The sequence below is a fragment of the Chenopodium quinoa genome, unplaced genomic scaffold, assembly GCF_001683475.1.
Source record: "Chenopodium quinoa cultivar QQ74 unplaced genomic scaffold, ASM168347v1, whole genome shotgun sequence".
Classification (NCBI taxonomy): Eukaryota; Viridiplantae; Streptophyta; class Magnoliopsida; order Caryophyllales; family Amaranthaceae; genus Chenopodium; species Chenopodium quinoa.
Genome location: NW_018742651.1, coordinates 1,130,594 through 1,202,519, shown reverse-complemented (window position 1 = coordinate 1,202,519; position 71,926 = coordinate 1,130,594). Strand labels below are relative to the sequence as shown.

General features: G+C 36.6%; 4 protein-coding genes across 6 annotated transcripts; 2 read left to right on the top strand and 2 right to left on the bottom strand.

Moving 5' to 3' along the window:
• The first annotated feature begins 15,343 nt into the window (after positions 1-15,343).
• LOC110722070 lies at positions 15,344-20,084 on the top strand. 2 transcript variants are annotated; one of them, XM_021901306.1, is made up of 8 exons: positions 15,344-15,538; positions 16,208-16,270; positions 16,361-16,508; positions 16,590-16,663; positions 16,750-17,235; positions 17,643-18,182; positions 18,306-18,518; positions 18,916-20,084. In XM_021901306.1, exons 1-8 carry the CDS (start codon positions 15,500-15,502, stop codon positions 19,561-19,563), a joined length of 2,211 nt encoding a protein of 736 aa, XP_021756998.1. In that variant the 5' UTR covers positions 15,344-15,499; the 3' UTR covers positions 19,564-20,084. The 2 variants fall into 2 exon arrangements, with proteins under 2 accessions (XP_021756998.1, XP_021756999.1); XM_021901307.1 differs by having other exon boundaries at positions 15,344-15,595.
• An 18,495-nt stretch (positions 20,085-38,579) lies between these two features.
• LOC110722069 (probable inactive DNA (cytosine-5)-methyltransferase DRM3) lies at positions 38,580-54,202 on the top strand. Of its 2 annotated transcripts, XM_021901304.1 has the most exons (12): positions 38,580-39,056; positions 40,133-40,221; positions 40,329-40,457; positions 41,292-41,388; positions 41,560-41,606; positions 43,997-44,107; positions 45,151-45,258; positions 47,371-47,470; positions 48,188-48,297; positions 49,312-49,414; positions 49,746-49,825; positions 52,472-54,202. In XM_021901304.1, exons 2-12 carry the CDS (start codon positions 40,216-40,218, stop codon positions 53,867-53,869), a joined length of 2,289 nt encoding a protein of 762 aa, XP_021756996.1. In that variant the 5' UTR covers positions 38,580-39,056; positions 40,133-40,215; the 3' UTR covers positions 53,870-54,202. The 2 variants fall into 2 exon arrangements, with proteins under 2 accessions (XP_021756996.1, XP_021756997.1); XM_021901305.1 differs by lacking the exons at positions 38,580-39,056; positions 40,133-40,221; positions 40,329-40,457; positions 41,292-41,388 and having other exon boundaries at positions 41,560-41,610.
• A 457-nt stretch (positions 54,203-54,659) lies between these two features.
• On the bottom strand, positions 54,660-59,193 carry LOC110722068 (polygalacturonase At1g48100-like). The gene is made up of 6 exons (XM_021901303.1): positions 58,647-59,193; positions 57,659-57,826; positions 57,512-57,556; positions 56,787-56,994; positions 56,110-56,191; positions 54,660-55,432 (listed from the first exon to the last, which is right to left on the bottom strand). The coding sequence occupies exons 1-6, from the start codon at positions 59,073-59,075 to the stop codon at positions 54,931-54,933; spliced, it is 1,434 nt and encodes a 477-aa protein (XP_021756995.1). The 5' UTR covers positions 59,076-59,193; the 3' UTR covers positions 54,660-54,930.
• A 7,748-nt stretch (positions 59,194-66,941) lies between these two features.
• On the bottom strand, positions 66,942-71,394 carry LOC110722067 (solute carrier family 25 member 44-like). The gene is made up of 6 exons (XM_021901302.1): positions 71,092-71,394; positions 69,641-70,022; positions 69,182-69,378; positions 68,922-69,063; positions 68,647-68,806; positions 66,942-67,346 (listed from the first exon to the last, which is right to left on the bottom strand). Exons 1-6 carry the CDS (start codon positions 71,172-71,174, stop codon positions 67,324-67,326), a joined length of 987 nt encoding a protein of 328 aa, XP_021756994.1. The 5' UTR covers positions 71,175-71,394; the 3' UTR covers positions 66,942-67,323.
• Between the last annotated feature and the right edge of the window lie 532 nt (positions 71,395-71,926).

Below are 71,926 nucleotides of genomic sequence, written 5' to 3'. Positions count from 1 at the left end.
AGCCGAGTACGTTGACCCAGGAGTTTGGGGCTAACTGCCATAACCCCAACTCATACCCATCCAAAATCCGCTGAACAGCCGGATGTAATGGGAAGCGAAGCCCTGCCTTGATGGCCGCCTCGTAGCATCCAAAGCAGGCGCTTTCATAACTGGAACCAGCCGGCCAGACGACTGTGTCTTCTGGATCCGGCACAAACACTAGAAAGTCGGGGCCGATGGTGTGGTTTGCAATAAAGCTCTCCACTTTCTCTTGCATGGCTGTGATTCGACCCCGAGGTACCGTGCAGTAGTAGGGGGTATTTAGCTCTCGGTAAAAGGCGGATGGTTCCGCCCAATTGTCCCCCTTCTCAACTGCGTGAGAAAGTCTCGCCTCTTGCAGGCGGCTGTTTTTCTCTTCTGTACCCAAAGAAGCATGGCCAGAAGATCTTGACTCGGAATCGTCCTCCGACGAGTCTGAAGAAGACGACTCCTCCCCTCTCCCGGAGGGGCCCGCCTCCTCTCTTTGAAAAGGAGCAGATTTGTTAACTGTTAAATGGGAAGGGGTCACTATGACTCCCCCCACAGAATTGCCGGCATCCAGGCCGCCTTGTTTCACTTCCACATCTGGCGCCTGGTCAGATGTTTCACTAAGCGGCACCCTGTGGGAGGAGCCGTCTGAATTTGAGATCCTAGCTGTCTTTTTCGTTCTGGCCATCCTGCTCTGCATAGACACAGATACAGTCGGACTTTGTATAAAGGGCAAAGATGGGTCCGGAAAAGGGCAGGCGGCACTCCTAGTCCTAGATTCAGCCGTCCCCGGTGACCGGCTGATCACTAACCTAGGTCGTGTCGTGTGCTTCCGTGGTGCCATTTCAGAAAATAAAAAGAAAATTAAGAGTAAGAGAACTGAGTTACCTGAACGAGTGACGGTTGATGAAGTTCTGGAAATTTGTGCAGTCGGCTTGTCAGAACAGGCGGTAGGCAGAAAAGGTCCAAAATGTCAGAGCAAGTTCAGGGGTCCGAATGTTCTCAAAGAGTTCTCAAAGTGTGAAAATGACTCAAGACAACTCTCCCTTATATAGGCGAAGTGAGAAGGCGAAGGGTCACTTTCAGAATTCAAAATTTGGGCGGGAAAATCTCTCGTCCTTTCGCCGACTGACACCTGTAGCAGGCCGTCGCCTGTTACAGTGCGACACCTGTCACAGGTAACACGTGACCAATCACGTGCCACCTGTGAGGGGCAAATGATTAAGGGATTTTTCTCCCACCAATCGGAATGCGCCACGTGGACCAATCAGGTCCTGCCAAGTGTCCCCCAGTTGGAACAGTCAGGGCTTCTCACGTGGCACGCGCTTATTCGTCCACCTTGGACCTGTTATGTCAAGACATGTGGCATACTCCATGCCTAATGGAGAAACCGGCCACCCAGGCCCAACTTCCGAGGGAAGCCCAATCGGCCCTAGGTTTACCTAAACCTAGGATGGGCACGTTTCCCAAGGTTATAAATACCTCCCTTAATCCTCATTAAGGGGAATTACGAAAAAGAGAACAGAAACATTACGGAAAAAACACATTAATTACACACAGTAATAATCGGCTGATCTCGCTAACAAAGCAGATTACCTACATTAAACACTCTCACCTAGAGAGGCCGAATCACTTTAATTTCCGCATTAATTACTCCTTAATCAGGTACTAACTTGACCATTGGAGGCGGAGCTCACAGGAGTCTCCGTTATTTTGCAGGTACAGGCGTCCGGTTCCAGTCTCGGAATTGTAACTCTCCCGCAGGACATCAGAAAACCCCGAAACAATTCCCATTTTCGCCCGTCTCACAAACTTGACATGCTACTAAATATGGAATGAGACCACTAATAAAATAATATTTTTTTTTTCACATTTTATCTCTCTTCACTACCCCCACCCCACCCCCCACTTGTTTTCTTGCAATATAAAAATACAAAAGAGAAAATTTTGTATGATAAAAAAGTAATGTTCTAAATATTATAGGACGAAGAGAGTATATATTGGCCTAACTTCTAGAAGCAACGAGGGTTCAAGTATCGAGGAGGGGGAGTGAGGTTCTTGTAAAATATTTTACTACCACTGATATTGCTGGTGTGGATTTTGTAGGTTCTAATGATGAAGACCCCATCACTAGTAGAAAAATGGTAATTGGCACCGAGTTTTGGGCACTAGTTCTTAAGAACCGGTGGGAAAAAAAGGGGGAAAATGGGCGGGTTTTTAAAGTATTGCCACCGGTTCAAACCGAACCGATGGGAAAAATGTTAATCCCGCCAGTTTTGAACCGGTAGCAAAAGTTTTTTTTTAAAAAAAAAAATCGGTTCATCTATCTCTCAGCTTTATAGCCCTAAATCCCTAATAACTTGCTTCTCTCTCCGCGTCCTTCATTCCCTATTTCCTCTGATCTCCCTATCTCTCCTCTCCCTTCGATCTCCTCTCTCTCTCTTCGTTCTTCTTTCATCTCCCTTCGATCTCCTCTCTCTCTCTCTCTTCGTTCTTCTTTCATCTCCCCTTAGATCTTCCTTTCATCTCCGCAACAACAGCCGCCACCACCACCACATCATCACCACCACAAAGTTCGACCACCGCCGCAAAGCCCACCGACATCAACATCAACAACAATTTCTGGGTATAATTATTCGAGGTTAGGGTTTAATTTATGGGTTTAATTCGATTTTAATCGATTTTGTTGGATTTAATTTTGGGTTTAAGTAATCGATTTTGGATTTTAATAGAAATTTCTGGGTTATTTAATCGATTTTTGTGGGTATAATTATCTGAATTTTATGGATTTTGTATTTTAATTCGATTTTTCTCCTTTTTTTTGGTTTAATTTTGGGTTGATTAATCAATTTTAATGGGTACATGCATGTGTTTTTTGGGTTTTTTTATTTTGAGTTTTCTGGGTTATTTGTTTTTATTTTTTTCGGGGATTTTGTGTTTTTTTTTCAAATTTTTTATAATTTTGTATTTTCTGGGTATAATTATCCGAATTTAATCGGTTTTGGTTTTTTTTTCAATTTTCAGTTCGTGAGTCATATTCGTCGAATTCGGGGTCGGAGGAGAAAATTGATGGCCGATACTGCTTTCGCAATTCAGCTACTGAGCTCATGTGGTTCTGCTTCTCGTCGAATCCATTTGTTTTGGTTTTTTTTTTTGCAAGTGTAAAATTACTGATTATGAATTTCAATTATATTATGTATATATATAACATTTTGGTGATTATAAATTTCAATTATATTTGGTGTAGCATTTGGTGTGTAATTACTGATTATGAATTTCTATTATATTTGGTGTTGTATGAGTTTTCTGCTAATTTTTAAGTGAAAAAAGACAAAATAAATAAATAATGGACATTTTTGGTACCGGTTAACCGATGCCAAAAGGAGGGGTTATATTTTTTTGGGGTATTTTTGGCACCGGTTGATTTTAAGTTTTCCCATCGGTTCAAACCGGTGGCTTTTAATGCGATTATTGGCACCCCCCAAATTGGCACCGGTTCAAAACCGGTGGCATTGAGGGGTTTTGAACCGGTGCCAATTTTGTTTTTTCTACTAGTGCATGATTTTTGTATTTGAACAGGTACATTCATTACCACCACACTCTACCTTCATGTTCTCTGCCACATCGAAGAAGCATGAAAGGCCAATTAGGACAAGGGAGAAGAACAAGAAAGGTAAAATGTATTCTAGGTTTTTTTTTTTAATTTTATGCATGATCAAGAAACGCAAGGGAACAAGTTTAGAACACCCTATGACTAGTACCGACGATAGATCCCCCCAGTCCCCTTATTTGCATTGTCAACACAGCTCACAACGTTTGTACCCCCAATCCCTACTTTAGTTCTTGTATTAGTTTGGCAAAGAGAGTTAAATTTTCGTATTGTAGTCTTAATTAAGTATACAAGTCTACATCTAAACTTAAATAACAAATCTATAATAATTTTACGATATAGGGTCATTGTTGTCTATTATATTTACATCTGCTATTTATATTAATCTAACGGAAATTTCACCAAATGCCCCTAAGTAATTTTTTTATTCACCAAATACCCATCAAAACTTTCAAATTCACCATATACCCTTCAATTAAACAAAAATGACACCATATGCCCAAATTACTAACGGACGTTAACTCCGTTAGTCAATGAAGGTTAAAATCTGCCATGTGGCAGCTTCTTATAGGTTATTTTTAAAATTATTTTAATTTTAAAAAAAATTATCAAAAAATAAAAATTAAAATAAATAAAAACCCCACCCACCACAACCCAACCCCAACCACCACCCAACCCCAACCACCACCCGACCCTATCCCCGCCACCCTGAACAGTTGCATCGGCGCATGGAATTCGTCGATGACCCCCGCCCTTCAACGCGCCGGTGTCCGCACCTTTTCCCCCATTCGCCGGCATCCTTGTCCTTACCCTAAACCACCATATCACGTCCTTAAAAGAATTGTTTTTTTGCGGAAAAACCCTCCCCTTGCTCCCCCATCGCCGGCGTCCTAATCGCCTTCCCCGTGCCACATTTCCCCTTGAAACCCCTTCGCCGGCGGCAGCCCAACCCTTTCCCCCACGCTGCTACCCCACTAAGTCGAAAACCACCACCTCGAAACATTAAAACCCCAAAATCGAAACCTAGGTTTTAGTTTTTGGGGTTTTTGATTTTGGGATTCGACGTGGTGGTTCATCGGTTGGAGATGGTAGGGGGAGAGGCATTTGGGTTTGGCGGCACGAAGAAGGGGCGATATCGCTGACGCGAGGAGGGGATTTGGATGTCGACGGTGGTCAAGGAAAAGGAGGGATTTCCGAGGGAGATTTGCAAATCGGGGGAAGGGTGGTTGGGCAGCGTCGCCGACGCGAGGTGGCAGGGTAGAGTTGCCGGCACTAGATGGCTGGGCAAAGTCGCCGGCGCGAGGTAGCTAGGCTGAGTTGCAGGCTTGGTGGTTCAAGGCAGGCTGGTGGTGGCGGTAACGTGCTGGTGGTTTGGGTGGGGTTGGGGTTGGTTTTTTTTTTATATAAAAAAATTAAATTCTTAAGTTGTTTTAAATTTAATTTAATTAATTGAAAAGACAGCCAATAAGATACTGCCACGTGGCGTACTTAACCCTAATGACAAACGGAGCTGACATCCGTTAGTAATTTGGGCATATGGTGACATTTTTGTTTAATTGAAGGGTATATGGTGAATTTGAAAGTTTTGATGGGTATTTGGTGAATAAAAAAATTACTCAGGGGCATTTCATGAAATTTCCGTTAATCTAATCACATTTAATAACAATTATCCAGATGATATTCAAGAACCGAAAGGAAAACTCTAACCAACTAAGCTCCTTTTAGCATGTGTAACAAGTTCTTTGAACATTAAACTTTCCTTATGGCTCGTATAATGAATGGGTTGATTATAGAAAATTGCATTAAGAGATTAGTAAGGATGTACCGATAAATCATTATAGGTGTATTGTGTGATTGAAATCATGATTACATAAATTAAAAATTTGGGACTTTAATTCAAAATGAGGATTTATAAAATTGTGGATGAACTAAAATTAAAAAGAGAGAGAGAGAAAAAAAAGGTTGAATTGAAGAGATAAGATGAAGATGAAGTGTGCGTGGAAGATGAAATAAAAGTTTAATGAATGAGTTAGGAAAAATAGTGTAATAAAAAAAATTTAAAATGTAAGAAGACGTGTGACATATTGGGTTAGAAAAGAAGATAGGGAAGGGTAATAAGATGATGACATGTGTCTTTCCTGAATTGAATTTTAAAATACCAAGTATAAACCAGGCATAGATGTAAGTCTAGTAGTGTAAAACTTTTAATAATGTAAAGAGCAAGATTATCCCTAGGTATTAAGACTATACATGACATCAGCAAATCACTTTTAAATTGTCTTAAGATAAGACTTCACAAAAAAAATTCATCTATGAAGCAAAGTCTTAACAAAGTCTTGAATGGAGTCTTGAAAATTCAAGACCCAACTTAAGACTCATTTAATACTTTATACTGTATTTTATTCTATATACGTACATTAAAGCACAAATTTTTTTTTTGAAAAATATTATTGTTAACAATAATTTAGTTTAATTTTATTGGAAAAAAAGGTAAAGTGTAAATTTAATTGCAATTGACTGTTGTATTTATTTTTTTTATAAAATTGTTTTTTGTATTTTAATATAAAGTATTCCATTATTTGCTATTTTTTGTTGTATTTATATTAATCTAAAGTATTCTATTATTTGCTATTATTTTCATCAACAAATTTAAATTATAAGAAAATGTAAATTTTACGGCTATGGTATTATGTATATATAATTCATGTAATTTCATTATTATTTATACTGTTGTATCTAGTGGTTTGATATTATTTTTCAGCTATGTAAGTTATGTAACTTACTACACCATTGCAAATTATACTTTTAAAATATCATACATAAAAAAGAGAAATAACAATAATACGTATTTAAGAAATCTTAAATGAATCTGAGGAATGAAGATCTAAATTTAGTTGAATCTTAAGGAGTCTTAACATAATTATAAAATAATAAAAATCATTAAAATATGATGTGGCATGAGAAAAAAAAAATCATAAAAATTATTTTAAAAAATTGTTAAGACTTAGGATGACATCATCATTTTTTGATTTTGTGATCTTAAGACAAGACTTTGTTTTTTAATGCATTTAAGAAGCTAAATCTTAACAAAATCTGAAGTGGGGTCTTGAAAACTCAAGACTCGACTTAAGACTCAACTCTATATACTATACACAGTGTTTTCCCTATATATACATCAAAAGACATTGTTTTGATAATAAAAAAAAACCTTTTTTTTATTTCTTAAATACATTAAAATCTATGTACACTTCTTAAAAAAACATAAAATATATGTACGCTGTTTAAAAAAAATGTATGTACGTTGTTTCAAATTTTTTTATAGATATACATTGTTTTTATTTTTTTATATACAAAGATCATATTGTTGTTTTATTTTATCTTAATTATGTACTTATCTTATTGCAAAAAAAAAAAAATACCAATCATGATTCAACAACAATTATAAATTTAAATTATCTTGTATTTTAATTATCCTATTTTTTGTTATTGTTTGTTGGTTTTTAATATTTATCATGTATGTACCTAGTCATTATAAAACTACACTATATATCATATAACAAATATATAAATCTAAACTTTTAGCCAGGTCACGAGGCATCGACACTTGGCGTTTCAACTTTTCGTCAAGTGTCGCGCCACGTTGGATAGATTTAAATAGACGATTAAAAAGTTAATTTGAAATTCTATTTGGATATAATTTTAGGATAAAATTGTTAGTTTAGAGTTCTATTTTCAATAAATACCAATATTTCAAAGGTACAAATTGAATTATAATTTTGTCAAAAATTTTCGCTTAAATATAGCAAATCGTCATAAAAGCACATCAATTCCTAACTAATTTTGTATCAATGATATTGTAAACACAAATTTTAAATCTGGAAAATATAGATTCAAAACGAATGCAACAAAGAATTAATTTTATTAATTTGATAATTTAGGGTACAATCTCTAATTTGTCCTCAGATTCGATCTCCACTTTGACTTTGACGTAATTCACAAATTGACTTGATTCTTGAACGAGGGTCGTCGAGGCTTGATCTCGATCAAAGATTTGATGCAGAACTTTGACTTATGTTGATGTAGACCTTTGACTTGTATTCTTGATTGAGGGCCGACGAGGCTTGATCTCAATCAATGACTTTTTGATGTAGAGGCTGAACCGGTGATGTTCTTGATGATTTGAGGTTCTTCTTTCCTTCGTGTTGAGGGCCGTTGAGGCTTGATCTCTTCCACGGGTGATCTTCTAGAATAGAACGGCACGTCGAATGCTTGTTGTTCTTCTTCTAGGCTTTGAGATGTTTTCTCTAAAATGGTTTAGATAAGGGGTTTTCTCTGGAGAGATTCAGAGTATTTGATGACAGATTTTCTTTAGAGAGGTTTAGAGTATTTGAGAGGCTTTTTTTTTTTTATTTGATTCTCCTTGTTTTCTCTAGGTTTCTCTCTAAGTTTTCTCTCTAAGTTTCTCTCTAGGTTTTTCTTTCTGTTTCCGTTTCCCTCCCTTCAAATGAATCAAAGAGTCTCTATTTATAGAGTGAGACACACTAGGGTTAGGGTTTAATGTACAATGGAGGTGGGCCTGCTTGGCTATTATAACCTATTTTTTATGGGTTTAAACTATTAAATAAACAATTTAATTAAAATAACTAAAATGGACCAACTTAATTTATTCACCCAATTTAATTAATTTTAATTAATATTTAAATTAGCATCAAGTCAATAAATTGACTTTTGACCCATATAATATCCAATGTGGCACTTATATAAATTTTTCGTGCCTACAAATTGCCCCCTTCGAGAATGGTCACGAACACGATTTTAAAATGTTTGATCGTGACTGGTCTCGAACCTTGCACTGCTTCACCCTTTTTTGACTTTTACTCTATAAAAAACAAGATCATCGTCTAACCATTTGGCTTATGAAGCAAATTAAAAGCAAGTACTTATTGCTTTTCCTTATTTGTTTGACCTTTGGTATCAAAATATCATGACTAAATACACATGTGATTGAGCAACTCACGTCCAACAGCAAGACCTTGGATTTTCCTTTTTTTTTTTTTGAATGAAAGATATTCTTGGCAGATAAACTTTGAAGTTCTACCTATGCCCACGAAATGTTTAACTTCATAATGTTTATCCTTTTTTTTTAAGATAAACTTGAAAGCTCAACTATTTGATCAAAGGCACGGAATGCTCAACCAATTTCAAAGATAAGTATTTATCAATACTAATCTTGTTGAGGTATTTTGTTGGAGATAAATATGATCAAGTCCTTGCTTATCTTCTTAGCCCTTCTCTTATATATCCATTCCCCTTCACGGCTATAAATACCAACCAAGATGATAAGAACATTCATCCCATATACTGATATACCTCACTAACTCACATATCCAACATGGAGCAGAAGCACATACAAAGCCGTCCACCCTTTAAAACAAGTTGTCATTCCATACCATGAAGGAGGCACAACCTACACGTCATCGAAGGGACATCTTGATGCCGCGAAGGGAGCTGCTACTCGAAGGTCTTGAACCAACACCATGAAGCCACGAATGAGGAGTGCCACGAAGGAGGAGTGCCACCCAACCATCAATAGCACGGAGAAGCCATCTTTCCTAGCATCACCGAGCCGCAAACGCCGTAGTGTCCTCTAGCAACACACCACAAAGAGTCCAACAATGGAGCAACCAAGCCAAGCCACGCCACACCATCTACTTTGATGCCATGGAGGAGCCGATAGAGCCACGCCACATAAATCGCTGTCTTCGTTGATGCCTTGGCGATGACCTTCTTTTTTTTTTATGCAGGTTTGTGATCTTGGAGAACCATGATCCTTAGAGTTACATGTTGAGCGTCACAACGAACGTTGACATCCCAGAGTCATGTAATTCGAGCCTCAACACTTTGAAATTGGCACCGCATCATGATCTTTGACAATGGAGTGTTATATGCTCGGGCCTTGCATCCTAAACCTCGACAGATTAGAGCTACATATGGAGCCTCAAAGCTGAAACCTCACTTCCCAAGCTTCGCACCGATGAGTATTCTTGCTAGTTGCTACTTCGGAGTGACGTACAGCCTCGCTACGAATCTTGGAGTTAGATACTCGAGCATCGCAACCAAACTAGACATATTAGAGTTGCGTACCACGTACTCGGAGCCTCACAACTTGACCTTGACGTATTAGAGCCGCGCTCGGGCCTCGCACAGTCATCAATGTATGCGCTCCCAACTCAAATATATAAGCTTCCGTCAAGCCTTCATTCGTGGAGAACCAGAAGACATTTACACTATCACACCATCCATCTTGCATCTCTATGTTTTGTTAACCATGTGATCAATTTTCAGCCAAATCGGACCACGTTTGCCCATCCGATCGAGAGGTTGATGAAGGCTGCACCAACAAGCTCGTGGCTGCAATGCCTTCTGCCATTTCTTATTTCTTTCTTTTTTTTTTTTAATTTTATTTTTATATTGAAAATGATGATTATGATCATGATCATTCATAATGACCACGTGACTTTCCTTTTCTTTCTTTCTTTTTTTTTTAATATTTTTTATTGGTTTTTTTTTGTTGTTTTTTTTAATATTTTTTTTTTGTATGAAATGAAATAATCTATACTAGGTGCAACAATTATACTCTTGAACAACTTGATCGACTTTCAACTCAGAGGGAACCATGGTCAACTAGGTGCAACAATTATACTCTTGAACAACTTGATCGACTTTCAACTCAGAGGGAACCATGGTCAACTAGGTGCAACAATTATACTCTTGAACAACTTGATCGACTTTCAACTCGGAAGGAACCATGGTCAACTATAATACGACAATTGAACGCCACTATAGCCTTTGATGATTTGCTTAATAGACATTGTCTTCTTGATTCTGACCAAGAAGTACTGATTTAACCACATGAAGCAATAGTGTAGGAGACAATATCGTCGAGAAGCAGAGCTGACAATTAGAACCTCTTGTGGTCCACGGGTGCCCCTTTCGACAACAATGACTTGGTGCTTGAAGCTTTCTCCAAATCGATCTCAAATCGATAAGCTTGCTGAAGTCTTTTTCATGATCCATGTCCAATTGAGTTTGTTTATTCAACTCGGTGGTGGAGTGCTTTCTCCGAATCACAAGAATGTGGACCTTTGCCCCCCCCCCCCCGCCCTTTTTTTTTTTGCTTTTTGCTCCTTTGGCAGTCTTCTCATGATCTTCAAAATTTGTCGATGAAGTATTGGTACTTGGCATCTTTCTCCAATCTTCACGTTCAACACTTTGAGTTGATGATCTCTAGTGCTTAAAGCTTTCTCCAGATCTCAAAATTTTGGTGGACCGTTGGTGCTTGGAAGCTTTCTCCAAACGTCCATGTTCGATTAATTTACGAATCTCCGGTGCTTGTAGCTTTCTCCAGATCTTCAAGTAAATTTGGTGAAGTATTGGTGTTGATCTCCGGTGCTTGAAAGCTTTCTCCGGATCTCAAGAACTTTGATGGATCGGTGCTTCGTAGCTTTCTCCGATGTCCATGTTCAACTTGATTTGTGAATCTCCGGTGCTTGCTGCTTTCTCCGGATTTTCAAGTAAATTTGGCGAAGTATTGGTGCTTGAAAACTTTCTCCAATCTTCAAATGACATCATTCAAATTTCGGGGAACAAATTGATATCTGCCCCTAATCTTGTAGTTTATCATTTTTTTTAATGGCTGCCCTTGAATAAATTTTATATATCCAAGATACCTACGTACCAATAAGTAATTGAAATTTACTTTTTGGATCAAGCCGGACGTAGTTCAATTTGTGTGATTTTTTTTGTTTGTTTTGCAGTTTAGGCTCTTGCTTAGGATCTTTTAGGACACTTTTTCATCTTTGCCCCCTTTAGATGTTGATGATCGTCTAATCAGATCTATCTTCACGATTAGCTATCGTAAACTCCATCTCATGAGCTCGAGTCGCCAAGTATTGGAATGTTTTGGGCTTGACTCCCTGCAAGATGTAAGCAAGATCCCAATTCATGCCTTGGATGCACATCTCGACTGCCGAAGTTTCGAACAAATGATCTTTGCATTGAAGGCTTAGTTCTCGCCATCGATTTGATGTAGTCCACGACTGGTTCATCTTCCAACTGGTTGATTTGTGTCAACTCAATCATGCTGACAACGCGCCGAGTGTTGAAGAAGCGGTCGAGGAACATTTCTTCTATTTGCTCCCAACTATCGATGGATTTTCGAGGTATATCTGTGTACCAATCGAAAGCAACAGTCTTAAGAGAGCGAACAAACTGCTTGACCAGCAAATCTCCCGAGGTCCCAGCATTATTGAAAGTCTCTATAAAGTGTGCAATATGTTGCTTGGGGTTGCCCATCCCATCAAATTGCTGGAATTTTGGAGGTTGATAACCGCTTGGCATTCTCATTTTGTCAATCCTCTTAGTGTAAGGTTTGCTGTAGCGACCATCTTTGTCGACGTCTCTACCAAGCTGTTGCTTGATAGCATTGGTTATCATCTCTTGGATTGCTTGGAAGTTGAACGGATCAACATGGGGCTTTTCACCTTTTGAACTAAGCTTTGTCTTAGTGCTAAGTTCTGACTCGCTTCTATCATCTTCACTTTCTTCAATTGGGCTCTTTTCGAGTCTTCTTTCGAGTGCAGCAATTTGTTCACTTTGGAGTTTGATTTGTGCTCCCTTTTCTTCGTTTTCCTTGACGAGTTTCTCAAGAAGTAGCTTCATATTATCTAACTCTTCCTTGATGGTGTTTGCCTCGATTGCCATGACAGTGACGTCGTCGTCATGTGAATCGTCTTTTGTCATCATTTCTTCTACGTGCTTCATCATTTCAATTCGTGGAGAAAGAGATGAGAGGTAGAAATCGTCCCACCGAGTGTGCCAAATTTGTAAACACAAATTTTAAATCTGGAAAATATAGATTCAAAACGAATGCAACAAAGAATTAATTTTATTAATTTGATAATTTAGGGTACAATCTCTAATTTGTCCTCTGATTCGATCTCCACTTTGAATTTGACGTAATTCACAAATTGACTTGATTCTTGAACGAGGGCCGTCGAGGCTTGATCTTGATCAAATATTTATGTTGATGTAGACCTTTGACTTGTATTCTTGATTGAGGGTCGACGAGGCTTGATCTCAATCAATGATTTTTTGATGTAGAGGCTGAACCGGTGATGTTCTTGATGATTTGAGGTTCTTCTTTCCTTCGTGTTGAGGGCCGTTGAGGCTTGATCTCTTCCACGGGTGATCTTCTAGAATAGAACGACACGTCGAATGCTTGTTGTTCTTCTTCTAGGCTTTGAGATGTTTTCTCTAAAATGGTTTAGATGAGGGGTTTTCTCTGGAGAGATTTACAGTATTTGATGACAGATTTTCTTTAGAGAGGTTTAGAGTATTTGAGAGGCTTTTTTTTTTGTATTTGATTCTCCTTGTTTTCTCTAGGTTTCTCTCTAAGTTTCTCTCTAGGTTTTTCTTTCTGTTTCCGTTTCCCTCCCTTCAAATGAATCAAAGAGTCTCTATTTATAGAGTGAGACACACTAGGGTTAGGGTTTAATGTACAATGGAGGTGGGCCTGCTTGGTTATTATAACCTATTTTTTATGGGTTTAAACTATTAAATAAACAATTTAATTAAAATAACTAAAATGGACCAACTTAATTTATTCACCCAATTTAATTAATTTTAATTAATATTTAAATTAGCATCAAGTCAATAAATTGACTTTTGACCCATATAATATCCAATGTGGCACTTATATAAATTTTTCGTGCCTACAGATATGTTTAAAAATTTGACATATAGATTAAAATTTTATCTTCAATAAACAACCCAGGCATCGCACGGGGCACAAAACTAGTGTATTATTAAAGCTAAATATCCTATTGATTTTATTATCATTTATTTGTCTTCTTTAAAATCCTACTAAAAATATAAAGAACATACAATATTATAGCTTTTTTCTGAACATGATTTGGTTGGACATTTGTGGAGTCGTTTTGGGGGAAGTGATATTTGAATTCATATCAATTTTACATTAGTCATTTTTATTTTACATTTACAACTATTTGATGCAATATGTGTATAGTAATTATAAAATTTCAGCATTTTTAAATCAATTAAATTCATGTAGTTCCATTATAATTGATTTTTTTTTTTATCTATTTTGCTATTATTTTTCAACTATGACATACATCTAAATTGGGTTAGAAATTGTTATCCCATTGTTTATTTATATCATATTAAAATTATATATGTATTTCAAAAAAAATATATTGAAATATATATGTTAAAAGACAAAAAAAAAAGTAATAAATAATTTTAATAAATCTAAAATAAGTCTTAGGATTGAAGAGATAAATCTTATTGAGTCTTAAGGAGTCTCAACATAATTAAAATTTTAAAAAAAATTATATTTAATATAAAATCTGATGTGCCAATTAATTAAAATCTTAAGACCAGACATCGCTAATTTTGCTCTAACGGGGTTAGAGGTGATTAATTATGGATTGGCTCAATTAAGTCTGAAAATAGGTCGGATTAAAAATACATTTTTAGTTAAAAATCTAAATTCGGTCTGGAAATAGTCTGAAAAGCTGACTTTGGCCCGACAAGCTCGCTATTTTTATGGAGTTGGACACAAAATACGGTGTTAAGGTAAGTTTCGAATTTTTAATCACCTAAAAAAGATTTAAACTTAAGGGCTTGTTTGGTTCACCTTATTTTTGCTTGTCTAAACTTATTTGATCAAGTCTGGTCTGGTCTGATTGTCTAATTTGACCAAACTTTGTATGATAATCTATAAGGAAAAAATGTATCAAGTGGGGTCTTGTTAGATTCATAATAATGTGCATTTTATAAATACTTCCTTTGTTTTTATACTTGCAACACACCCTTTATCACACTTTTCGAGGAGGTGATTAAACTAGGTAAATGAATGAATTAAGGGTTCGTTTGGCATTTCTGTTTTTTGGTTTTTTGTTGTATAAAAGTATATGATACAAGTCACATAATGAATCAAAAATTATTTAAACTTATTAAAATCATAATAATTTTGAAAACTAACAACAAAAAAGTGGAAACACTTTTTTCTTGTTTTCGGGTTTTTAATTTAAAAAAAAGAGGAAACTGAAAACCAAAAATGATGTCAAACAAGTCCTAAGCTATGAAATTTAAATCGTACCAACTTATCCCTTTCTTCTTATAGGTGGTAAAATTTCGTAAATTAATTTATCCGTTTACCTAGTCTAACATCTTCCTTAAAATGCATGCCGGAGGGGTGTGTTGCAACTGAATAAAAACGAAGGAAGTATGTAATTTTCTTAATTTTTAATCACAGAATTAAAGATAGTTAGCGATAAAAGCACATAATACGATGATTTGATATGAAATTATTTTTTCTAATCTAATTTGGTGTGAACTTATTGATCTGATCTGAACTTATTTAAGATGAAGTAAATAAGGATTAACAAAGAATATGAACAGACACAAAAGACGTTTAAGACCAAAATTAACTAAAGATATTTAAATGCTTTAAAAGAAAAAAACCTAAAGATATTTAATACAAAAAGAGCTCCAAAATTCTAGAAACATCTAAATTGTTAAACCCAAAAAAAAAGGAGGGATTAGAGAAATTTCGAAAGTTTTGAGTTTTGTGGTTGAGAGGGGGGTTTCGTTGAAACGGCGCGTAGCATCCATCTTATATCCCCAAAACGCTATTTTTCCTTTTTATTAGCGGAAATCCTATTTACATTTCTCTCATCTCTCTCTACATTTTTCCCAGCTTATTCTCTCCTCATTTTCCCCCCTTTCCCTTTCTCTCTCCTCTTTCTAGGGTTAGGGTTTACTTCTTACGCTTGGCGATTCAATTTCAAAGCTCCTACTATGGCGATTGAGACTCCTTTGTCTCCCTATCATTGCTCGGTATCTTCTCTTTCAACTTTTTAGATCAAGTTATGACTTGATTCAGTGCTTTTTCTGGTAATTTCTCACTGCTTTTTATGAAAAACTACCTTTTTTTTTTGGTGATTTTTTTACATGGTAAAATTCTTTTTTTTTGGTTCAATTTCGGAATTTTTCGCTGTAGTTGTTATTGAATTTTTAGGGTTTTGAATTGTTTGATTGTTTTATGGAGAATTGTTTTTGAATTTGGGTTTAATTTGTAAAATTGTTGTTTTCTGGATCTGCCAGTGTTTACAGGTAAAATTACTGTAAAATGGGGGTCCAATTGCTAGATTAAAAGTTTAATTTTGGTGTTTTCTGTAAGATTTTTTTAATTTCGCATTGCTGTTTTGTTCTTTTCGTGTTTCTCGGACTCATTTTTTATTCCTTTATTTTGGGATTTTTGTTATGTGTTGTTTAAGCTCAATAAACGAAGTTCTCCTTTTTGTTGTAATTGAAGTTAAATTTAGTGAATAAAGTATGCTCTCTTTTCATGTTTTGAAGTATGCTATGCAGATGATTCTCTGTTATTATGTGTTGTTATGTGTGCAATTCTGGTATTCACTTGCAATTTTGACTTCTGAATGAATGCTATTTTATAGGCTTAAGATGTGGTTGATATGTGCTGATTTGGTATCTGTTCGTTTGCAGGGTGGCAGTCTTGGATTTGAGATGTATACTGTTTCTGATAATGGAAGTACTGAGACTTACATGGTATGATGTTTGCGGATTACTCGTGATGTAATGGTTTTTGAACTGTCCTGTGTATGTATTTGTAACCATTTTTGTGTATTCCTTTATCAGATGCCAGGTACTGAGTTGAACCCACGCTTACCCAGCCCAGTTATCGAAAACTTTCAAATGATGGCTAGTGATGGATCTGCTGCCGACTTTGTTGTCGATCCGAGTTTATACTATTCTGCTGCCCCCACCTATGGCTATTATTGTACAGGTGTTGCATTTTCTACTTTATGTTGTTTTAAATAGTAGCTGAAATTATATAAGGGTCTTACCAGCCTAATTAAATGTGCAGGATTTGAATCACCTGGCGAATGGGATGACCACCATTCAGTTTTTGGTGTAGATGGTGCAGATATGCAATATCCGGTGAGATTAGATTTTATGCTGAGCTTTATATTACTTTCTTTACTTTCGTGCTCTTCTAAATTCAAATGTTTTTCTTTTCCATTCAGGGTGCACAAAGTGAAAATATGCCTTATGTGTATTATACTCCTAGTTATGGAATGGGAGACACTCCATTTAACCCGTACAATCCTTATATACCTGGTGCTATGGTAGGTGTTGATGGGCAATTGTTGGGGACACAACCTTACTATGCTGTGTCACCATATCCCAATTCTGCCTCGTCTTCTGGATACTTCCCTCTTCTTGTCCAATATGGTCATGATGCTGCAAGCAGTGCTACAGACACCATGTCAAATGTTGCTCCATCTACCATGAATCGAACAAATGGTTCTACTGGAAAGGGGCGCACTCATTCCTCTTCCCCTGCTGCATTCTCCATGAATTCTTCTAAAGCTCCTTCCACCCAGACGCATGCACTCACAGGAGCATCACAAGGTTCTAAAATTAGCACTGGAACGAGCAAGAGGCCTATGAGTAGTAGAAGTGGTGGTTCTATTGGGTCAGTCCATGGAGCTTCGTCACATGTACCTCAGGTATGCTGTTAATGATGGGGCATTGTCCCTGTGAATAATAAATTGCTTATGTTTTCTAATAGAATTGGTAAAGGAGATCCATATTTCATGACTTGAGAATGACTATTGTCTGATGAGAATTTTCAGGACTTGAAAATCATAATTTTTTTTTTTGTTTATGTTTATGTACATTGACAGATGCTAATATCTCACGTATTTCTGTGCTAGGATGTGTTACCTTAGATTTTATCCTTGTTTTCTAGTTTGGTCAAATATAACTATGCCTTTTGGCATTGTTTTACTTGTTTAGCCTTTTTTGTCCTCATCATTCTTATTTTGATATTTTTGGTTGAGGTTTTGTTATCTGTGTTCATCTCCTTTCTCCTTTTTAATTATTCTGAAACTGTTGTCAATTCATATCTTTACAGGGTGGAAATGTTCCAGAGTCGTTGCAATCTGCTAGGAACATTTCATATGGGAAGCTTTTATCTCAAGCTAATCAAGTCAAATATTCGTATCCTATGGGTGGTGGTTTGTCAGACTATGGAGCAAGTACTAATGGTCAAGCTGTTTTGAATGACTGGTCTAAATTTTATTACAGAAGACCTAACGATAGTAATGGTAATCTTGATCAGTTGGGCGAGCAGAACCGAGGGCCTAGAACCAACAAATCAAAAAATCAACTTATTGTAAAAGCGTACACAACACGGGCTGGGGACCGCAATGCTGAAGGAAATATTGTAATATCTGCTGATCAGTACAACAAAGATGACTTTACCGTGGATTATACCAATGCAAAGTTTTTTGTCATAAAATCTTACAGCGAGGACGATGTGCATAAGAGCATCAAGTATAATGTATGGTCATCCACACCCAATGGGAACAAGAAGCTAAGTAGTGCTTATGAAGATGCTCTAAAGATAGCTGATGGAAAACCAAGAGGCTGCCCAGTCTTCCTCTTCTTTTCTGTAAGTGTTTTTGCTAGTAGGTTGAAGCTTTGTAGGAGTATAATATACTAATATTAAAGACTTTAAATTTATCTATTGTCAATTTTAATGTTTTTTTAATTATCTGAGTTGTCTTATATGCAGGTTAATGCAAGTGGGCAGTTCTGTGGTGTTGCGGAGATGATAGGCCCTGTTGATTTTGATAAGGATATGGACTTTTGGCAGCAAGATAAGTGGAGTGGCAGCTTCCCTGTTAAATGGCATATAATTAAAGATGTGCCAAACCCCACTTTTCGTCACATAATACTGGAGAACAATGAGCACAAGCCAGTGACTAACAGCAGGGATACTCAAGAGGTATATCATGTTTACTCTCTATATATGTCATTGAACCTTTTGTGACTTAAGGACTAGATTAGCTAGCCATGTCCGTAGTACTTTTTTGAGTCTGACCTTATGTCACAAATTTATTTATTACAACATTAATGAGGGAAATTTTTATTCATAAATATTTATAGGAATATAAATGTCGGAACACTATTCTTTAGAGTTAATAAAAAGAGGCAATTAACATTAATGATGGCAAAAAGTAAATAAACATTTCAGAGGGTAGAATTGTGCAATCAATTCGTACGAGTATTTCAAATTATTTTTGAAGGTAGGGATACTTGATTCTTTAAAGGTTTGGGTATGTGTTAAGTTGATTATGTTATTCTTTGCATGAGCTTAAGATTTTGAATATTGTTTTGTGCAGATAATGCATAGGCAAGGTGGGGAGATGCTTAAGCTATTTAAGAACTACACATCTAAAACATCTTTACTGGATGACTTTATGTACTATGAGAACCGACAGAAGATTATGCATGAAGAGAGAACTCGTCTATTTCGCAGGGCTAATGGACATGTTCATCCAATTGAGACTCCTCTCAAGCATAATTCTGCTATGGATCATTCCCAGAAAGTAGATGAGGTTGGTACCTGGGTTGAGAAAGGTGTACAGCCTAGTAATTCAAGTGGTTTGAAGACACCGACCAAGTCTTCAGAGGTATCACCTGGTGATCCTGTTCATGTGCCTGTTGCAAGCACAGTGCAGGATCCCTCAGAGTTGCAGACGGGCAATGTTTCTACCTTGAAGATTGGTTCGTTATGTATCCATCCTAAGCCAAGTGAACGGCAGTTGACAGCACCTGCTACTTCATCTGCTGCTGCTGCTGCTGCTGCTCCTGCTGTTTCTAAAAACTCTAATGCCGCGTCAAATGTCGTAACAGTAGGTTCTATGCCGATCAAAGTTCATGGAGCCAATGTATCGACAGAAACACTTACTATTGGGACTATTGCACTTGATCCAAAAGCGTTGCAGCATGGAAAGGTTGGTTCTGTTAAAGGGGGTGTACGAAAGTAAATATGGCATGGGAGTATTGTGGAGTGTGGGTCTGTGGGTGTCTATAATGTGGTTGATGTTTTGGAGTTGCTGAGGGTTTAGTTTTTGTTTTCGACAAAAGAGTGTACCATATCCATGTCTTGTGGCAATATTGCGGTAGTTCTAGGAGTTTTACTTTATTTTCTCTATGCATTTTTTTGGGGAGGTGGGGGGAGTGGGAGGGGTTTGGCCGGGCTGTATTGAGGGAGTGGTGGTAAGGCGGATTGATGTTGATTTGGACTTTGAAGGGTTTAGGATTTGTTCATGGAAGCAGTTCTTTTGGGTTCACCTTTTGGCCATTTAAGTTCTTATACTTGATGTAACAGTTGAAAAGTCCTGATTTTTGTTGGCAAAAAATATTGCTGATGGTTCCTGTTAATTTGGATTCTCTAATGTCATCAAAATTCCAATACATTGTACCTGGAAAAGATCTCCAGTTGCTAATTTCAAAAAAAAAAAAAAAAGAGAAACTTTTATGTGAATCATGTTTCCTTATAATACTACATTACTGCGTATAAGTACTTTGTAGTTTTGTGCTATGAAGATTACATAATGTCCTCTTTTTCTCGTTTGAAAAATGGTGATGTTATTGGGCCAATTGACCAAATTGGTAAATAAAAAAGATCCCTAGCGACAATTTGGTAAAAAAATTTGATCTGACGACAATTTGGTAAAAAAACCTAACCATATGCGACAATTTGGTAAAAACAATAAACTCCGACGACATTTAGACCAAAAAATCTATTTTTTCCGACAAACTCTTTAAAAATCATAATTTAATTTATTTTTGTGATTTTAAATTTAGTTTTCCTTTTATAAATTTTGAATTTTCCTTTTTATTTTGCCAAATCTTGATACCAAATTTATTTCCTACCCCTTTTTAAAAACATTTTGTTAATAGTAGGTATGAAACTTAAGTGAAAATTGATACTAAACATGTAATTTCTTGAAATTGTTATTTCTATAAAAAAAAAAGGATTGATAAATAACCACGAAAAACGAACTAAATTAGGTATTCACGAGTAATTTGTTGGAAATTTTTGTATTTTTTGGGTAAAATGTCGCCTGAGATAATTTTATTTACCACATTGTCGCTTAGGGTTAATTTTTTAACCAAATTGTCGCCGGAATTATTTTTTTTACCAAATTGTCGCTAAGGGTCTTTTTTATTTACCAATTTGGTCAATTGGCCGATGTTATTGTTATGTACAAAATGATCTAGCTAGTTCTCTCTTCATCCCTTATTGATAGTCACTTATGAGCAATTTTCACGGGAATTAATAAACATAAGTAATACTCCTTTCGTTTTTAAATACTTGTTTCATTTCTCTATGCGCGGAGTTTTAGGGAAAAATTGAAGAAAGTAATAAAATATGGAGGAACTGGGGTTGGTGGAAGAATAAAAAATTGTAAAAAGCAAAAGTAGTGGAGAAATTGGAGGTGAGAAAATATGAAATTAATAAAATGTGATATTTGTTGGGTCCACTAGGTGGTAGAAATGAATTAAATATTGGAAAAACTTTCCAAATAAGGAAATGGAGCAAGTATTTAAAAACGGTCGGAAAAAAAAAGTGGAGCAAGTATTTAAAAACGGAGGGAGTAGTAAAAGTATATTGAAACATAAATTTACATTGGGTATGCAAAAAAGTAGAGAGAGAAAATAATAAAAGTATATGAAAAAGCAAAATTTACATTGAAAAGTAAAATTTGTTGGAGAGAATATTGATAAAAATTTGATATTAATTGTACTTGATAAATACGAATGAGACAATCAACTTGGGACTAAAAATAAGCCATAAGTAATTATCAATAAAGGATGGAGGGAGTAATTGTTTATTTGCTCCACTTTTATTAAAGAGCTCTCACCAAAAGTAGTCAAATTGGCTTAAATAAGTTAGAGTTTTTTTTTTTTTTTTTCATACTCGCTATTTCTTATTATTTCAAATTGGCTTAAATTATATATTATGTCTCATTAATAATTCCTAGAAAAGGAGAGAATATTTTATTTTGAAATCCGCATTATTGCATGAGTATACTGAAGGAATTGTGTCTTCGATAAGGAGGGATACCCAGTTAATTCCCCAAATAAACAAATTTTGTTTATCTGGTGGTATAATTGTCTTTTTAAGTACCAGTGGAGGGGTACATGCGTCTTTTCATATACTAGTTGAGATGTACATGTGTAATTTCTTCACCAAACAGTAAAAGCAAAAGGCAAACAGTAATTGAACAGCTCACCAAAAGTACTGAATAAATGACCTTGTTTTTTCAATATATTTACAAAATTGTCATCAAATTAACAAAAATTCGTTTATCTGGCAGATTAACTTGTATTTTCCCTTCGAAAAGTTCGTTCTTTCGGGTCGTCATCATCTATTGCTAGACTATGAGCGATGATCTTTGAACTAGTCAAATGGTCCAAAGCCCGCTAGAATGGATCCTATGAGGTCACACACAAGGGTATTGTGTTAAACATGGTCTTGGCTGCACTCTAGTGCAGCCAAGATAGCTACAACAAGTGAAGCCCAAAACGCGCGGCCCGAATAAAAAATGAACATTTAGTTAAAAAATATGAACACAAAAAAAATGAACATTTAATAACAAAAAATGAACACGTTAAAAAAATGAACATTTAATACTAAAAAGTGAACATGTTATAAGGAAATGAGCATTTATTAAAAATGAACATTTAGTTAGAAAAATGAACATCAATTTGGTCGTGGTCGTGGTCGTGGTCTAGCCCTAATAATCATAAATTTAAATTTGGTCTAGCTCTAATAATCATAAATTTAAATTTGGTCTAGCTCTAATAATCCTTTATTTAAATTTGGGCGTGGTCTAGCCCTAATAATAATAAATTTGCAAGACCAGGACCTTAAAAATGAACATTTAGTTAGAAAAATGAACACATAAAAAAAAAAGAATATTCAGTAATAAAAATGGACACGTAAAAAAATGAACATTCAGTAATAAAAAGTGAACATGTCAAAAAAAAAAAAAAAGAAATGAACATTTAGTATAGGAAAATTGTAAACTAATAATCCCACCTTTAGTCGGTCTTCCAGAAACAATCCTACCTGTTGAAATTCCAGAAACAATCCCACCTTTAACATGGATCTTCCATTAACAATCCCTGACCGGTTGGATAGCTTTGGTAACCGGTTTTCTTAGGTTATAAGACACGTGTCGAATTTTAATAGGTTTATTCAAATTTTTAATAATAATATATATAAAAAAAAAACCATCTCCAACCCCAACACAACCCCGCCACTAGCCCCACCTCGCCACTGCTTTCCCCTCCCCATTGCCGCCCTTGCTTTCCCCGGCAACCCAACCTAGCCCTCAACTCACCATCGCCGCCACCAATATCAATGAAAACCTTCCAAATCTACCGCTAGAACCCCGACTCCTTCGAAACCCGAGCTCAAAAACTATGAGATCAACCTCAAGGAGTATGGTCTCATGGTTCTCGACGCTCTCATCAACATCAAGAACAAAATCGATCCTTCTCTCTCACCTAGTCACCTTCTGCCGAACTTGCCGCGAAGAAATTTGTGGTTTATGTGCTATGAACAGCGATGGTCGTAATGTCCTCGCTGGTCTTACGAATTGAAGATCGATTCATCGGCTTCGATGACTACGTCGTTGCTGCATATGTTTGTGATTAAAGATGGTGGTTGCGGATATGAGAAATTTCTATAATCAGTATAAGAGTATTGAGCCTTGGTTAAAGAGGAGCTTCTGGGTTTAATTTCAAGCTAAAAATTGAATTTAGAGGTAATTGGGGCTGCCGGGGTTTACTTTTTAGGGCTGAGGGTTGAGTTTTCAGGCTGGGTGGAGGTTTTTCGGGGCTGTGGGTCAAGTTTTTGGGGGCGGAGGTTGAGTTTTAGGGGTGGTTACAGCATGGTTGGAATAATCTGTGGTGGCCTTGTGGGTGGCAGTGGCGGTTAGGGGTTAGGGTGACCATGGTGGTGGACTGGTGGCCCCAAAAGAGATTTAGGTTAAAAAAAAAAGAAAAAATAATTAACCTGTTTAACAGGTTGTAGGTCAAAGGGATCGTTAGTGGAAGATACATATTAAAGGTGGGATTATTTCTGTAATTTCAAAAAGTGGGATTGTTTTTGGAAGACCGACTAAAGGTGGGATTATTAGTTTACAATTTTCCTTTAGTATATTAGAAATGAACCTTTATCATACCACCATAAAATTGGGATCATATACATCGGAAATTCTCCAACTTAAAGGCAAATTCATTGTACATATCATATACTTCTTCATCACTTCTTACTTGTTTCTTCACTAATTCAGAGTCTTTGTCTTCTACAAATACAATTAATCTGTACTCACTAAAATCTACCAAATAATCAGAATTTTCATAATCATCACAACATATGTTCATAATAATTCATATGCTTCTTCATCACTTCTTACTTGTTTCTTCACTAATTCAGATTCTTTGCCTTTCACGAATACAATTGATCTGTACTCACTAAAATATAACAAATAACAACAAATAATCAGAATTTCCAATCATAATCATCACAACATATGTTCATAATCATCACATTATATGTTCAAAATGATTATTTAGAATGTTCATAATGTATAATCATTAATATAATAGTTAAAAATATAAATTATCACTCTATATGTCATTTGCGTTCATAATCAATAACAAATATGTTCGTAATAAAAAATAACGAAACATATATGTTCATAATAAATATGGAAATTGTTCATAGTTTCAACACTAAATGTTCAAATAATTCAACTTTCAACCTAATGAAATGAACATTTCATAAAAATATATACACTTTAAAAAATTAACAATTAGTATTAAAAAATAAAAATGTACAAAAATGAACATGTAAAAATAAGTTATGAACATTTAGGATATTAAAAATGAACATGATTTTCAAATAGGTTCAAATTCTTTTTTTTTTGACAAACACATAGGTTCAAATTCATTGTATATAATTGATTAGGGGATTTTGCTCCCACCAATCGGAATGCGCCACGTGGGCCAATCAGGTCCTGCCAAGTGTCCCCCAGTTGGAACTATCAGGGCTTGCCACGTGGCACGCGCTTATTCGTCCACCTTGGACCTACTATGTCATGACACGTGGCATACTCCATGCCTAATGGAGAAACCGGCCACCCAGGCCCAACTTCCGAGGGAAGCCCAATCAGCCCTAGGTTAACCTAAACCTAGGATTGACACGTTTCCCAAGGTTATAAATACCTCCCCTAATCTTCATTAAGGGGGGATTACACGTATATCACAGAGATAACAGGCTGATCACGCTAACAAAGCAGATTACCTACATTAAACACTCTCACCTAGAGAGACCCAATCACTTTAATTTCCGCATTAATTACACCTTAATCAAGTACTAACTTGACCGTTGGAGGCGGAGCTCCCACCACCAGGAGTCTCCGTTGTTTTGCAGGTACAGGCGTCCGGTTCCAGTCTCGGAATTGTAACTCTCCCGCAGGACATCAGAAAACCCGAAACATTTGGCGCCGTCTATGGGGAGAGTACTTCTGAGATGGCATCCAAGTCTGTACCGACTCCTGAAGAGAGGCGTCCCCTAGACGACCCTCAAGTTCAGTCGGACCACAATACTGAGAGTGAATTTGAAGTTGAAGCTCACACAGCTTCAGACGGGACCCTAAGGGCCCGACGTACCCGTCATACCGAAAGGAGGGAACGGGAACATCTTCAAACTGGAAGCGAGCCAGCAGGCGCACCGCTTGTTCGGCAGCAGTCGATTGATGGATCTTCTCCCATCACAAGAAACGAACTCATGACCTTCATGAGGGACTTCAAGGGCGAAATTCAAGAGTTGATCAACAAGAAGCCGCCTGCTCTGGACAAGGAGCAGTCGGCTAAGAAACCTTCCACTTCACTGAAGAGGAAGCCAGTTCAAGGGCGAGAGGCGACTCCTCATCCTAAATCTAGGAAGCGGGAGCCGACTGCCCTTGATTTCACAAAATACCGTTTTCCTACTCCAGGAAATAGGAAACCTGTTCGTCATATTCAGGCGGACGGGTCGAAGAAATCATACACAGACGCTCGGCTACTGCTAGAGCAGAAGAAGAGTGTCCGATTGTCAGAGTCGGCCTCTACTTCAAATTTCCAAGACATTCTGCGAAATATCTCAATGAGGCATACGCAGTCGTATCATGAGAGTCAGTCAGGCGGCACCTCCCGTCAGTCCGGCTTTCATAGCGACCAGGCGGTACCAAACTTATCGTTTGTGCCGCAACAACAATATTTTTTACAGCCACCTCCGTTTGGTGGACATGCAGCAAAATACGTCCAACCTATGGACTGGCAGCTACGGTTGCTTAGACTTGGTGAACAGCCGTCGGCCTTCTCCAAGGAAATTACTGAAGCCGCTCAGCCGGCCAAAGTGAAAAATGTACTAGTAGGCGCCTATGACGGCACTACTAACCCAGAAGACCATCTTATGGCCTTCACCAACCTAATGTACCTTCAAGGGTTGGATGATCCCACTTGGTGCAAGTGTTTCCCAGCGACTCTCAAAGGAATCGCACAACAATGGTTCGGCAACCTGCCGACTGGTTGTGTAAATAGCTTCAGGACGCTTGCTTACTTATTCACCTCCAACTTTGCCATGAACATCCCTGCGAAGAAGACGACCCTTGATTTAGGAACAATTCCGCAGGGCGAGAAGGAGGGGCTTCGTTCTTACATCAGGCGTTTTAACCTGATGAGAATACAAATTCAAGGGTTATCAGATGAGGTAGCCTATACTGACTTTTTCAGAGGTCTCAAAGACGGGTCGACCTTCAAATTTGATTTGGTCCGAAAGAGGGTGGCGACTCTTCAAGAGGCCTTGATTGAAGCGGAAGCCTATATACAGGCGACTGATCTTTGTACGGTAAAACAGTCGGACGGGAGAAGGTCCGACAAAAGAGAAGGACGACAGAAACAGTCGTCAAACAAAGATGAGAAGAGAAAAGAGGTCTGGGCGGCTGATTCCTCTAAACAGCCGGCCCAGAAAAAGAAAAAAGAATTCAAACCATACTCCCCAAAGTATGCGTTTAATAAGGATAACCAGTTTATCCTAAAAGAAATCAAGGGACGGATCTCAATTGAGAAGCCGGTCCCCATGAAGGGTTCTGCAAACAACCGGAACCAAGAAAAATTCTGTGCTTGTCATGAAGATGTTGGTCATCACACCAATGACTGCATCAGTCTCATGCGGTATCTGGACCGCCTGGCTGAGCAAGGTGATCTTGACACTTATGTCAAGAAATCTACGGGGAACACTTCCTCAAAAAAGCAGTCGGCCAAAAAGAATCAACAGGCCGACAGCTCCGATACAGATGATGCAGTCGTCTACACCATTGCAGGCGGCTTCTCAGGAGGCGGCCCCACTATTAGGGGCAACAAAGACAATATCAGGCGGTTAGATGTAAATTCCGTTCACCAAGAACGGCCGTCCAAATATTCATTTCCTGAGATTGTCATCACTGAAGAAGATCTAGGAGGGGTAAGAGGGCCGCATGACGACCCTATCGTTATTGAATGTAAAGTGGCCAACCAGAGAGTTGGCCGAATCCTCATAGATACCGGAAGCTCCTCAGATCTCATCAGTAGCAAATGTCTGTCGAAACTAAAATATCAGACTGATTGCATACATCCGGCCTCCCACCCTTTAGTAGGGTTTGGAGGAGGAGTCGTCCACCCAGTGGGACGAGTGGATTTACCCATCCGTCTGGGAGAAAAAGGGGAAGGACGACACATGGTAGTCCGGTTCCTGGTAGTAGAAGAACTCTCGGCCTACAACATGATTCTGGGACGACCAACCCTGAATAATTCCAAGGCTGTTATAATCCCATCTCTTATGTTGCTCAAGTTTGAGAGGGATAATGGAACAGTCGGCTCCCTAAGGGGAGATCAGAGGATGGCCCGAGAGTGCTATCTCTCGGATGTCAAGCCCACTGTTATGGCCACTGGGTCGACTGGTGGAAAAACAGACCTTGACAAAGTCAAGGAGAGTGCGCCTGTTCAAAGAGCAGGCGGCAAGAAGAGAAAGGCATCCCAGACAGGGGCCGCAAGAAAAGACAAAAAATAGTAATCATTGGCAGAGGAGCGGTCGGATGAATTCCGCCCTCAGCCGGCTGGTGAGCATACAGACTTGATCTTAGAGGACTCACGTCCTGAGCGAACAGTCAAAGTTGGGACGACTGCTCTGAGAGACCTTGGTGACGACTTTCACAAACTATTGAAAGAATACAAGGACATCTTTGCATTCGAAGTCCATGAAATGCCAGGCATTAGTCCTGATCTGGCGGTACATAAACTAGCCGTGGATCCGAAAAAGAAGCTGGTACGGCAGAAGAAGCGGAACCATGGCGAAGAAAGAAGTCAGGCGGCAGCCGCCGAAGTTAAAAAATTACTTGATGCAGGGTTCATTCGGCAATGTTACTTCCCAGACTGGGTCGCAAATGTGGTGCTTGTTAAAAAGCCGAATGGCACCTGGCGAATGTGTGTAGACTACACAGATTTAAACAAGGCGTGCCCCAAAGACAGTTACCCTCTGCCTAAAATTGATAACCTGGTCGACTCAACAGCCGGCCATGCTTTGATGAGCTTTATGGACGCCTACTCTGGTTTCCATCAAATTCCTTTATGGAAGAAAGATCAGGAGAAGACGGCCTTCGTCACTGATCAGGGGTTATACTGTTACACGGTCATGCCGTTTGGTCTTAAGAATGCCCCGACTACCTTCCAGCGAATGATAAACACTGTGTTCTTTGATCAGATTGGGAGAAACGTCGAGGCATACATTGATGATATGATTGTCAAAGCTAAACTTCAGAAAGATCATCTGTCGGACCTCCGAGAAACTTTCGCCACACTCAGGCGGCACCATGTCATGCTCAATCCCAAGAAATGTGTCTTTGGAGTTGAGTCTGGGAAATTTCTCGGATTCCTTATCAATCAGAGAGGAATAGAGGCGAACCCTTAGAAGGTGCAGGCGGTCATTGACATGCAGTCGCCTCGTACCATCCGAGAGGTTCAGAAGTTAACAGGTTGTCTGGCGGCCTTGGGAAGATTTCTAAGCCGATCAGGCGACAAATGCCTATACTTTTTCCAGGCAATTAAGAAAAAGGCAAGGTTTGAATGGGGGCCGGATGCTGAGGCCGCCTTCCAGAAATTGAAAGTTCACTTGCATTCCTTACCGAGGCTGGTCAGCCCTTTGCCCAAAGAAGTACTCTACATGTACCTGGCCGTCTCTGATCATGCGTTAAGCGCTGTTCTCCTTGCTGAAAGAGACGGATGTCAGCTCCCGGTCTACTTTGTCAGTCACGTACTGAAAAATGTCGAGTTGAGGTATCCCTTAGTGGAGAAATTTGGTCTTGCACTCTTCATGGCTGTTAAAAAATTGAAGCCCTACTTTTTGGCACATGCAGTCGTCGTGTATACAGACCAACCTATCAAGCGGCCACTGACCATCATGGAGTCGTCAGGCCGAATGATTAAATGGGCCATAGAAATTCAGAGCCTCGAAGTTACTTTCGAGACTAGAAAAGCAGTGTAGGGGCAAGCCTTTGCTGACTTTATTGTTGAGTTGACTCGTCCCCCTGACTCTCAAGTTCCAGACCAAGTCTGCAAGGTATATGTGGACGAAAGCTCTACTTCAAATGGTTGTGGAGCAGGCGTCATATGTCAGTCGCCGGAGGACGACAGGTACGAGTATGCTCTACGCTTCAGTTTTCAGGCCTCAAACAATGAGGCAGAATATGAAGCTTTACTAGCCGGAATCCGCATGTGCAAGGCGGCAGGGGCACGAAAGATAAACGCCTTTTCCGATTCACAATTGATAGTGAGTCAGTATAATGGCGAATACGAAGCAACCCATCCGGCCATGATCAAGTATTTACAGGCGGTCCGACGAGCAGTCGGCTCCCTTGAGGATTTCCATCTGACCCAAGTGCCGAGATCAGAAAACAACCAGGCGGATGCACTGTCAAAATTAGCATCATCCGCCTCCTGTGATACTCCTCGAACTGTTTTTTGGGAAGTAATGGAGAAGAGAAGCATCGAGGAAGACCCTATTGGAATCCTAGACAGAAGCTCAACCTGGATGGATCCAATCAGGGCATATCTGACAAACGGTACCCTGCCGGATGATCATCAACAGGCGGCAGCACTGAAAAAACGAGCCACCAGTTTTGAAATAATAAAGGGAGAACTTCACAAAAGGGGTACTTTCAACCCTTCTTAAAGTGTGTTACTCCAGAAAAGGGACGAGAGATACTAGACGATCTTCACTCTGGTTACTGTGCTTCCCATATAGGCGGTAGGACGCTTGCTCAACGGGCAAGACGGCAGGGCTACTTTTGGCCTACTTTAGAAGCAGATGCAATGGAGATGGTGAAAAAATGTGACAAGTGCCAAAGGTTTGGCAAGCTAATTCACCGTCCGGCTACTGACCTCACTACTATTCATAGCCCACTACCGTTTGCTAAGTGGGGCATGGACATTCTGGGTCCATATACGCCTGCTACAGGCGGAAGGAGGTACATACTTGTTGCCGTCGACTACTTCACTAAATGGGTAGAGGCGGAGGCTGTAAAGGGAATCAAGACGAAGGATGTAATTTCATTCATTTGGAAAAATGTCATCACTCGGTTCGGGGTTCCCATGTCTATGGTTTTTGATAATGGTCCCCAATTTGAGACGCCTGTTCTCAAAAGCTGGTTGGGTGATCAAGGAATTGCACACTACTTTGCATCTGTCGGTCGTCCACAAGCAAACGGCCAGGTAGAAGCCTTTAATAAAATCATCTCAGACGGTCTCAAGAAAAAGATTGAACGAGCAGGCGGCCTATGGGCGGATGAATTACCACATGTTCTCTGGGCCATTAGGACGACTGAAAAAGGGGCGACTGGAGAAACTCCATTCCTCCTAACTTATGGTGCGGAAGCTGTTCTTCCAATAGAACACTACGAGCCGACTCTTCGAGTAATGCTATATGACGAAGAGGCAAACTGGGAAGCCATGCGCCTGGCATTAGACTCACTTCCTGAAAGGAAGGGCAATGCTGTCTTGCGCCATGAAATTTACCGCCTGAGAATGACTAGATCATACAACAAAAAAGTACACAGGCGTCCACTCAAAGTGGGGGACTTTGTACTTAGAAAAATGGAAGCAGTTGGTAGGGCTAATGAGTCTGGCAAACTAACTCCCAACTGGGAAGGACCCTACCGAATCTGTGAAGAGGTCAGGGACGGTACCTACCGGCTGGAAACACCAGACGGACAACCGTTGCCTCGAACTTGGAATGTAGATAATCTTAAGAAATATTTCTTTTGAATGATGTAAATAATCAAGGGCTACTTAATAAAAGTTTGCACTTAATATTCAATTTTGTACTAAGAGGGGCACGCCTACTAACAAATAGTCGGCTACTCTCCATGTTTAATTTTTATTCTTACTTAAGAGGGGCATGCCGTCTGTACCTTTACAGTCGGCTACTCTCCATTGAGAATTTTACTCTTCAGAGGGGCATGCCGCCTGTACCTTTATAGTCGGCTACTCTCCATCGAGTATTTCTCACCATAAGGGCATGCCGTCTGGACATATAGTCGGCTACTCTTCATATAAGAGGGCCGACTGGTTCCAAACACACAACCACCCCCCTTATACTTAGCTAAAAAAGATTAGGGCCTGGCCGACCCTGTGCCTAACAGGCGGCTACCCTCCTTTTACTTAGCACCTACGTTCACCAAGAACTAACCAAGGCCACAGGCCGAATGATCAGACCAGGCGCCAAGCCAAATGATCAAATCTTCAAAACTAATACGACCTGTCCCAACATCATAGCAGGCGTCCGGCGGCATTCCTCCAGATGAAATTCGTCGCAGAGAGCAGCTCCCTTTTGGGTGGAACATTGCTCTATAAACTAGTTACACGACACCTATACGACTGTCCCCAAGGGCAACCATGTAGCCGTTTTTGAGACAAGGATAACTGTATCACTAACCAAACCAGTGGTAGCAGTTGACATCTGAGTCAGATGACCGCCTGTATTACTTGGGATAAATGCAGGGGGTACCTCTTGAGTTAATAGCCAACAAACATTGGCGAATCAAGGGGTCTAGCCGGCCTCCGCCGCCTGGTACCTTTACTTCTCAAGCTAGAGTGACGGCGACTGAGTAACACCAACGTTAACTCAGTCACTCCCTCAAACTTGGTATGGAACCTAAAAGGTTTAAGTAGACCGCCTGTTTTTTGGCAAACAGGGGCACTCAAACCCCTATTCCTACTAGGTAACCTCTTGAGTTAATAGCCAACAAACAATGGCGAATCAAAAGGTTCAGCCGGCCTCCGCCGCCTGGTACCTTTACTACTCAAGCAAAAGTGACGGCGACTGAGTAACTCCAAAGTTAACTCATAGTCACTCTCTCAAACTTAGTATGGAGCCTAAAAGGTATGAGTCATCCGCCTGTTTTTAGCAAACAGGGGCTCTCAACCACTACTCCTGCTAGGTTAACAACCTGAGTTGAAAGCCAACAAACATTGGCGAATAAAGGGGAACAACCGGTACCAACCGCTTGATACCTCTACTACTCAGTTACTTGGCAACTAGGTAACAATCATGTTTACTTGATCAGACCACTTTCCTACTTGGTTCGAATACCGATTGGATAAATGGCCGACTGATCGTCTATCCTGGAAACAGACAACCAGTCGTCCAGGGGCATAGGCGGCGTGACTAACTATCCGTACCTGTCTGCAACTATCGGCCATGTAAAACAGTCGGTATAGTGTACAATTGGATATCAGAATATTCAATACTTGAACAAATTTGAAGAAAAACAAAAAATTCATTTAAAAGAAGCCGGTCATTAAAGACCGGCAAAATATTCAGAGCCCCGGCCCCCTGGCCGGGTAAATACAAAACAAACGGCACGCAGGCCGTGGAAAGAATACATAAAGCTTAAAAAGGGGGCAGATCTTCAATATTAGTAGCTGCCGCCTGGTCAGCACTCTTCTTGCTAGACTCGGCTTCAGCTGCATCCTTCTTTGATGCATTACCCCCAAGCGGCACAAGCGCCACTACCGGCTCCTCCTCCTCTAACGCTTCCTCCAACGCCTCTTCCTCAGCAGCCGCCAGGATCTCTTGATTATATGTGTTAGAACACTGGCGGTACGTTTTTTCCCATGAGGCAAAGTCGGCATTGGGGAAGAGGCGGCCCCAAGTCATGCGCTGGATTTGAGCAGAGTCTTCCATCATCTCCCGGACCAGCTCTTTCTTCTCTTGCTTGGCCTTTTCCGAGAGCTCCTGAGTAAGACTCTTCTCCTGGGTCACCAGGCGTTCCTTTACGTTGGCCAAGGATTTCTCCAAGGCTTCGTATGAGGACATCTTGTGGCGAAGAGGTCTCAGCTCGGCCTTGAGGTTGTTGATGGTCGCCTCCAGCTCGCCATTCCTCTTCTGGGCCGCCTCTAACTCAGCCCGGATAGCGGCGGTAGCCTGCGCCTGATAATAAAGAATATCAATGGTCAGAACTTCATTTTGGGCAATTTGAAACATTGCCTTATCACAGTTAGAGGCGGCCATAGCTTTTGCAGCCTTTACCTCTTTGTTCTTCCGGTCAAGCGGCTTGCGAAGGCCGTTCACCCGGAGCAGGGCCTAAGTAAAAAGGGGAACAGGCGTCAGTTTCCAAACAAAAATAAAACAGGCGTCCTGGAATTCAAATACTCAAAAATATGCTAAGTATACCTCAGCAAGGACCCCTGCAATCCCGTCTAGGTCAAGGGTGCCGACACCCCTGACCGCCTCCCTTTCAGCTGGAGGAACGGCCTTGATCATAGACTTGGCCACCTCGACCAAGTCAGGCTCCTGAGGGCCGGCTGCATCAAGAATAAACAAACGGATTAGACCTAGTAAAAAAGGGAGCAAGTCTAAAATTTACAAGGACAACTCCATACTTCTAGGCGGCCCAGCTGAAGTTTTAAAAGAAGTGGCCGGCTGTTTCTCAGCCGCCGCATGTTTCCTGGCAGAACCAGGAGAACTCGCAACAGTCGTCCTCCGGGCCTTGGGGTCCGGCTGTTGGGAAGAAGAAGCTCTTGGAGCGCCCGTCTAAAAAAGAAGAAAAAAGTCAGTATATGCATAAACACATCTCCAAAAAAAAGGGGTGAAAGGTTCGAAGCCCACCAAGGGTACCCCCTTCTTGGGGGAGTCGGTTGAAGCTTGTTGCATGATGGAGGCCCGCAACATGGCCGCCGCAGTCTTGGAGGCGGTAATTTTGCTCATGGCGTCCGCTGCAAAAACAAACAGCAAAGTTAATAAAAGTTATAACAAAAATGCACGAAACATCAGAGTATTCGACAGGCCGACTACCTCTTGAGGACCGACTGCTGAGGCCACAGGCGGCCAAAAAGTACTCGTCGTAGAGCCATTTGAAGCTCGGGACGCAGTGCAGGGGTACTTGCTCTCGTACCCCTGAAGTAGAGTCGACCCTCGACTCTACTTTAAAGAGTCCTTTATCCAGGATCTCTTTCTTAGCTTTGGGGGGAACAGGCGGCATGCTGCGGCCGCCTGCAAGAAGGGGTGGATTCCTGTTCCACCTGTTGAGGCGCTTGTTCAGCTCTGTGTCTGAACTCTCAATGATGAAGAAGGTGCACCGCCAGTCCTTCCATTTGTTTGCTTTACCTCTCGTCATGAGGTAGCCCCTGTGGCTCGTCAATTGATACCAGCCGGTACCGCCTGCCTTAGGGGTGCGGCTGAGGTAGTTCATGTGGGCGAAAGCCTCGAAGCTCGGCTCCACCCCGTGCAGTTCGCACCCGGCCACATAGCCGAGTACGTTGACCCAGGAGTTCGGGGCTAACTTCCATAACCCCAACTCATACCCATCCAAGATCCGCTGAACATCCGGATGTAATGGAAAGCGCAGCCCAGCCTTGATGGCCGCCTCGTAGCAGCCAAAGCAGGCGCTATCATAACTGGTACCAGCCGGCCAGACGACTGTGTCTTCTGGATCCGGCACGAACACTAAAAAGCCGGGGCCCATTGTGTGGTTTGCGATAAAGCTCTCCACTTTCTCTTGCATGGCCGTGATCCGGCCCCGAGGTACCGTGCAGTAGTAGGGGGTATTTTGCTCTCGGTAAGAGGCGGATGGCTCCGCCCAATTGTCCCCCTTCTCAACTGCGTGAGAAAGTCTCGCCTCTTGCAGGCGACTGTTTTTCTCTTCTGTGTCCAGAGAAGCATGGCCAGAAGAGCTAGACTCGGAATCGTCCTCTGACGAGTCCGAAGAGGACGACTCCTCCCCTCTCCCGGAGGGGCCCGCCTCCTCTCCTTTAAAAGGAGCAGGAGAGAATGAAGAATTGTCAACTGTGAAATGGGAAGGGGTCACTTTGATTCCTCCCTCAGAACAGCCGGCTTTCAAGCCGCTTTGTTTCACTTCCACATCTGGCGCCTGGTCAGATGTTTCACTAATCGGCACCCTGCGGGAGGAGCCGTCTGAATTTGAGATCCTGGCAGTCTTTTTTGTTCTGGCCATCATGCTCTGCATAGACACAGATACAGTCGGACTTTGTATAAAGGGCAAAGATGGGTCCGGAAAAGGGCAGGCGGCACTCCTAGTCCTAGATTCAGCCGTCCCCGGTGACCGACTGATCACTAACCTAGGTCGTGTCGTGTGCTTCCGTGGTGCCATTTCAAAAAAGAATAAAATAAAGAAAATTAAGAGTAAGAGAACCGACGGTTACCTGAACGAGTGAGGGTTGATGAAGTTCTGAAAATCCTTTGCAGTCGGCTTGTCAGAGCAGGCGGTAGGCAGAAAGAGTCCAAAATGTCAGAGCAAGTTCAGGGGTCCGAATGTCCTCTCACAAAATTCTCAAGTGTGAATGACAGAAGTCAACACTCCCTTATATATAGGCGAAGTGGGAAGGCGAAGGGTCACTTCCAGAATTCGGGGTTTTCTGATGTCCTGCGGGAGAGTTACAATTCCGAGATTGGAACCGGACGCCTGTACCTGCAAAACAACGGAGACTCCTGGTGGTGGGAGCTCCGCCTCCAACGGTCAAGTTAGTACTTGATTAAGGAGTAATTAATGCGGAAATTAAAGTGATTGGGTCTCTCTAGGTGAGAGTGTTTAATGTAGGTAATCTGCTTTGTTAGCGTGATCAGCCTGTTATCTCTGTGATATACGTGTAATCCCCCCTTAATGAGGATTAGGGGAGGTATTTATAACCTTGGGAAACGTGTCAATCCTAGGTTTAGGTTAACCTAGGGCTGATTGGGCTTCCCTCGGAAGTTGGGCCTGGGTGGCCGGTTTCTCCATTAAGCATGGAGTATGCCACGTGTCATGACATAGTAGGTCCAAGGTGGACGAATAAGCGCGTGCCACGTGGCAAGCCCTGATAGTTCCAACTGGGGGACACTTGGCAGGACCTGATTGGCCCACGTTGCGCATTCCGATTGGTGGGAGCAAAATCCCCTAATCAATAATTATTAAAGAAAAAAAAATAAAGATATAATAAATTGTTGAAATATGTTCAATTTTTATGTACTAAATGTTCATTTTCAATGTACTAAAAGTTCATTTTCTACTAGATGTTCATTTTAAATTACTACGTGTTCATTTTTTTTACAGAAATTATACTCAAGTTCGATCGTAATTATTTTAACTCCAAAAAAGTTGAATATAATCAAATTAATCTTGATTCATCATAGAGAAAATAATTATTGATTTTTTCTTCAAAAACAATAATAATTATTTATTTTCCATTGAAAAAATAGTTATTGATTTGTAACATGATTGAGAATCTAAAAACCACCAACAAAAGAGAGAGAAAGAATACCAAGAATTTAATTATTTTCAAAAAAAAAAAAGCAATTCAATTACTATTCACATCAAAATCAGAATACCAAGAATTAAAATTAAATCATAAAATCAAAAACCAATTTATCAAGAGTATATTGAAACTCATCAAATTATAAATTCAATAACAATTACAAACTCATCCAAAAGTCTAACTTAATTAAACTAATTGTAAACAACACAAAAACTAACCTTCATTGATGATCTCATTAAGATTAACAACCAAATCCATAGTGTTGCATATAACAGAGGAGAGAGAAAATGTCAAATGAAAGAGAAGAAAGAGGAGAGAGAGAATTTCGAATGGAAGATGGGAGAGAGGAGAGTGAAAATTGAGATCAAAATTATTATTATGAAAGTGAAGAAAGAGAATCATAAAAAATGAAACTTAAGGAAGAAGATGAATTAAGTTTGTGTTTCATTCAGTGGAGGTTGCGTTTTGCCTTGGTGCAGCTATCTTGGATGCATTAGAATGCAACCAAGAATTTTAACTAATCATGAAATGGATTGGGCTAGCATAGTTAGATTGGAATTAGGTTTTGGACTTTTGACATGAGCTCTTATTTAGAGATGAGATCTATAAAAAAGATCCATGCCTAGGGTTGTTTGCAAGCAGTCATAATTCACACACAGTATATTTTAACATCAAGTCAACCAATCCCAAAACCCTAATTCCTCTCTTTATCTCACGGCTATCTCTCTCATCCCTTCGTCCGTACGGCCGGCCACCCTTGGTGGCGCGTGTGGTGGTTCATGGTGGTTCATGGCGGTTCGTTACTCGCTCTTCTCCATAGAAGGTTAATTGAAGGGTTCAATTGCAGCTAAATAGCATTAGTGGAGGTCTTAATCTGTGCCCGTGGACCAAGTAGAGGAATCACGCTTGGGGTTCTTTATCTCCTATTTTTCTTGCTCGATCGCACGTGGAATCACGCTTCAAAGGTACAATTATATGTTCTTTATGTGTTATGCATTAGATATTGGGATTAGGTACTTTATGAATATGATTCATGTTTATTCCGCAATTAGTACCTATTATTTCTTACATATGTCACGTACCTCTTGTGGTGAAATGGTGCACTCTTGTTTTGGATGATCTTGTTAGAACGCACTATTCGCAAATGTGCGTGTTTGGAGTTTAGACTTTTGGATGGATATGAAAGGGGACAACCTATACCATTTAGACCTACATAGAAGTATATTTTTAAATATTTAAATTTGGTAATTTTATAACTTTTACATGTGGGTCGATGTAATCAATATTTATTTATACTTAATATTTCTTTTTTGGGTAATTATGTATGTAATCGGCTACATATAAGCATATAATCATGCAATAGTCAAATGAAATTAATGTTTATTTGTCTTAATATTTCTTTTTGAGTAATATATATATATATACATGTAGTCCATCTACATATAAAAGGAATAAGCATTAAACTAATTTCGTTAACTGGTACGAAGTATAAATATGAGAAATCATGCTATAAACACGCGTGAATCAATATAGTTAATGTATATTAATTCTCAATATTTTCTTTTTATACTTCTAATATTTTCGTTAAAAAACTTCTTAAACGTAACCCTTACGACTTTGTTTAACAAGTTTCTTTACACTAAGGGTTTGTTCTCATTGATTGAATTGAATTGAATTGAATTGAATTGAACTGAACTTAACTTATTAGAGCTGAACTGAACTGAACTGAGGTGAACTAAACTGAATATTTTATAAGAGAAGGAAATTAGGTGCTGAATTGAACTGAACTTATTAGAGATGAACTGAACTGAACTGAAAATAATCGTATCAGAACAGACCCTACATAAGAAGTTTTTCATATACTCCATCCGTCCCCTTTTGATAGTCCCTTATGGACAAATTTTAGTCCCAAAATGTTTACCCCATTTGTTTTTTCCAATAACCATTAATATTAAATTTTTTACCAAAATTCCCTCCAATTTGCAATAATATTTGTGCAAGTTTAACTTTCCTATGTAATTTTTGTTTTCCCGTGTAATTTTATTACTTTCTCTCTCTACTTTTTCGCATACTCAATGTCAATTTAAATGTCAATTTATTTTTTCAATGTAATCTAACTATTCTTATTTGTGTTTATTAATTCCCGTGAAAAATGCCCATTAGGGACTATCAAAAGGGGATGAAGGGAATAACAAAGACCGGAAATAAGTTCTCGATACTCGAATTAGTCACGGGAAAAACCGTAAAAGGGTTCATTTATTTTATAGTTACGTACAATCAGTCAAGCAAAAGAGTACAAAATCAAATGTTGGGTTCGAAATATGTTAGGTGTCAAAAAAACTCAAAACAAAAAATAAAAAATAAAAAATTCCAAATTATTTAATTGAATCTACGGTCAAAGTAGTAGTCATACACAAACACACACGCGCACACTCACTTTCTCTCTCCTCCGCCGTCAGCGCCACCTGACGCCGCCATCTCCGACGCCGCTATCGCACTCTACGTCGTTGCGACGCCGCCATTTTCGACCACATCATCGACTGACACAGGCGACGACACTGCTGGATTCTCTCTCCTCCAGTTGCATCCTCTGAGTTTGCATGTCGTAAATTCGCCATTTTCTGTTTGTGAGGTTTGTGAGAAACCCTAACTATTTTCCCCCTTTTGTGATTGTTAGAATTCTTGTTTTTTGGATGAATTTTGGTCTGAGTTTGCATGTATGTTTGGTGTCTAATTTTTTGTTGTTGTTGAATTATAATTTTGATTTTGGTGTCAATTTCTTGTTAATTCTGTCGCTAATGTAGGAAATTGGTTCAATTAGGACTACAATTGAATTCTTTGTTTCTGTCAAATGTTATTCCGGTCAAAGTCTGTTTCGGTTCGGTTTTTGGCATTGTCAATGTTGTTCAAAAAATTTGTTCAAGAAAGCTTTGATGTTGAGCCATCTTGAGATCATCACTTGTTTGCGTAACTTTAATACGTGTGAACTAGAATGTGATATACTACGTACTCGTATTATATTGGACTGTTGGAGTTCTGGGCTAATTTAACAAAATCGAGTAGCGAATGGCCTGTCTTTACCTGTTCAAGGTGTAGGAACGTATTGTCTTTGGCGTTGCAATGAGCATCTTGGTGCTTTTGGTTTGATGATATTGTTTTGTTGTTGTCAATGTGGATGGTTAAATTGAATGTCGCTCATGTTGTAGGCGATTTAGTTAGAATGTGCCATTCACATATAGTGTGCTTGGATGTGAAAAGTTAGAGGTAAATGAAGGCGAGATAGGTTGAATGAACGACCCATTTTTGTCTTGTTTTGGGTGTGGAATGAGATAGGAAAGGTATTGATAGGTATCCAAAATAATTATAATATTCTCCTATTTTTTGTGTTTTCCCGTGATGGGGTGATCGCTTTTTGCTCATAAATAAAATTGTCCTACTTATCTTGTACCAAATGAAGGAAATCCAGGATATGTGCTTTGCTAATACATTATGGCGTTGTTTGGTGCCTTTTTCCTTCAATTAATAGTATTTTTTATAAGTACGATGCTAGTATTCCTTATATTAAATGGCTAATCCACTGTATTCTTAAAATTTTTTGTCTCTTTAATTTCATTCGAAGAGTTAAAGTAATCAGAGTATATTTCATTTTTAAAATTTTTTTGTCTCTTTTTTGGTTGCTTCACTTGCATGTGTTTGTGTTTTTTTCAGGAATCTCAAGAAAGTGCTCAGGTTGTGTAGTTTGGGGGATCACCAAGTACACATCTTGAGCACTGTTGCTACTATTGTGTCTCATGATGGTATGCTCTCAAATTTTCTGTTGATTTAATAGATGATACATCATGTCCGCAATATGTTTTTTGGCTAATATATGTATTTGTAATCATTTTTTCCGTGGCTCTTTCAGCCTAAGGTTTTAAACATCTCAGATACAGAAAGTTTATCTGATGGGGAGGATGAAAACCAAAGCATACGTGACATAGATGGATTGGGATTTGAAATGACATCGGAGGTTGCAGAGCCAAGGCATCTTGGGGTAATGTGAAATTTTTTGTTGTTCACTTATTCTAAATGTTGAATGGAGATATTGCAATCTGTTAAATTGTCCCCCCTCTTGCACTTGTAACCTCCTGTCCTCCTAACTGTGATATATGTATGCAAGTTCCAAAAGTAACATATCAACATTATGATGGTTTTTCTTGGGTTAATTATTTAGGAGCCCTTTCCCTAAATAATGTTGCGAAATTATCTAATTCCCAAATTACAACTACTCTTTTTTTAATTCCCATTATACCGTCCACGTCAGCTAAGGAAAACAAACCGATTTTTTTTTTCTCGGTCCAACAACAAACTGCTACTTCAAGTAGCGGTTTTAATTTTGTAAACCGCTACTTCAAGTAGCGGTTTTCCTCAAAACACCACTACTTGAAGTAGCGGTTTATGAAATTAAAACCGATACTTCAAGTAGCGGTTTATGGGTTTGTTTTGTAAGTTTTCTTTCAAAACAAAATATCTGTAAATCAGTAATTAGTAAATACAAACCGCTACTTGAAGTAGCGGTTTTTAATATGTAAACCGCTACTTGAAGTAGCGGTTTTCTAATAAACCCGTTTTTTTAAAAAATTCCCACTGAACCGGTGACGTGGACGGTATGGTGGGAATTAAAAAAAGACTAGCTGTAATTTGCCAATGACAATATATTTTCTATCTTTTACATACGTGGTTCTAAGTTTTGGGGACTTGCTTTTCTTTGCAACAAATTTTAATTGCACTGATGTTGTGCAAATTTGAGGATTTGGACTCATGTTTCTGGATCAGAAGGTTTCTTTCAGGATATATTAACGTCTTTTTTTGATATCATATTTCTCAGGAAAATGTTGCCAGCTCATCGGGAACTAATTTGAGATCTTCTTTCATTGGCATGGGATTTACTCCTTCTCTAATAGATAAAGTGATTAAAGAAAAAGGTAACAAATGTGATTTTATCTTCGTGAATATTTATGCAATGTATGCTGCAATATGTCAAATTAGAAAAAGGAAGTTGCAAGAAGAAATTGACCTAGTATTAGCTAATTCTGTTTGTGAATATATATTTATGTGATTATTACTGATAAAATATATCTTTCTGAAAACCATAGGGGAGGAAGATGCTGGCTTGTTGTTGGATACTCTCTTTGCATATTCAGTAAGTAAGAATGTTTTGTTAGCTCTTTCTCGTATGGTTTTTTGGTTGAGGGTTTGTTTATTTTGTGCATTTGATATATAATTTGCATGACTGGCTATTAAGGGATTTCCAAGCATAGCAATTTTGTCTATCATTTTCTTATCATATTTTGCTTTTCCCTTTACAAAATTTGTGTTAAAAATCCTATAATTTTGACATACCTATACACTTTCCTGCTAGTTATTTATTATCAGTATTCAGGAAAAACCTGCAGGTGGAAATTCAAGAATTGCATTGATTTGTAATTTTAAAGCAATATCATGTTTTTTTCCCCTCTAATTTGTCGCATGATTTTTTATGTATAACTTTGAAATTATTAGGGTTAAATAATCTACCTCTTTCATTCTTTAAATATTGCACCATGGGGAGAGGGCACAATTTTTTTTAGTGGGAAAAAAGAAGAGAGAGAGGAAAAAAAAATACAAATTTGTCCATGTGATTGTAAATTTGTAAGCATAAACTAAATAAACAAGTGGTATTTTTTTTCCTAAAATGGGTATGGTGCAATATTTTTTTTTTGAAATTTTAGCAAAAAATCACCTTTAAATCTTATTTTTTTGCATATAACCATCTTTTAAAAAAATGTTGCAAAAAATTTTGTTGCAAATTACTACTTTTTTAGCCAAATTTATCAATTGTTTTTGCAAAAAACCACCTTTTAAATCTTATTTTTTGCATATAACCATGTTTAAAATTTTTTTTTTTTGTGCAAAAGACCACCAATTCTAAAAATTTTGTTACAAATTACCACTTTTTTAGCCAAATTTATCAAAAAAAATGTTGCAAAAGGCCACCAATTCTAACAATTGATAAATTTGGCTAAAAATGAGGTAAGTTGCAACAAAATTTTTAAAATAGGTGGTCTTTTGCAACATTTTTTTTAAAAGGTGGTTATATGCAAAAAATAAGTTTTAAAAGGTGTTTTTTTTTTTCTTTCAAAATTTCCTTTTTTTTTTTTCCTAACCTGAAAAGCTCTTTTAAGAAGCTCTTTACCAAACACTCCAAAGAGCTTTCTGAAATGGTCAAACATCTTTTTTGGCTCCAAAGGCTCTTTTTACTCCAAAAAGCTCCTAACCAAACACCTTCATAGTGGCTAGTGATGTATGCTTTTTTTCTGTTATTTTGTTGTGTGCTTAGCAATGGTGGACCTTTCTTTTTCTCAGCTAAGAATTTATTATTTAAATAGATCACATGAGATATAATGGGGATTTAGATTTACTGGGCTTGATAGCAATTTCCGTGTTGCATTTTACTGGATAATTGTGGAAGCTCTGGGTGTTCTTACTGAACAGGGTAAGTATTTGGGTATACATGAACTTGTTTGGTGCTGTCCCTGGAAAATCATAAAGTTCTGCAACATAGTCCCATGGCCCATGAATGGTGATTGGTGAGCAGCAAGTATATGGGATAGAGTATTCTACCTTTTAATGGTATTACGATGATGTAAACTGTGATATTGATATCAAACGCCTCATTACATTGTTTGTATTTCCTTCACAAACAGTTATCGTCTTTTTGGGATTATGGGGTAATTTGAAAGCTTTAAACATTGTAATTGGTAGTTCTGTGTATTTTTTATTAGTCGTACAAAGTTGTTTTTATGTGGATCTCGTATCTTTAGTTTTAAAAAGAGTTAGACACACCAAGGTGCTAAGGATCCTTGGAGCCTAGGCGAGGGCGCATGCCTTTTGTAATTGAGGCACATTTTTTTAGTTTGAATTTTATTTTTAATTTACTGTTTTTCTTGTGTTAAATTTTTACGGGGTACTACGTATGGGATGATTAAATGGCTGATGGGTGCCACAATTTTAGCTTCGTCATTTTGTTTTCTCTGTTATTCTCAGTAGAGGTATTGATATTGAAAATTATCTGCTTAACATCGGGATCTGAGATTCCAACAGTGTGAAATACTTTCCAAATAAGAGGATGACGAGAGGTTTTGGTTTTTGTTATACTAGTGTAGAACTCTAATCGAATTGTTGAAACTAAATTAGTTCCGACCAACATCCACTTTGAATTAGTTTTTAAATTTTGATCACCTAGTGTTTTATCTATCATGTTAGTAATAATTTGTCTTGCTAACACCATGATACTTGGCTTAATTATTATGCTGGTGTTAGTTGCTGACAAGTGGAAAAGACAATGCTTAAGAGAATCTTAGAAAAAAGAATAGAAAATGAAGGTGTTATGCCATCATGCATGATGTAAATAGAATTTATAATGATCTATTCATTCCTTTTCCCTTGGTTGCTAATGCGTCAAAACCTTTGTCACTTTGTATTATTCATTGGTAGTTTTTCTATATTTTAAGCTACAATGGCTAATTATACATGTTTTTTCCCTTTATATAGGCTGATCAAAAGTCAAATTCTGAATCATCAGATTCGTTGGGTCCATTGGTTGATGAACGTAGTTACAACAGAAGCCCACCTGTGCCTGATGCTCAGAATCATGTAGAGAAGGTATTTTATAATTGGTTTGTCTGCATCTTTGGAAGTTCTCGATGGTCCTATTAGGGCTTTTGTGAATTCATTAAATTCCAAGGGAACTTCTTAGTTCTATTTTAGCTCTTAATGTGAACCTATACCTCTACTATCCATTTTATGGTGTAATATTCATGTGCCATTACTTTACTTATAATTTAAATGGAATAAGTTACAATGGCTCACTATTTTACGTTGCATCTTAATTAGTGTGAGTTTGAAAATGGGTACCGCATGCCGAGGACAAGGGGAAAGTTTGGGTTCCATACATTTTACCTTCATTACCCTGCTGGGGTGAGATCCTCCTTTAGAAGCATTAGGATAATATTGATGTTGATATACAAATATGAACCTATCTCAACCATCTAAAATGTGTGACAAAGGTTAATTTCCCTTTGTATAAAGCATTCTATAAATATTATTATGATAAAAAAAAGAGAGACACAAAATGAGATAAATGAGCTAATGAATTGCCACCTTCCTTTCTAATTCATAGATTATTCAGGCTACAGCCTTAGTATGCGTCGGTGACATTGCAGTTGTGAGATGATATTTCTGCAAATTCAAACTATCATCATAAATGTGATTGCAGGCATTGCAGCTGCAATTTTTTCTGCATGCTTTCAAGTTTCAATCTAAATGACCTATTTTATATAGGTTGTAAAATCATAATTCTCAATGAATGAACTTACATATGGTAAATTTTATTAATCAATCTTCCTTAGTAAGAACAGACTAGGATACCTGACCTGTAAAGTTTAATCTTTGATGAGTGTTGACAAAAAAATTTGCTTATATCTTTTGTCTTGTCAAAATGAGAGCACTGTTTAGGAAAGTTGGGAAATGATCCTCTATCTAAACGTGTCTCTGCTCAGTAGCAAATGATTTAATTTGTTAATATATTAGATCCAGATAATAACTTATGAAGCTACATTTGGTATACTTTTCCTATCATGTCTCATCTTTGTCACACTAAGTCAAGCATATCTTAACTTTGTCTCATGTTCTTTTGTTATACACAGACTCTGCAAGGAACAAAGTCTATGTCATCATCAGAGTCATTGGATAGCTTGTTTGATGATGATAAAGATGTAGAAGCCATCACATCTGCAGAATTTCATCCAAAGCAGGTAATTTATGGTTATGTTTTTTTAGTTTGTTTTTCCATGGCGTGACTCATTATTCTACATAGTTTTGCAATGAAAAAGAATGAATGCTACACAACATAGGAGCAAAGGAACAGTGATCAACTTGTCCATGGTTTTGTTTTTGTTGTTTGTTTTCTCTTTGTGGAGTGAGTAATTTATTATGTAGTTTCTACTATAAGAAAGAATGAATAATACTAATGTTGAAGAATAGCAGTTGTCCTAAGGTTACACATGTTTTTTAGGAAAGGAAATACTGATGAATCTTGCCACGTAGTATGATTTAGGTAAATGGGCGGTTAAATTATGCAGTGAAGTGGATGCCTAGAGTTTGAGTCTTCTACTATCTTATTTATCTGTATGAATTGACATAGAAATACTGCACTTAACAGTTTGAACAGACATTCCTGCTGAGTTATGTATTTGTTTTGTTTTAGGGAAATATTCTATCAGATGGCTTTAGATGGCCTTTATTTATTTATTTATTTTATTTTATTTTTATGTTTTAAATCTATTACTACTTGCACTGTCAATCTGTCGTTATCATTGCTATACCCTGTAGTTATAGTATTTATTTTTTCACTTCTTTCTTTCTCTTTTTAAAAAGCAAATATTGTATATATAAACAACTACAAAATGAACAACATTACTGGTTAACTCGGTTTATATGAAACTAATTAAGCAACTCTTAAAAGGCCAAGCCAACATACTTTATAATGACACTATAAGTGATCTTGTCCCACAACAAACTAGAAGATAAAGAAGCTTGTGAAAAGGCGCTGTAGTTTTGGCCCTACCAAACTTACCATATACTTTCTCCGTTTTTATTTACTCGACCTATGGCCTTTGGCGCAATATTGAAAGAAAGGAGAGAGAAAGTGTGGTTGGTGAACTTGGTGCACATGGTTTACTTCATTACCTTAAAGAGCAGATGAATTGTTGTCCCCTCGTGAATTTTATAAGGGTAATTTATTGAATTTGGCTACCAAAAGTTTACGTGATATAGTATGAGTCAAGTTATATGATTTTCCCATTATAGGAACGTTAGTCAAGTAAATTAAAAAACGAGCAAGTAATTGCCATAGAAGCGTTATGCCATAGTGACTAGCTAGTTACTTTAAAAAAAAAAAAATAAAAAAAAAATTGCAACCTCAAGTAGGTGAACAAGTTACTATCAGCTCTGAAAATCAAACAAATATCAGGTGAAATAATGAACCCCTGCCTTCACTCTTGGAGCATATCATTAGTATTATTCCTTCCCAGTGCCAATGTTCACTATAGATCCTCACTAGAAGAGGAACCGTTACCTTCTAAATAAAGTTTGCTTTTGGAATAGCTGGAAATCAAGGGGCTATGATCAAGCCATCAAAAAGAAAATAGTTTGATTTAATTGGAAAGGACCTTGAAGGATTACCCATCCCCATTATTTACTTTCTAGTTGAACAAGATTTAGTTCAATCTTGCAATGATGATTTCTTCATGACTTGTTAGTTAGTCTAATAAAATTCACTTCTGGTTTGTGTTTGTAAGATACTGTCAATGAGTGCTTAGGTGGATCATGGTTTATAAAATTTACTCCCTTATTTCTCCTTTACAACAACCATCCATTGTGCACCCTCCATTGCCCAAGAAGATTAATAGATTAAGTTAATGTATCTAAAAAAATAAAAACGTAAAAGGATTGAAATTGATTTAAAACAAACTTACCAAAATTTCTCAAGGTTGAGAGAAAGCCACTCACAAATGCTTGACTTTAGGAATTTGAAGATGGCCATTGAGATGCCGGAGTCTTCTTGGTTGAATTTGGCCTTCCAAAGGCTGGTATGCTGTCTCCCAGTAATATTGATTGTTTTTTGAATGTGTTGATGAGATTGTCTTAGAAATATATATATTTTCCAATTATCTCCTATGTTGTATGTGCTACTCTTTCATTTTACTCAGCTTTGCCCAACTGAAATATGTATTATTGTTTAAAAATTCCATTTATTGCTTGATGACCTCCACTAGAGTGTCTGATTTTAGTCCTTTATAAGTTATAGCGAGTGTTCTTTTGCATTATCTACGCTTGAGTTTCACCTTTGGTCCCATTGTCCGTAGGAGCCTGATGCAGTTGAGGATCTTGATGGTGACAAGAGGGCATCATTATTAATGATGAATTTTCCTATTGCTGATGTTGACTTTGCAATCAGTAAACTTGGTAAGCTGAAGGTCAACCTTGTTATTTTATTATTATTTTTTTTATAAAGTTAATATTATAGCTCATATTGCTTTTAAAGAAGATAGTTACGTGTAATTTTGTACATATGTGGCAAAGTTTATATGAAGTATTGTTTAGAGCCAGTTCTCCTAATTAAAATAAAATCTGGAGACCAATTAGGATGTGACACATGGCATTTTAAAAATATTTATTAATGTCATTTTAGGAAGCCCACCCGCTACGCATTAACCTGGGATTTTTTTCAGTTAATCAGAAGGTGGGACTATTCAAATAATGAATGTCAGGGACGTTCTTTCTTTTTTTTTCTTCTCTATTATTTATTACTCAAAAGTATTACTTTGAGTTTACGGAGTAGAGATTACTAATATGCTGTTTGACACCAATAGTATATGGTAATATAGGACAGGTACTCTCTATATATATTTATTTTATGTTTAATCCTTCTTTGGTTCTTCCTGAACCTTCTGGCTGCTTGAATTTATTTTATTTGCGCTAATATTATTGTTTATATAGATTTTGTGCTATATGATTGTAACCTTATTGTGCTTTCTAGGCATTTGAGACAAATGATCTATTAAATATAAAAAGTTTGTTGGGATTACTGTATTTTCTATATAAGAAATTAAAGGGTATTGAAGTATAATTTCCATACATCTGTAATTGTAAATGGATGGATTATTTTGGTGCTATAACCAGGTAAGAGTGCTCCAATCAATGAGCTAGTGGACTTCATCATTGCAGCTCAGATTGCTGAGAGTGAAAACGGTAACAGCCTGCCAAATGGTGATCATGTGGACAGTAATGAGGTGTGCTGTTTGATTATGCCGTGATATTTTTTTTGAAGCTTGGTATTACAATTTTCTCTTAAAAAGTGTATGAACTAACTTACATTTTAATGCTTGAATTATTGGTTTTCTTTTATGCTGTGTGACATTTTTGAAGCTTGGTATTACAAGTTTCTCTTAGAAAGTGTATAGTTGTATGTTACATCTTAATGAGTTAATTCACTGAATTGTTCGTATGTCCAAGCTAGTACCCGCTGTCCCAATTTAATGATCATAGGAAGGCTTGCACAGAGTTTTAGGTGATAAACTGTTGTTGGCTTATCCATTAAATTTTAATTGAAAAGTATGGAAGATAGTGGTGGAATATCTTTTATTGAATGAGTGTGAGATCCTTACTACTTTTAATAGTGGAAAAAAGAGGTAATAGAATATTGGTACAAGGGAGTATGAGAATTAAGTTGGGACAAGGGAGTAATCTAATGTTATACGGGGTAAACAAGTACCTAATACAAAGTACATACAAGTATGTATACATTTATTTGATGCACCAACACAACGTAGCTAGGCAAGACAACTAAAGAGAGAAAAAGAGCTCAAAGAGCTCTCACAATTCTATTAATGATTCTGTATGGCTTTCATCTCAACCGATTAAGGTCCCCCCAGGATCCTGTATGATGTTTTTGTGTCCTGATGGGGACCTATCCTGCTGTATCCCTTGCATTTTGGATTTATTTATTCGACTTGGGAATTGGGATTCTTGAATTAAATTAAGACCCCCACATTCTACTTTTTGTTAATGTGGAATCAAAAGATCCTAGTACGGATCTGGGATCATGTGCACTTCTTAGATCATTGCATCACAAGATCCAGAATTAGATTTCAGCATCCTTGCCATGTACAGTCAAAGGTCTGCAGGAAATGCTAATCCATCATGGGCTGGAGCAGCCTTGTGGTAATTTACTAGGATAAAGATGTGTGGTAGATTCACAGAGTTGCATGATTTTCTTTTAATTATTAATACATTTTGAACTACAGAATTGCAGTACGGATGCTTTATTTGGAACCATGGACAAGACTCTACAGCTGCTTCAAATGGGATTCAACGAGCAAGAAGTTTCACTGGCTATTGAAAAGCTGGGTAAGATTTCTTTATGATGTATGGTAGCTGGCTGTTTGGAGCCTTCTGTCAGAGATAAAAGGGTGTGCATTTGGCTATGTACCTCTGCTATATATAATTTGAATAGGCTATTGTAATTGATTTCAAACATCACTTAAATAAATGCTTTCTGGTGTGGGTGGGTCAAAGGGTCAAACCTGGGTTTAATTTTTATTCTCCGAGGGGGGCCATTTTGAACTATCTAACAATAGTAGCTCTGTGGATGGTTACGGCGAGCTTGTTGCTTGTCATTGATTTTGCTTGTGACCAAAAACAAAGGTGCTCATTATTTTTTAATTTTTTTTCCTTTAAGGTTCGGAAGTGCCAGTCATAGAGCTTGCCAACTGCATATGTGCTAGCCAAATGGGTGAATCTTATCGTCTGAGTACTAAGGTTTCACAACTCTTTCCTTCTCACATTTTTATGTTTGTGTATACAATATGTGTAAACTTTGTTCATAGTGAGTAAAGTTTGTGTATACCATATGATATGGTTATTATGGTCACTACAAGGGCTTTGAAGGCCATTTAACTCCTAGTTTCTCTTTTTCTCGAAGCCCAGTTTGTTATTTAATTTTGTGTTTTTATACTCTAACTTCACTATCTATGACTTGCTAAGAGGTAAGCTTTATACTTCACATCCTCCTCTAGAGGTAGGTCTGTCGACTCCATACAAGCTGGCTGTTGCTGCTGCTGCTGTCGGTGTGGACTTTGGTTACTCAAAATTTTATAACTCAGTTCATTGGTAAAGTAAATATTTCTTACTCAAGGGTGTAATAGAAATTGAGACGTTAGCATCTAAGATTATGTCAATTGTCATTCATAATCACACTTCTACCCTTTACACTATGTTTGGATAACAATAGTGAAAGGAAAGGGAGGGGAAGGAAAGAGAGGGAAGAGAAAGGGAGGAGAGGAGAGGTGTGGTGAGGTAAGAGAGTGGGCTTCCAAATCTCTCCATCAATGGAGATTTTGTATATTAAAATGGGAAGGAAAATGGATCCCTCCATTATCATTTCCATTCCCTTGCCATATGTGTTATCCAAATAAGGGAAATTATATCCCTCACTTTCTCTCCTAATATTTCTATTCTAACATAAGGTTTATAGTTTATCTTGATGCCTCTTTAATATGTCCCTTTATTTCCTCATCCAAATAGGAGCCTGGAAGTGAGTTGAGGGATAGAATGACCTTGAGGAAAATGGATCCCTCCATTTCCCTTCCCTTGCCCTGTGTGTTATCCAAGTAAGGGAAATAATATCCCTCACTTTCCCTTCCCTCCAAATTTTACTATCCAACCATAGTGTTAGGGTATATTGTTTATCTTTGATAACCTCTTTGACATGTCCCTGTATTTCCTCATCCAAATAGGAGCACTATGATAGTATGATTTATGTGTTCTATGTGCTTCTTGTACATAAGAGAGATAAAAGAGTGAATGGAAATCAACAAAACTGGTAGCATATAAATCAACTACATGTGAGCCTATATGGAAGACCTAGAAATAAGACAACTTGTCAACTGTGTCACTTCTTGAGAGGGAGGTTGGTCAGATTTGTGCTTTCCAATTTGCTCATATATTTCCATTGCTTGAAATTGCATATCACTTTCCAAATGGTGTGGTATTTGCCGGGAACATTTTTGTGGAAATGAACAAGGATGGGATGTTAGTACTTTCGATAATTTGTCACTCGTTTTAGGGTAGATAAGTTAGGTACATTCTTTTGTGCCTTTCATGTTAATGTGTTATTATTGTTTCTGACAGATATAGAGGTAATGGGTAGTTTTGATTGGGTCTGTTCAGCATTTGGTTAGGCGGATTAAAATCAAATTGGTGATTATGTATCGAGTGGGTATCGGGGCGGGTTTATCATTTGGATTTGTTGGGTTATTCGAGTTTTGATCGAAAGACTCTTAACTGGGTTAATTTTGCACGAGTCAGGTCACCATTGAACTTTTTCTTGATCATTTATGCAACGACTGTAGATGATGAATTTTCTGCTCCAATGTGGATTGTGACCTACTGCCGCAGTTGATTAGGCTGCATGCTATATTTTACTACTTTTGACAATAAATCTTTCATCGTTCTTAAGAAATGCTGCAAAAGAGAGATGTCTGGGTCTCTCTATTTTCATTTTTGAGTTAGTAGTTCACTAGTGTTTTTTTTTTTTTTTTTTTTTTTTTTTTTTTTTTTTTTTTTTTTTTGAGACAAATAGTTCACTAGTTTAGCGAAAGCATCAAAAGACTAGTTTTAACCTTGGCAATTGTATAGACATCGATTTTTGTTATTTAATTTGGCATTAATTCAATGAGATTTACACTTCTTTGTTGTGGACTTGTGCTTTATCAATTATTATGTTATTAATCATATTATGCCTTTGTTCTATAATGGTTTACACACTTTTCATTCAAGTTTTTCCTAGATTAGTTCATACACTTTATTTATTGTATCTATGCCAAAATGGGCCACTATCACAATTAACAATCCCCGTTTTCTGTTTTTCTATTATTAAAAGCACCACACTCTCTCCTATCACATTTATTTCTCTCACAAATTAATACATACAATGCCCTCCCCCCCCCCCCCCCCACCAAAAAAAAAAAAAAAAAAAAAAGAAGGAAGTTGACCTTTCTGAGATAGAGAGTATCAATTAGGTTTTTATTTGCAATAGTTGAAAATGTAATCTGCTATGTGGAAAGTTGTCAAGACAAGAGTTTTAAAAATAATTACTTCATATGAAAGAACATAAATAAATCATTGTAAGTGTTTGATTCAGACATTCAGTAGTGCTCTGGTCAACTTCAATTTGGGTCGTTATCAGGTATCGAATCAATTTGGTTCTTTTTCGGTCATAATCTGGTATTTAACTTTTTTTTTTTTGAGGGAATATATAACTTGATGACAAGCAACCTGGTCCTATTATTGGGTCAGCTAGGTGCTATATTTTAGATGCATTATATTTGCCCTTGCACAGCATGATCAAGTATATCCTCTTCATTGTGATTGCTTATTTTGTTTTTCCCCTTGTTTTCTGTGCAGAATGCTTCGGTGCCTTCAAAGATGAAGAGTTCATCTCATGATGGTTCTTGGTATCGTATCAAGGGAATGCATGGGCATAGTGGTGGTGATATATTTGCTATTAAATCTGAAAATTTTGATGAAGACTTTTTTTCTCAAAGGAGCAGCATGGGCTTAGGGAATATGTACGAAGGTATAAAGCCAAAGGAAGAATATTTTGATGAGCCGAGTTCTTCTATCAGGGATTTTGATTTAGCTGATATAAAGGGTAAAAGGCCAAAAGAAGAATATGAAGATTTGAGTACTCGTTCTTGCTATTCTCGGAAAAAATCAAAAACTCTTACGATTGGCAACAATCCATCCCCGCACGGTAAGACCTTAGGTGACAATTCTGGAATACCCAAGCTATCAAGGCCGTCTGGAAGAGGTATTGATAAAGTGCTTCATGGACCTCCTTATTTCTTATACGGAAATTTTGTGAATATATCTGCCGATGAGTGGCAAAAAGTATCTCAATATTTGTATGCACTCCAACCGGAACATGTTAATACTCAACATTTTTCCGCCTTAAGCAGAATGGAAGGATACATACATAATCTTCCTACTGAAGATCGGTTCCATGTTGATCCAAAGTCGCCAATGTCAATTGAAGAAGCGATACCACACGCGAAGAAGTGGTGGCCGTCATGGGATACAAGGAAGCAATTAAGCTGTATAAATTCTGATAATGTGGGATCAACTCAAATTTGTAGTAGCTTGGGAAAGATGTTAGTCAGCTCTCGAGGTGTACTTTCAAGTGAACGTCAAACAAAAGTAGTCTATTATTGTCGTACAATGAATCTTGTTTGGGCTGGCCCACAAAAGCTTGCCCCCATGGAACCAGAACATTTAGAACGCATTCTAGGATATCCGATTTACCATACAAAAAATCCTGACTTGAATTTGGTGGAGAGGCTTGAATCCTTGAAGCTTTGCTTTCAAACTGATACATTAGGATATTATCTCTCTGTTTTGAAGCCCCTATTCCCTGGTGGGATAACTCTGTTGTCTCTTTATAGTGGGATTGGCGGAGCAGAAGTGGCACTGATTCGGCTTGGAATTTTTTTGAAAGCTGTTGTTTCAGTGGAGTCCTCTGAAACCAAACGTAAGATTTTGAGAAGATGGTGGCAGAATACTGATCAAGCTGGGGAGTTGGTACAGATTGAAGGTATTCAGAAGCTGACAATTAATAAACTGGAGTTCCTCATGAAAAAGTTTGGTGGTTTCGACCTTGTTGTTTGCCAAAACCCATGTACATCTTCAGAAAAAGGCTCTAAGATAGTTCCTGGAAATGGTGAAGATGTAGGGTTGGACTTCACATTGTATTATGAATTTGTTCGTGTCCTGCAACGGGTAAGAAGTATGATGGGAAGGACATGACAAGCAATAAAGTCGCTATTCTGCGAGAGTTTAGTGTAGCAGACTGGAATGGCGCTGCATAGATAACCCATTTTTCAGAGCTTGAGAATGTAATAAGCTGTCATAAATCATAATGTAACTCAGACTCTCAGTTACATTTACTGAGTGGTGAACAAATCAAATGAACATCAAATGCTTATAAGGAGCTGCTCTTCAATGTTAATCAAAGAAGCATGCTCCCCAGTTTGCTAACTAGTAATTTTTTAAGTACTGCTCGATTAGCTGATAAATCATGTATTACTATTCAGATCTCATATAATTATTGTTATTTCTAATCTAATGATATCCATCTTATCTTATTGTTCAAAGCCATTTGCATTTGCATTTAGTTTGTCATTGGAATACTACTCCATTTGTTCCCTATTATTTAAAAAACCTAACCACTGACCTATAATTTTCTCTAGATTTATTGCAACAAATAGGGATTTCCCTTTCTTTTCACTTGTTCTGTAAACGAGAATCAATTCATAATTTTAGTTCATTTTGTGGGTTCTAATGTAACAGGTGACATTAGATTATACCAAAGCCTAGATTTTCTTTAGCACTTTGGTTTGTCCAAATTCATGCAATTTTTAGCTAAAACTCCTAGACAATAATGCTCTATACATTTCTTTTAGCATGCACTTTGAAGAAGAAATTAGATAAGATAAAAGCAAAATAATTTAAAGTAAATACTTTGTAATAACCATAAAACCTCAATTCTTGGTATATTTAAGCAGTAACTTGATCATGGAATATAATGAGTGAAGGGTGAGATAAAATAAAAGTGCTTCAATCTATATAAACATATCAAATCAATCCATACAATAGACATAATCATGTCCCATAATTTCATCACACAACAAGGGAGAAAAATCCCAAATGGGATGAACTATTACTACATTGTATCCTAACAAATGAAAATCATCAAAGCCCCTCCAAAAAATAAATGCAAGGACTCTATGTTGTATACATATATAGATCCATTCACCTATCTAAAAAAAATGTAGCTTCAAATAAAAATCATAACCAAACACTAGAAATCAACACCCATCAACATGTTCTCCAAGCGAAAGCGGCATACCATCTTGTAAACACTCAATAGGAGGGATAGTTAAAGTCTCTTGAATCCCATAAGCATTCCAACAAAAGGGGTCATCCACAAGCTCCCCCTGAGCAGGCAAAAGTTCGACTTCCGACATGGTTATATTGGTGCAGGGCACTGCATCACTGCAGGCAAAGTGAATAGGTGCACTACGAACGTTGTTGTACGTGCCCTTGATGTTCTTGTAAGTCACTCCTGAGAGGTAAACATTCGAGGTTTCGTTCCTGCAGGCCTTTGTAAGGCAGTAGTATTGGTCTATTATGATGCTGTTAGTTGTGTTTTCCATCTGAATATCCTGAAATGATACGTCTGAAACTGTGCCTGATCCTCCTTGCCATGTCTTGATTCTCACTCCATTGTCCGAGTTCTTGATCAAGGCGCCTTTAACCGTTATGTTTGATACACACGAGCGTGTATTGTGTACTCCAAGACTTCCAATGCTAACAATTAGACAAGACGAGGACTGTTGGTTAGCTCAATTTCTTTGGGAAAGGAAGAAATGCACAAAAATTCTTAGGGCTTTGTTCATACCAAAAATTAAAAGATTAGAGAAAAAAATGGCTATATGTATTGTAGATATAAGCTACTTAAGTTCAATTAACACGCTATATATAAAAGGCAAATAGTTTCAAATAAGTTCGGGTATAAGTTTCTGCTAATGTGATTCACTTTCTGTATAATCAATCTGGTGAAACAAATTTTATTTTTAAGCTTATGAGCATCAAAATTGATCTCTAAGCTATTATTTTAAACTTAAATAAATTTAAAATTAATAATCTTATGAGCTTTAAAATTGATCTCTAACTCTAAGCTATTATTTTAAACTTAAATATACTACATCTTCTATATTCTATGGAAAATATTATATAATTTCAGGCTGAATTTCAATTGAATTCGGCTGTTTCACTGAACACCATGAATATTGTATACAATTGAACTTAGTAACATCCAATTACACTAATTCCAACCAAACATAAAAAGCCAAAGAAAAACACACCAAAAAAGTCCTTTTCTAGGAAGTTCTTTAGCATGAAGAAAAAGACAATTAAATTCATGTGTTAATATTAATATTGTATAATCGAAAGTAAGAGAGTTCACGTTAAATAACACTATTCACCTGATCCCGTGACTATGGTCGCACACCACCCCTTGTATATCCACATCTGAACAACCTGGTCCTATTGATATACAATCATCTCCTGTCATCATTTACATAATTAATCACATTACTTTTCGCATCAATCACTAATTAAAAGGAATATACTTACTAACAATGAATTAATCACAAGACTAAATTTTTTTTTTTTCTTGTGCCACTTGGAACTAGGGGTGCAATACAGGTGAGTGGAAAAGATCCTTAGCTCGATAATCTTTATAATTTTATAGGAAAAAGTTAAATTTCTTTGTTTGGTCCCGTTAAAAAAAAAATAAAATTTCTAATTCGACCCTGGTTGGAAGACAAATGAAATTCCATGTACCACTTGGAAGCAGGGGTGGAACCTAAGGGTGCGGGTTGGAAGTTGAAACCTTACTCTACTTATAATTTTATAAGCAAAAGTTAAAATTTGTTTGTTTGGTCTCTTAAAATAAAATTTTAGTCTCGACTCTGTTTGGAAGACAAATGTTGAACTTACTTTTCTAATAAAATTACAAATCATCAAAATATATACATATTTATTCAAGAAAAAAAAGTTGTCTTTGATCTTTGGTTAGTTTGACCTTGATCTAGGAATAATTATTTTACTAATAGTATTAGCAATAATACAAAAAGACTAAGTAAATAATTTGACTAACCATTAGCAATCATGGAGTTGTAAATGCCAACATTTCTAGTGTCTTGAACATGGATGCCATCAGTGTTGGGACTGCTTTGAGGAGAATTAATTTGGATTTTGTCTATTAACACTCCATCACATCCATCAAATTTTACATGAAATTGTGGACTGTTTTGAATTCTTAGGCCACTCACTCTTGTATTGTTGCTCAAGAAGAACCTAATCATCTGCATCAAAATTAAAATTTGTAAGTACAAAATTAAGAAATTAAAGCTCAAAATAACATATGTAATTATATTTGTGATATGCTCGTACAGATCACGGTTATAAATTGGAAACTCCTCTCAAAGGAGCAAACGAGTCAATCCTTTTGAATTTTTCAAGAGCATGTTGGTGATTAATAATCCACCGGATTAAATTTTAACTAACTTAATAATCCACGTGATTAAATCCCATTTACATCACCTACTTTGCGACTCAACTCCAAAATCAATTCACTATTGGTTACTCCCTTTCCTATGTACACTCCTTGCTCAAAGTATATTCCATTCACATGTGTTAAAACAAAATGCTCAATTTAAGGATCAAAATTTCATGAATAGCAAGATAACCTCATACAAAAAAGTGAATTCCCCCAATAAAATTCCAAAATTAAATGAAGAATCTTACAATTATAATTTTTAATATTTTTTTCTAGTAAAATTATGTTAATAAAAAATGTAAAAGTAAGAAATGGTAACTTACAGCAGGACTATCACATGGTCCAGGCAATGTTGATCCATGTGGACCCTGAAACATAGAAACAACAACACAAAATTGTTAAACCCAATTAAGATTGCATTAGCAATAAAAAATTAATAATACTAATTAGGTTAATTAAGAAATAATTACCTTGTGAGGTTTACAAGGTAGGTCCCACCATTTTTGACCATTACCCTCAATGGTTCCAGTGCCATTTAAGGTGAAGTCATTTAATCTATAGAACACTAACCATTGCCTTTTGCTGTCTGATTCCGGCCAGCAATCTGGTCCTTCTGGTGGCATTAATATACCATCAATCTGTACCATACAACACACGTTTCATCTCTTTATTACATCAAGCTCAACTTTCGAGTATTTATTACGGGGTATTCAGTTGAATTCAAAATTAACAATATTTCACGCCCTTAAATTAAATGGTGATACGTAAATATGTCAGTAAAAATGTAAATTTTCGAACTAGAGAATATTTTTTTCATCATCAAATAATAAATATAGTTGCTTGTGTAGTTGTGTATCACTTCCAACTCTCCCCACATACTTATTTTTGTAATTTAATAAATGCTTTAATTTCTTTTGGCAACATAGTAATTAATATTACCAATATGTAGCCATATTGTAGTATGAACAGAATTCGAATTGGCGCGAAGTATAGGATGAGCCAACTAATTAAATCTAGTGTACTATTTTCTACCTCTATCAAAATTTAAATTTGTGAGAACATAATAAGTTAGAAAACTTGTATATGCCTACTCATTTCTAATTTCTTATATGCTTAAAAATTCAAACTATGAACTAAAAAACTATAACTCAAATGTAAGTTTAAATTTAATCTTTTCCTTATAAATCTCAATTAATTGTTAATGTAATTATTATTTCTTAATCTAATTATAGCTCCACACACATCCCCTACCTTTATTTTTTAACCCTTTTTTTTTATTGTTAAATTAAATATAGTACGGAGTATAACTTAAATAATAACCCCATATATACAAGCATACAACTAAGGAGTTTATTAATTCACTTATTAATAATTTGAAAGTCAAAAAATAAGTTTTTAGAAGGTAATTAAATGTTTAGTGACAACACTATATGATAAGCATCAAAACATAGAGTTTACCTGCAACACAAGGCCGGGCTTACACGGGCCACTAAAAATAGAAGAAGTGATCATGAACTTCCCTCTAGTAGGAACAAGAACAACACTCGATTCGACGGCACACGCCGCCTTCCAAGCAGCCTGAAATGCATTAGTGTCATCACTCGAGCCATCTCCGACTGCCCCGAACGAGGTCACGTCGAATATGCACGGCCCTTCGGAGTCGGGGCTCGGGTACGGAGTAGAAGGAGCAACAGGAGGAGGAGAGGGTGAAATTTGATCATCACCACTTGGAACAGGAGCATAACTAGGAGAAGATGGTGCTAAAGATTTCCCACCTTTTTTCTTATGATAATGAGCTCTTCCTTCTACTAATAACACATTTGTAAAATGGTGGGTTAAAATTATCGATATTAATATGACAAAGGTATAATACGAACAATGCTCCATTTTAAAATAATGAGTGAAAAAAAAAAAAAGTTGTGTTTTGGTTAGTTTTGTTATTATGTGTTTGTGAAAAAGAAGTGAACTTCAAAGAGTATTTATATAGGGAAAAAGGTGTTATAAATAAGTAAGTGAAAAGGAATTTGACAACAAAGAAATTGTTATTTTTTATTTGGTTGTTGAGTAGTTATATAAACAATGGGAAGTAATTTATGGAAAATAAGTAAATAGAGTTAAATGTAAAGTGTTAAAAGAAATGAAGTATGGGACCATTTTCATGAAGTTGAGGCTGTGATGTATACTTGGAGTTTCAATGCCGAGTTGGAACACCAAAGAGTTGTGCTTGCACTCGAAAAGCGACGCGTGTCGGGTTTTGGTTGATCCAAGATCTTTATGAAGAGACTAAGTTTTGTATTTGCAAGGAAATAATGGTGTACACTTATTCATCTCACAAATTCACAATTCAAGCTTGTTGTTCAAATAAATGGGTTAGGTTTGGATTTGATTTATTTATTACTTTTTAATTTAATTAAAACACAATGTATTACAATAAATGAAATTGTGAAATTAGTTTAAATCTTAGTAGTTATGCTAATTTTAGTTTATACTCCGTATTAGTCAAAATTTGAATTTCTCTTGATATCTTTTGGCCATATCATATATATATACATGGTTTGTTTAAGTTAATGTATATACTAGTAGCTTCACCATTAGATCATATAGATGGTATAACGACGTGAATTGAATAAGACTTATTCTTGATTTGTAACGCGAAAATAAAACTATTACTTCATATTATATAGTGCATATTTTGTAAATCCTAACTCTTATTTTGTATATATTGATGGAGAAAGTTAGTGTATTATTGAATAGTGGGTCTCTCACATATACGTATATGTATATGATTTATGTCTTTTTTTACCATTATCTTTGTCCTCTTTCAATATAAGATCTTAAAGAATTTTAGATATTTTTTTTAGCCAATCATGTCTAACAAAATCTTGGATTATATACCAATTGTTAGAGTTCAATAAAAATCTGTCTCAATCTGCTGGCACTTTCACAAGAGTTATACTTGATAATTTCCTCTTTTAGTATAGGATTTTTATCTTTTAATAAAAAAAGGAATAATGAAATTCCTTCAATCAATAGGAAGAATAATTATAATTGATTTGTATTTGTATAATAATGTAGAAATTATTATACCAATACAATCCAAACTTATTGTAATTGGTGAAAGCTCTAATATCTAAATCTAACACCTCATATTCGGTTTGCTTCTTTGGTCCAAATACTACAAAATAGTTGCCACATATATATATTTAGAGGCAAAACTATTGTGTGATCAGGCAATGCTCCGATTTGTTACTTTGACGGTTGATATCTTATTGTATTTTTGGAGTTCCAAAAATATAAAATCCTTGTTGAAAATTAGCAAATAATAAAAAAGCTAATGAACAAAGTAAACACACAAAATAGATACAACTCAATACAAATTGTAGCAACATAACCTAAGAGAATGTAGATGTCACATTGTTGGGGATTTTAAATAAAACAAGAGTCACAAAGATAGCAAACATAATAAACCGGTAAAATCTTCCAGGCGTGAATGGAATCACTTTCCCAAAAGTATAATTCCGACCCTATACTACAACCGGGTTTCACGGAAATTTACTTAGGAGATACAACGAAAAACAATTGCAATCACAAGTAGGATGATTACAATTCAATGTAGATAAGCCTTTGGATTTATGATGATGATAATAAGTTGCAAAAAGGTTTCAAGAAAAATAAATGTCTCATTATTTTTCTCAAGTTCTCCCTCAACATATGTTCAAGAACATATATATATTAAAGCTAAAACAACCAACAGTTACCATTCGTACCCGTCAAGACCAAGCAAACCGACGAAATAAACTGCCAGTTTCAAGCTCCGTTGACGCGCGCCCGATCAGGCCACCACCGCCCGATCGGGCTAACTAGAACGCCAGAAATTTCGCTTCCCCTCGCGCCCGATCGGGCGGTGGTTGCCCGATCGGGCGGTAGCCCCTTTTTCCAGAAACTTATTTCCGTCAAATTAACATCCCTCACGCGCCCGTTCTAGCAGTGGTGGCCCGAACGGGCGACGGAGAGAACAATTTCCAGCCTACCCTCGCGCCCGGTCGGGCGAGCACCACCCTGACCGGGCGGCTGACCGGGCAAACAAATGGTGAAGCGACTTTGTCTTGTTGAATCAGAGAAATAAGTTTTCTCAATTATCAATTTTTAACCATGATTAATAGCTTTGTCAAAAAAAATATTCTTAACTAATTAAATTACAACACCATTGCCTAAGTAATTTAATTATTAACTTGAGATTTGTCTACAATTCTCAAAATAATTCAACACACATTTGCTTGGAGTTTGGTTCAAGTTTAATTTGCTCAAGTAGTTTACATATTTAGGCTAGCCCAATCTTCAATTTATGTAAGTTTTATAACATATAGAGTTGATTGACGTGTCACATAAATTGCAAGCTCAATTAATTTAAATACGAACAATTTTAATTCATATCAAAATCAAATTATCTAATTCCAAAACTACGTACAATCGAGTAATTTATGAGTAATAATATAATTCCATTTGCCACATCTATACGTACATTTAAACCAATAATATAATATGAAAACTAAGAAATACAAATTGGCTCCATAACCCAGTACCTAAAATGGTATTATACATGACGTGCCTACTGTCTAGTTTGTACTAAATAATAGGAAGAACTTCATATAGAATTATTTATTAAATGAGTCGGCCTCTATTTTTAGTGGCATTTTTTGGCATCATGTATTTGTTTCTATTAACTGAAATTTCTACCAAACCTTTGTTACATTTTTTTATTGTTATGTTTATCTCTTTCGTTCAATGTTTTTAGTGAAGTGTAAAAACAAGGTAGTAGTAGAAGTATTGTTTTTGTTGCAAATTTTGTGGCTCACAAACTATCTAAAATGTCCCACTTTCTACTTTTAATTTGATCTCTGTTATTTTTAAGTCCCCCCTTGTTTGTCGAAGCTTTGAAACTAGTTTATTGTACAATATGATGCAATTTCCATTTTTTAGCCTTTTCCGTCCTTTTAAGGTTCCTACTAGAGAGCTCAACACGTCGGTAACTAGCTCTATTGTATACTGCCAGTGCGAGCTTACATATCTCTCCCCATACTCTACTATTACAAAATAGGGTTTGGATGATAATGGGTCGAATACTCGAACTATTATTGTTATTGGATATATATGGTATATGAAAACTAATAATGAAGTAAGTCATTATTTTATATACTCGTATATTGGGTAATCAATTTTCGAATCGTATATTGTATCAAATACCAACATGTCGGATTAATCTGATATTAACAAATTGAGTACCATATTTTTGGATTTGATATCAAATTGAGTTATTTTCTCTTTAGTTTTTTGATTATTTATCTTAAGTCTACACTCAATATATACTTTTTCCACCAAATAAGACTTGACCTAATGGAAAAATATATAATAAAAAAAGTTCTATAAGAATTTGTTTTCTAGGAAAATAAATTTTACTAATTTTCATATGTGCGTGGTTGGCCACACGGCCCACACGGTGTGGCTAGCCATCATGGATTCATGGGGGTTACTTTGTTAGTGTTATAGAGATTACTTCGTCAGTGTTATGTTATAGAGGTTATTTGGTCAATGTTATAAGCTTTACTCGATTAGTGTTATAGAGTTATTGTATTCTTTTACAAGCTGCACACAAAACGCGCTACCTATCCCAATATTTTATACACACTCGGATGTATCGTGCATCCAACCAACCCGAAGTTAGTTTTTGCTTTTCATTTGATGAATAAATGAAAAACAATCATCAAAATAAGAATAAAATGCTCATGGGTAAACCATGCACCTGGATGTATTTAACAATCTCTCACTTAAAGGTTTTTAACCCGAGTTTAAAAATCAGAAAATTTTCGACTTGACATTTTTCCTATCTACTAAAAACAATATTGTATGTATTTATAAGTACAATTTAATTCAGGTGGAATAGAGGACAGGGTGCCCATAGTTTCTTTAAATGAATTAGTTGTTAGTGGTTTTTCTTTTCATATTATAAGCGACAATTCACAATTGTTTAGTTGGTACATGAATGATAAATTGATAATATTCCCTCGTTCTCCTAATAATTACTTCGTACTTGGTCTTTAATTTCAAAATATGATCCAATAATTAGAAGTATCATTAATGAACCAAAATAGATTGGGGTCAAATTCATTTGGCCTTTGTATAATTGTACGTCGCTTCATACAAAGCATTATGTACGGAATATTTAAAGGAATTTATGATATTATAAATAAATAAACTATAATTATAATATAGTATTTATTTATTTATCAAATTACTTTTACTTTGAAGTATTTATGATATTATAAATAAATAAACTATAATTATAATATAGTATTTATTTATTTATCAAATTACTTTTACTTTGAAGTATTTAGGGCTGCATATAAGCATTTAATATACTTCCTTTTTTAGTATTAAGTTGGGAATTTATCAACAATTTACGAGTAAATCGGTGTAATAAATGTTAATTTTAGGGCTGCATATATCTTTTTCCTATTTTATTTATTTATTGATCATATTATTTTTGTTTTTCATTTTTTTCCACTTGTATTACGTAGTAAAGAAGAGGGAAATAGTTGATTTAATTATTATTATTATTATTATTATTATTATTATTATTATTATTATTATTATTATCTCAAAAACAAAAGTCATACAACCTACCATAAATTAGTGGGAAGCCGAGATACAATCTGGGCCCCCTCCTCTAGCTATAGCAAAGCCTACCCTAGTGAATATATGAGCTGCAGCACGAGCCCCAATGTCTTGCGTCATTGAGAACCTTTGAATCCGCTTCAGCAACGCAACAGCCTCCTTCTCTAAATCCCCAAGCGAAGAAAAGGAGAAGAGAATGAAATCATATCCAATCGCCAGACAACGAGTTTCATACTTAACCCGCTCCCGATAAGCCGCATCAACCACAACCCGTCCCGGAACAAAGTCAGATATCCCTGTCTGTGTCAAAGGAGAAGACCCTGTGAAGTCGACACATACATCACGACCACGATCCCATGACTAAAGTAACACATCGGCAGGTCTATTATTATTATTATTATTATTATTATTATTATTATTATTATTATTATTATTATTATTATTATTATTATTATTATTATTATTATTATTATTTATTTATTTTTTTTGACAAAGTTGAAGTACTCGATTAAGACTTATTTTACTAAAACTTTTTATAACTTATTTTTAGCATAACCAAAACTATGTTGTATAAAGATTGTATAAAATTGTATGATACACAATTACATGTGAATTGATCAATAAGAGTCAAATACAAGTGTTTCTATTTCAATTATATGTTTGATAAACATTTCAATTCATTGTAATTAATTTCCTAACACATAAAGTTGTGATCAATTAGAATTGACGTACATCATTCTATGATCTTCTTCAACATATAAAATGTCATGTGATTTCAATAATGGATTGTTTTTTAGTGTAATAAAAGTGATACAGAAAAACTTGATAAGCATTGTTTGGACAATTTGATGATGGAAAGAAAGAAAGAATAAAAAGAGGACAGAAAGATAAATCTATAATCTATTTGTTGTGGTTCATGTCAAATAACAATTAGTCTAACCTAAAAATAAAAAATAAAAAATAAAAACACAAAATCTCGTGACTCTTTTTTGTTGGATTGCTTCTTGTGGTTGGAAGATAGAATATTATAGGCGTAGAATGAAGAGATGAGACAACAGAATTAAACGATTCACGGGCCAATTTGAAACTCTCCACGTCCACTACCAACCATGTAAAAAGAAAATATAATTTCATAAATAAATAATTAATAATATCATATATATGACTTGAAAATATATAAAAATTAATGATATATTTATTATTGTAATTTTACAAGATTATTTGCCTCTTTGAGCTGTAATTCTAAATTATAGAGTCATTTTTTTTTAATTTGATATGAGTTTACTATTATTTGATTGAATTTTTTTTTTCAATTAATCTCACTTATACTTGTTTTACATTGTTGTATTCTCACGTATACAACATTACAATCATTGTAGTTTATTTAGGAACGAAGGAGTGTCATACAACCAAACTTGCACTTAGTCATACCGAATAACAAATGACCTAAATCAATCCGAACTGAACTTGATTCAAACAATCTATTTGCCATATACTATTACTTTATGTCTATTACAAACTTCCTTTGTTCTTTTTTACTTGATTCGTTCTTACTTTTACACTATTTATCATTCTTCTTTTAACCGTCTTTTTGTGAATTAAATGAGGAAAAACAAATTCTAATGAGATCTTGATAGAATAATCTGAATAACTACTATCTATCACATTATAAAACTTTAGTAATTTCTTCTTAAAAAAAATTAATCTTATTAATATTTAAAATTTATATTAATAAGTTCGAAAAATAAAACAGATCAAATAAAAGAACGGAGAAAGTATTCTTTACCAGCGGAAATCATAAATCCATATCAGGGAACTAAAAGTATGTGACATGTGCCCTGGTAAAGCTGTATTGGTATCTACCAACTACCAATGAGGCAGTAATATGCGTGACCTATCAAATTATTTTATGATGAAAAGTTTATCAAAATCAATGTAATTGTAAAGTTATAAGTTTGTATGTTGCATACGGCTGTAGTTATGTTCATGGATCATTAGATCTACTGTTGGAAGATTGGAAATTATAAACTAACAATTTATTTAGTCTTCAAAATCTGTTTCTTTGTATAGATCCTCTTTCAATTACAACAAAACAAATTATCCTTCTTCACCACACTGCCAAATAGGTACAGAAAATGTGAACAATGTTGTAATAAATAATACTTTGTAGGCTATACCCTTTGAGACCTTAGAACTTGTATACCATAATGAAAATGTTTATACTAAAATACTTATACACATATATGATTAATGCCACAATTTCTGCCAAGGGGCACCTATTGCATGCATAGATCAATGAGCAATTAAGGATCAAAACTCGTCTAGAATGTGTAACAAATTAAAGAGATCTCCTGAGCAATATATCCATGAACATATTTTTGTGCGTAAAGAGAGACACTGATGCAGAACAAATTCGATATTTAAATAGCACACTAAAAATTTTAACCAACTAATCTAGCTGGCATGCATCCACATGTTCATGAACAAATTAAAGTGATGGTTTATATTGTTGTGTTTGTTATCATGTTGAATTATTGGATTCATTATTTAATAAGTAAAAGAGGTATTTTCACCGAGAAGTTTATTAAATTAGATAAATCACAAGACCGGGCTCATATTATTACTACACTTGAACTTTATAAGAAGGCCCATTCTAGGAGAGGTGATTCCGTCCTATAATAATAAGTTTAGTGAGATTCGAACATTGGCATCACGCTTAGAAATTAGAGAGCTAGCTAATTTCTCTAGCCTCTTATCTCAAGACCGAGCTCATATTAAATGTATCATACCCATAGTGGTAGCCACGTAAAAGATAAACTTAAATATAGCATATTTATTTGCACTAATATAGCTAGTATCTTTACATTCTTATAGCAATGAAAGCCTAAGTTATTCCTCTTAAAGATGGCATAATTCGACGCAGCACGAGAGTTGTTAGTGTAGCCTATGCAATCAGCACCTGAGTAGACATATTGTAAAGGCATCCTTGGAAGAACAAAATTGAATAGACTCCGTGATCCAAAAAGTATTTTGCAAGTATAAATGAAGTGTGGCTAGCATGTATAAACTAAGATACAAAGTATCTGCAAGTAATACTAAACTACAAAATAGAGTTACAGCAATCCTATAGCGCGCATTCAATGTGAAAGACTAAATGATCTTGGCTTACATTGATAAAACCAGAATTAGTTCTAGGTGAAAGAACTACAAAATTTTATGGAAATGGAAACTGAAGTGTTTTTCTTATGACAGTGATCCAGTCTAAGGAGGGTCGAATATCAAAATGGCTAAGTATACCTTTGCAAGTGCTAATTCGAGCATCTGAAAAAAGATATATTCTACTTTGTATGTATACATCTTCAGTAACAAAATCATTTGAAGATAAGATAGAGAATTCATGAAGAGTGGTGAGCCAGGCAGACAAAATCTCCTAGTGGCGCGACAACTTTTCTTCCTTCTTTCATCACTGCTTCACAGATAATCTCTCTGTTGAGAAGGAAAATAGTGTTAAAATTAACAATGGTAAAAGAGGTAAACTTGAGAGATGAAAGGAGCTTGTTAAGTACTGGCCTGGTAGTATACTAAATGATGATTACCTGTATAATCGACATATATACAGAGCTAACAGATCACAGCTATGGAGTATATGCATGTATATGCCAGGTTACTATTAAAAGACATACTTAAGTCAAGATTTCCTATGTTACCATACTCAAGTATCCGTAATACAAAGTCTGATGATCATTCAAATTATTGAAACAGGTCGTCATTCTTATTTTGCCCTTGCAGACAAACTATCCACACAAAAGCCTTGATTATTTTTTAGGACCTTTATTTTCCAAATCATACAGGACAGTGGAAACACGGTGATATATGATGCAACGACAGGATCAGATACATTCTTTTTAACCCAAACAGCACTTAGAAATATGGAACTATTAAAGCTGGCTGTCAGGAAAGAGTTTTGATCTGTGTCCAATTGTTCATGATTTCCTTAAAACAAACAAGATAATATTTTGATGGAGATGAAAAAATGCAGATTAGGAAGCATGGATCAATAATGAAAAGTCCAATCTTGATAGCATTTCTTGTTTTTTTAGCTTTAGGCCTTTAGGGTAATTAGAAGTGCTGTGAGGGCAGGGTTCCGAATATAACAGTCAAGTTTGGATCATATTATCAAGTTATGAAAGTGGTCAAGACTTAAGAGTTCCTTGAGAAAGTATGCATATGCTACTTTCATTGGAATACATAGTGAGCTAATGAGCTATACTGATACAATTCACCAAAAGCTGTTTCCTTTAGAAGTTAAGTCATACGAAGTATATATATTCCTAAGATTATGATGCAATACAGTTCATGTGCTTACTTCATCTAAGTTTGTCTCTGTACTCACCTTATACATGAAGGTGCAAAGACTATTAAACCGCGCCTGATATCATAATTTTTACTACTTACATACTAGTGATGCAATACAGTTCATGTGCTTACTTTATCTAAGTTTGTCTCTGTACTCACCTTATACATGAAGGTGCAAAGACTATTAAAACGCGCCTGATATCATAATTTTTATTACTTACATAATGATAAGCATGCAGGTATTTGTTAAACAATTAACGGTGCAGGTTTCCTAACTTAGCAGAAAATGTTAAAATTAAACATGCAGGAGTAGTTGTTTGGCCCTCACCAGATACATGCAGAGCAGGTTCTGTGTACGGCAAAATCAAATTGCACAATCCAAAATGTAAAAATCACAATGGAAATATTAAAGATGAAGAAACAGACTTACTTATCAGCTCATAAGTAACAATCATTGTGGTTCCATAAAGTGACATATTTAAGAATCGCGGTCCAAAACCTCTATAAAATCCCCACCATCCATCTTCCTTAAGAAGTGCCTTAGTTGTTTTGATTACTGAAGGTCTTCCATCGCCATAATTGTCCATGACCTAATCACACAACTTAAATGTTAAAAAAAACACTAAGACAAAAAATTAACTGCAGCAGATTAGCTTAGCTCCATCCTCAAACATGAATTATTTTTTATGCTTCAAAGATGATCACCTGAAGCCGTGTCTTGACAGTGTCTATAGGAGTAGTAATCACCGAGGAGGCAGCACCAGCAAACATTCCTGCACTGGCTTGAACAGTTACCATCTCAACAGAAGATGGCTTCTTCTCTACTTTATCCCTATATCCCAAGCTCCTAAAATGGTTAGAAAGACATTAAGATCAGTAGATGTCTATCATATTCTCGTGTGTAGGATCTAATTTGCAACAGTTGGGGAATAAATTAACAAACCCAGGTAATAATGCAACTCTACCTCCAAATCATATGTTGGGCTGCACCATATGTGCCCCACCAAAGTGCTGATGCAGGGGATTGAGTTAAAGCTGTCAATCCAAACCCTCTGTAGATTCCACGGATCCCTTCTGACCTCATCACTTTACGTATAACATCAAATGGTCCATTGCAAGGCATGGTTCCTGGAAGCTCTTGAACCATTAATCTTTGGCACACCTGTACACACATTTAAAAAAAAAACAAAGTTGAAAGTAATGCGTATTGAAGGTTAAATTGTATAGAAATCCAAAGAACCTATGATACTACAGAAAGATTCCTGTAAAACATAAGTTAGTCAAAAGCTTAAGCTGATGGTTGAGGTCTAAGAATACGCTCTGTGCTCTATCAATTTTCACCCTTCAAAATTCTATGCATAATATAGAGGAGTAGGAGTCAAACAAAAGGTTTTATCCAGAAAGGGTAAAACTATTTTACCTACCACATCCAGTGGAACAAAGTATACACAGGAAACTAAGTTCGATAACATGCCTGCAACCCCGTTAGCAATGCCAAGACGAGTTGCCTCTGGCATATTGGATCCCTCTAAATACTTGAGTGACATATCTTTAGACATTTCAAGAGAACTCAAGACCAGAACCCTCCCCGGTATTGATCCTATGGCCGAAGTGCCAAAACCTCTGAAAACACCAGGAATGCCTTCAGTCTTGAGTATCTGTGCAAACACTGATACTCCTCGCATCTGAGAAAGGCCTGAACCAGCCACTTGCATTCGAGTCTTGACAACTGTAGTAGGATGTAGCAAGCCACACTGAACGGTAAACAGAATAGCACCTATAACATGAAATCTTGTCTTGTCCAACCTGTTTCAGATACATATATATTGTCATGTCTTCAGCATTTTCATACACAATTCTAGACCTTAAGTATCAGCTATGCCAGAACACTGAATCTAGTGTATAGAGATTATAGTGGCATGTCCACTATAGTTATGCTAATGGTGACATTAGAATGTCACATTTTATATTTGCTATTCGAAACAGAAATGTACTTACAATAACAATGTCACAGCTCAAGCTCATTCCAAGGTAATAGACTACAAATTTGCACTACACCAACAATTACTCAATCCCTTTTTTCATCCCATTTTTATAGGCATTAGAATGAACAAAGGGTCGGAGAAGATAGTATGTGGTTTGCATCTTGTTTTACTCCCTCGAGACAGAGGTTTGAATTCTGCCATCCTCCATACAATACAAGAGCGGTTCCCCTTCCTTTTTTTCCCCTGCCAGGGGACTTATAATAACAACATGAGATAGCTCACAAATTACTCACTTACTCGAGCTTGACTCAATCAATCAAAATTCAAACTCAATCACAAGTTCACAACTACTAACTCGACTAGAAAAGCTCGTGAGACACTACATTTCTTTTATATAAAGTATATGTTAAGTTCAATATTTTATATACTACCACAGTTTCTAAATATGTGCAATAAATGAACATCTTATGTCTCATAAATAATACTCCAAAACAAAGGTTTCGATATCATGTCGAGCTCACAAGTTTAAAAGTCAAGCAGCTCAAGCTTCCATTATTTTCAATCCCATCCCCAACTTCCTCATGCAGTCTAAGCAATTCAATAGCATTGAAAACAACAACAACAACAACAAAGACTTAGTCCCAAAATGATTTGGGGCCAGCTAACATGAACTGTCACAAGCAAAAGCATTAAAAATATCATAATACTCCATATTTTACATGATCTATTATATTAATTGTACATTACATATTCATAAATTCCTGCTCTTATATCACCTCTATCATATTAAATCATACAAGCTAATAATTAACCTATGCAAACAACAATTATGCTAGTATCTAATTACTACTTTAAGTAGTAAAACAACAAAAGGGTAAAGAAAAGGAAACCTGTCCCAGTGAATATTGGTATCAGCAAGAGCTTCAGCCAACTGAGGTGGTGTACCTGCCTCGGCCGCCTCGAATGCCGCCATAAATAGATTAGCCGGACAACAAATACAAATACTTATTTGATCACTACTTAATTACTACAAAATGTCACTTATTATAAGTGCTTTAATTTTCTGGTGCAAAGTAATCTAACATCAAGTATTGAGGACAAGAAATTTGATGTGAATGTAGAGGTATTTTCAAGTAATAAATTCATCTTGCTTGTTACTACAAATTTCTGGGAGACTTGAGAAGTTTCTATATTATGTGAATAGTGTCTACCAATAAAAGAATATTGAAGAGTGCTCTAGTGAATAAATGATATTATATGCAAAGGAAGGAAAAGGCAATTGTTGTATTATTGGTGCAAATAAATTAGGGTCAGTTTGAGAAGCTTATGCTAACTAATCTTTGCCGCATTTTTTTAAACCAATGTCCGTTGAACTTATTTTTGCTGAATTTAAATTATTATTGCTGAACTGAAATTATTTTTACTGATATTTTATTAGAATATTTGTTCAAAAGGACCAAGAAAGTTTTCACTTTTGTTCAAAAACAGCATTAAGCCAAAAGTTATTCAAAAGGACCACAAAACACACTCTAAGTTGTTAAGTGGGACCAAGTCACTTTTTCAGACAAGTCAACGCCAAAGTCCGGCATTGACCGTGACTCATTAAGTTGGATCAAAATTTTTTGTATGGTTTTTTTAATTTTGTTTGTGTTTTCATGAAGTCATTAAATTAAAACCTTTTTTTTTGTTTTAATGGTTTCTGAAGACGATTATAATAGAATTACT

Bases quoted from the DNA above. Each gene is read 5' to 3' on its own strand.
- LOC110722070 (XM_021901306.1), top strand. From the start codon at position 15,500: ATGGCGATTGAGACTCCTTTGTCTCCCTATCATTGCTCG. The intron at 15,539-16,207 runs GTATCTTCTCTT...GTTCGTTTGCAG, and splicing joins TGTCTCCCTATCATTGCTCG to GGTGGCAGTCTTGGATTTGA. The intron at 18,183-18,305 runs GTAAGTGTTTTT...TCTTATATGCAG, and splicing joins CAGTCTTCCTCTTCTTTTCT to GTTAATGCAAGTGGGCAGTT.
- LOC110722069 (XM_021901304.1), top strand. The intron at 40,458-41,291 runs GTAATGTGAAAT...CATATTTCTCAG, and splicing joins CAGAGCCAAGGCATCTTGGG to GAAAATGTTGCCAGCTCATC. The intron at 44,108-45,150 runs GTATTTTATAAT...TGTTATACACAG, and splicing joins CTCAGAATCATGTAGAGAAG to ACTCTGCAAGGAACAAAGTC.
- LOC110722068 (XM_021901303.1), bottom strand. From the start codon at position 59,075: ATGGAGCATTGTTCGTATTATACCTTTGTCATATTAATATCGATAATT. The intron at 57,827-58,646 runs GTAAACTCTATG...TGTATGGTACAG, and splicing joins AGCCCGGCCTTGTGTTGCAG to ATTGATGGTATATTAATGCC. The intron at 56,995-57,511 runs GTAAGTTACCAT...ATTTTGATGCAG, and splicing joins GACCATGTGATAGTCCTGCT to ATGATTAGGTTCTTCTTGAG.
- LOC110722067 (XM_021901302.1), bottom strand. From the start codon at position 71,174: ATGGCGGCATTCGAGGCGGCCGAGGCAGGTACACCACCTCAGTTGGCT. The intron at 70,023-71,091 runs GTTTCCTTTTCT...TATCTGAAACAG, and splicing joins ACCAATATTCACTGGGACAG to GTTGGACAAGACAAGATTTC. The intron at 67,347-68,646 runs GTAAGTCTGTTT...CCTTCTCAACAG, and splicing joins TGTTACTTATGAGCTGATAA to AGAGATTATCTGTGAAGCAG.